This window comes from Girardinichthys multiradiatus, chromosome 7, assembly GCF_021462225.1.
Source record: "Girardinichthys multiradiatus isolate DD_20200921_A chromosome 7, DD_fGirMul_XY1, whole genome shotgun sequence".
Taxonomy (NCBI): Eukaryota; Metazoa; Chordata; class Actinopteri; order Cyprinodontiformes; family Goodeidae; genus Girardinichthys; species Girardinichthys multiradiatus.
In genome coordinates this window covers 15,224,453-15,296,541 of record NC_061800.1, presented here as the reverse complement: position 1 = coordinate 15,296,541, position 72,089 = coordinate 15,224,453, and the positions used below count along the sequence as shown (strand labels likewise).

General features: G+C 39.7%; 2 protein-coding genes across 3 annotated transcripts; both read right to left on the bottom strand.

Annotated features, from left to right (window-relative positions):
* Positions 1 to 39,345: 39,345 nt before the first annotated feature.
* olig1 (oligodendrocyte transcription factor 1) lies at positions 39,346 to 40,943 on the bottom strand. The gene has a single exon (XM_047371134.1). It carries the CDS (start codon positions 40,658 to 40,660, stop codon positions 39,875 to 39,877), a length of 786 nt encoding a protein of 261 aa, XP_047227090.1. The 5' UTR covers positions 40,661 to 40,943; the 3' UTR covers positions 39,346 to 39,874.
* A 19,340-nt stretch (positions 40,944 to 60,283) lies between these two features.
* On the bottom strand, positions 60,284 to 63,720 carry olig2 (oligodendrocyte lineage transcription factor 2). Of its 2 annotated transcripts, none has more exons than XM_047370854.1 (2): positions 63,516 to 63,720; positions 60,284 to 61,768 (listed from the first exon to the last, which is right to left on the bottom strand). In XM_047370854.1, the coding sequence occupies exons 1-2, from the start codon at positions 63,668 to 63,670 to the stop codon at positions 60,928 to 60,930; spliced, it is 996 nt and encodes a 331-aa protein (XP_047226810.1). In that variant the 5' UTR covers positions 63,671 to 63,720; the 3' UTR covers positions 60,284 to 60,927. The 2 variants fall into 2 exon arrangements, with proteins under 2 accessions (XP_047226810.1, XP_047226811.1); XM_047370855.1 differs by lacking the exon at positions 63,516 to 63,720 and adding an exon at positions 62,089 to 62,458.
* Positions 63,721 to 72,089: the final 8,369 nt, after the last annotated feature.

The following is a 72,089-nucleotide window of genomic DNA, read 5'->3' as shown; positions in this document are numbered from 1 at the left end:
TGTGACAAAATATAAAAAAATATGAATACTTTTGCAAGGCACCGTATACATTGCTGCCTTGGTACTGTGTCTATGTTACATGGGTATGGTACTTTGCAAAATTCTTCCGAGGTTTCTTTAAATTTTGAAGATGGTAATCTCTTTTCTACATACAGTGCCTTGCGAAAGTATTTGCCCCCTTGAACTTTTCAACCTATTGCCACATTTCAGGCTTGAAACAAAGATATAAAATTCAAATTTTTTGTGAAGAATCAACAACAAGTGGGACACAATCGTGAAGTGGAATAAAATTTATTGGATGTGTCAAACTTTTTTAACAAATAAAAAACTGAAAAGTGTGGCGTGCAATATTATTTGGCCCCTTTACTTTCAGTGCAGCAAACTCACTCCAGAAGTTCAGTGAGGATCTCTGAATGATCCAATGTTGTCCCAAATGACTGATGATGATAAATAGAATCCACCTGTGTGTAATCAAGTCTCCGTATAAATGCACCTGCTCTGTGATAGTCTCAGGGTTCTGTTCAAAGCGCAGAGAGCATCATGAAGACCAAGGAACACACCAGGCAGGTCCGAGATACTGTTGTGGAGACGTTTAAAGCCGGATTTGGATACAAAAAGATTTCCCAAGCTTTAAACATCCCAAGGAGCACTGTGCAAGCAATCATATTGAAATGGAAGGAGTATCAGACCATTGCAAATCTACCAAGACCCGGCCGTCCCTCTAAACTCTCATCTCGAACAAGGAGAAGACTGATCAAAGATGCAGCCAAGAGGCCCATGATCACTCTGGATGAACTGCAGAGATCTACAGCTGAGGTGGGAGAGTCTGTCCATAGGACAACAATCAGTCGTACACTGCACAAATCTGCCCTTTATGGAAGAGTGGCAAGAAGAAAGCCATTTCTCAAAGATATCCATAAAAAGTATTGTTTAAAGTTTGCCACAAGCTACCTGGGAGACACACCAAACATGTGGAAGAAGGTGCTCTGGTCAGATGAAACCAAAATCCAACTGTTTGGCCACAATGCAAAATGATATGTTTGGTGTAAAAGCAACACAGCTCATCACCATGAACACACCATCCCCACTGTCAAACATGGTGGTGGCAGCATCATGGTTTGGGCCTGCTTTTCGTCAGCAGGGACAGGGAAGATGGTCAAAATTGATGGGAAGATGGATGGGGCCAAATACAGGACCATTCTGGAAGAAAACCTGTTGGAGTCTGCAAGAGACCTGAGACTGGGATGCAGATTTATCTTCCAACAAGACAATGATCCAAAACATAAAGCCAAATCTACAATGGAATGGTTCACAAATAAACGTATCCAGGTGTTGGAATGGCCAAGTCAAAGTCCAGACCTGAATCCAATCGAGAATCTGTGGAAACAGCTGAAGACTCCTGTTCACGAACGCTCTCCATCCAACCTCATTGAGCTCTAGCTGTTTTGCAAGGAGGAATGGGCAAGAATTTCAGTCTCTCGATGTGCAAAACTGATAGAGACAAACCCCAAGAGACTTGCAGCTGTAATTGCAGCAAAGGGTGGCGCTACAAAGTATTAACGCAAGGGGGACGAATAATATTGCACGCCCCACTTTTCAGTTTTTTATTTGTTAAAAAGGTTTGACACATCCAATAAATTTCATTCCACTTCACGATTGTGTCCCATTTGTTGTTGATTCTTCACAAAAAATTAGAATTTTATATCTTTACGTTTGAAGCCTGAAATGTGGCAAGAGGTTGACCAGTTCAAGGGGGCCGAGTACTTTCACAAGGCACTATAGGTGTTGAACTACAGTACCCAAACAGCCATGCAATTCACTTAATACCAATAACACATTTTCACAACATTCAGTTTAATTAGGTTTTCTTCCTCTTATCTGTTTATATTTGAGTCAATTGAGTGTTCACAGATTTTAACTTGTGTGCTTGTTCAGGTTCTTTTGTACAGAAGAAATAAATGTTTATTCAGAGCTAGCATGAACATTTGCACTAAAATAAAGGTTAGCTTATCCTTTAAGAAATGAATTCCCATTGAAATATCCATCCCTTCCTTACTTCATCCCGTTCAGTGTTGTGGGAAGCTGAAATGACACAGGTGCAGTCTGGACATGTCTTGAAAACCTTACAGAAAAAGTTTTTTTTAATTTTATTTCTCCTTGCAAAGCATATTTAAATTAAATTGGTGGAGGTTACGTGTTAGAGTTGATCTCTTGTGCTGAAGTGATGGGAATTTGTCACAAGTTTTCCTATCAAACACAATTTCCAAAAAAGCTTATGCCTGAATGACTGTATCACAGCCTTAGACAAAGATTTAAAACAAGCATGTGTAACATGATATGAAAAACAGAAAAGCAACAAACTGCTGCTATTTGATGACATAACATTGATTTTCACCTTTCTGACACTATATATAACATTGTTATTATGATTTTGAGCCAATCATAAGTTAGTAAATATAAGTCATGTCAGATGAGGTCTGTTTAAATCAGTTAGATATTCATTGTACTTAGGACATCTATATACTCATTAGTTTCTTTCAGCTAAAGATAATTATTACAGATTTAGCTATCCTTTAATTGCAAGAAGGTCACCTTACAAGAAGTATCTTACTTGCACTAATAGTGTCATCAAACTCCAATGCTGGGGTTAGGGTGACTGCAGAGAAATCTCAGTCATAGTTTCCACTGCTGATGCATTTAAAAAAACAATAATACATCAGCGGTGTAAAACTATAGTTTCACATGGCTAAAGCTCAATATTAATACCTATAACGGGACTATTAATTACTGATTGGGACAACAGAAAACAGTAAAAGCTGGCAGATTTAAAGATGAGCTAACAGATATTTAATAAAATTTTTAACTTATTAACAAAACAGATTTCATGCCTCCAACCTACTCCACAAGCTCTGATCAGGGGGCTGCTTAACAGAGCAGCCTAGATGGGTCAACGAGAGGACTCCAAATGTTTTCTTATGAATGGCAAATAGCAAGAACTTTTTATTTTTAATGCACTTTTCACAGGATAAACAAAAACAAATAGAGCATGAACATTAAAACAAGATTAAGTTAAAGCATGGTAAAAAGCAAATTATGTTACATAACGGCCACTACTGAAGTAGTGTAGGGCTTACCTGTGAAGTTATTAATAAAACAAAACAGAATTATCAAAATGAACAAATAAATAAAACATCCCTGTAGTAATTAGCAGATGCCACACAAAACCTTAATCTAAAGGCTCCCACAGTTTGCCACTCATGTATCTGCTCTGATTAGCTCTCTATCAACTTGCTTTTGTTTTTCTCAATTAAGAGAAAAAAAATTTGACTTCTTATAAACTTCACTGTGTCTTAATGTGCTAAACAACTTTGCATTCTGGATATTTACGTGAGCCTCTGAGATTTTCTGAGGTGTTTCATACAGCTGTGGATCTCTTTTGCCATCCAGAAGAATGCCGGGGGTCTTCATGACATCATGCTGTCATTGGGTCAGGTCACGAGCCTGCAGCAACTAGCTGTCAAAACAGCGTTACCTTAATAACAGTGATTTGTTGATCTCCTTTTTTTTTTACTCCACAATTTCCAAAAGTTTAGCTTTGTCTTTCTTGTAAGACGTAGATATGTGGCGGGCAACCGACACCGCAAAGAAACAGGTGGGGGAGGGGAATGTGGTGTTGCTTTGCTCCTTTCATGAGAAAGACTGTTTTAATCACATATGACAGAAAATGAAAAGTTTTGAAGGTGTAAAGTTGTTGTTATTCTTCATGAAATAATTATTTAAAAAGTGCCATTATACCATATTCAAACTATAATCCATTTTTTGAAGGAACTGAAATCGAATCAAGAAATTGCAATAATTCCACTAGAGTTGAAGAAATCATTTTTAATTACATAACGTAGCACTTAGCTGTTAGAAACCATCACAGCTCATTAGACAGCCACTGTACCTGTCCTAAATTTAATTCTCTTTTTGACCTCACTGCCTCTTTCTCCCATTGCCAGGTAAAATACTCACCCTGTCTTTATTAGCTACACTTGCAAAGGGAGCCTTCCTGCCTGCTAAGGTCCTCAGGGCCCCCAGGCACCAGTGCAGAGGCCTCCAGGGGCCAGAGGAGCCAGGCTGCACACTGTCGGTCTACAGTCTGTTCTCCAGTTGTGACAGCGAGCACATCCTTATGATGACAATTAGTGGCTGTTAGAAAGCACAGATGAACAGGGGAGGCAGAGGGAAAGATGGGAGGGGGAGAAAGTGGTGTAGGGGGGGGGGGGGGTGGGGGGGGGGGGCAAAAAGCAGGACACAATTAACAAACATGGGAAAAATACCTGCTAATGAGGATGGGCAAAGCTCAAGGGATCTGGTGAGATTGAGGGGTGAGCGAGCAGAAGAAGGGATTATGACTAACTCTACATCAAGGGAGCATGGGGGGGACCTGGAGTTACTTTGGTCACAACATCAATGTGAGGTTGAAAAACCTGAATAAGGACAAAGTCTTCATCGTGACTGTTTTTCAGATAAGCATGGTGCCTCATTACAGAGACACTAGTCTATCATTTACCAAAGCGTACACAGAGGTTCTGACATGTGCAGAGGAAACGTCTTTACAGTAAACAAAGTTAACCCATAAAGACCAACAAAGCACAGTTTCCAGAACAGTTTTAAAAGTTCCAAAATTTTGCAGTAAGTCAAATACTTTACTCTTAACATGAACTGTATACCTTATATAAAGTACATTTACTTCTTCTTTTTTTTATCAATCCACCCTCTGTTGGGCAAGTGATGTTAAAAATGGAGGTGCCAGGGAGAAGGAAGAGAGAAGGTGGATGAATGTAGGGAAGGAGGATGATGCCTGGGACCGAAGGAGGCAGAAGCAAGTGACTCATTGTGGATATCTGTAAAGGAAGCAGCCGATAGAAGAGGAAGAATCTTAAAGTTATCACAGCAATACAGTCCTGAAAAAAATGAGAACACTACGACCTATTTGGACATGTGGGTGTTTAGTAACAAAAACGGTTTCTCTGGTGGGGACTACATCAGGACACTCCTACTTTTCTCCACTCCTAAAATGGCCTATTTTACACACAGATATATCTTAGATAAAATGATGACAGCAAAAACAGGTGCAAGAAGGTTGTATGGAGAAGTCTTTGAATTAGCTCCAGCCTGTGTGAGTGTTAGCATTACTTCTAGGTGCAGATAAAAACAGTCAGGCAACAAAACAGTAGTTGTAACAACTATTCAAATTTATATATAGTTAAGGACCAAATTATTCGTAGCCTTGACAGATTTACATTACAAATTATTTCAATTTAACCAAAGAAAATAGTTTCTGATAGGAAATGAGACATTACAGTTTGAAAAGACAATGCAAAAGGAGTATACATTTAAAAAAATTAACCATTTTAATATACATTCTATTAAAATATTGCGCGTTGAAAAATGTTTGTATCCTTCTAAATAATCAAATTATGCATTGTGTTTTATAGCAGTCAAACAGTTCTTCTAATTTTGTAAATAAAGAAATACTTTTAGAATTATAAGATTGCTTTTTAACTTTTAAAGCTGTTGCAAGTGGGTAAAAATTTAATGATTCAGTTAAACTCTGTCTTTTTTCTAAAGCCCGAATAAGATCTTTGATTGAAGGTGGATCGTCATCCACTGCATCTAATGTATCCCGGGCAACAAAACAGGAGTTAAAGGCAGAAAGACATAACAAAAACAAAAACAGCCCCCTCCTCCTAAAAGGAAAAAAAAAGCTGTGACAATGATGCCATCCAGGGCGAACAACTCGTCCATTGTTGGGGAGTGACACGCCGTATTGTGCCTGGCAGACTACATTGCCTCATAGCAGCTGGGATGTGCTGGCAGGGGAAACAGAACTGGTTGTCATCAGCTGTGGGGGATACAGTGTGATGCAAGCAGCATTACATCACAAAGGACTGTCCAGGCAGTCGCAGCCTCATCTCATGGTCTTTGAAAGGCTGAAACCGAGGCGGTGGGTTCATGTCAGGTCTAAAAGTATATCTTTTCAAATACAAAATGTCTTAAACTTAGAAATTTCACTTAGAAATTTGACAGAAGCCGTACAATAATTTTATGTATAATACAATTACAATGGATTTTCAAGTTTTATTCAAAATTTGACATCAAAAAAATCCTGGAATATTACATTTTACAAATATCAACTGATGTTTAAATATTCTGGATATGACTGGATATAACATATTAAAGATGTATTGTTCTGTCAATAGCTTAAGGTGGTTTTGATCCAAACATGCAATCGGAGAAGGAATGATCTGCATTCTAGCAGAGGATCCAGGTTCTCACCTCTCTGGGTACAACAGACTAGTCAAGAGAGAAAACACTGATGCTTTTTACAAGGAACAGAGTAGAGTCTTTTTCTTGAATATGCTTAGATAATTTAGTTTTTACACCGAAATGTTCTATGTCTTCTTAAAGTCTGTGCTGGATATTGCACTTCTAATTTGTTTCAGTCAATTAGGGCTTTAACATGCTGGTGTGCGACTCAAAGAAACCGAACAGTGTAAGAAAATCTGGCTTAGGGATACAGAGTTCTCTAAAACATCTAGAGGATGAATCTTGCAGAAGCTGTTCACTATACATGGGGACACCAATAACCCCCCCTCTGTCAGGTGTACTGATGAAAAGAACAAATTGGCTTCAGTCAATTCTCTTATTTTGACTTCAAGAACCTTCTCCAGGAAAGCAGTGAGGTTTTGTGGGTCATTACTTAAATTCATCTGTTCCTGCAGCATTTACAAGACTTAAAAAAAAAATTAAGTCTTGTCTCGGGACTCGTTGGAGAGCGCCTGGTGGCTGGGTTGCTCCTCGCGGGACCCGCCAAGCCCGAACGAGAGACGCGAGACCATTCCCCAGTGGGCCCACCACCTGCAGGGGGAACCGTGAGGGACCGGTGCAAAGAGGATTGGGCGGCAGACGAAGATGGAGACCTCGGCGGCCCGATCCCCAGATGCTTAGGCTGGCTCTAGGGACATGGAATGTCACCTCGCTGGGGGGAAGGAGCCTGAGCTGGTGTTCTCCACATCTATTGTCGATGCTGCTGCCCGTAGCTGCGGCCGTAAGGTCTGCGGTGCCTGTCGCGGCGGCAATCCCCGAACCCGGTGGTGGACACCGGCAGGAAGGGACGCTGTCAAGCTGAAGAAGGAGTCCTATCGGCTGTGGTTGGCTTGTGGGTCTCCTGAGGCAGCTGACGGGTACCGTGGGGCCAAGCGTGCCGCGACCCGGGCGGCGGCAGAGGCAAAAACGCGGACCTGGGAGGAGTTCGGTGAGGCCATGGAGAAGGACTACCGGTTGGCCCCGAAACGATTCTGGCAAACCGTCCGGCGCCTCAGGAGGGAGAAGCAGTGCTTCGCCAACACTGTTTACAGTGGGGGTGGGGAGCTGCTGACCTCGACTGGGGACATTATCGGCTGGTGGAAGGAGTACTTCGAGGATCTCCTCAATCCTGCCATCACGCATTCCCTGGTGGAAACAGAGGCTGGGGACTCGGGGTTGGACTCTTTCATCACCCAGGCTGAAGTCACCGAGGTGGTTAAAAAGCTCCGCGGTGGCAGGGCTTCGGGGTTGGATGAGATCCGCCCTGAGTACCTCAAGTCTTTGGATGTTGTGGGGCTGTCATGGTTGACACGCCTCTTCGACATTGCGTGGCGGATGGGGACAGTGCTTTTGGATTGGCAGACTGGGGTGGTGGTGCCCCTACATAAGAAGGGTGACCGGAGGGTGTGTTCCAACTACAGGGGGATCACACTCCTCAGCCTCCCTGGTAAGGCTTATGCCAGGGTATTGGAGAGGACAGTCCGGCCGATAGTCGAACCCCGGCTTCAGGAGGAGCAGGAGGGGGTCTGGTTTGGGGACCAGAGGATTTCGTCTCTTCTTTTTGCAGATGACGTGGTCCTGCTGGCCCCATCTAGCCACGACCTACAGCATGCACTGGGGCGGTTCGCAGCCGAGAGTGAAGCGGCTGGGATGAAGATCAGCTCCTCCAAGTCCGAGGCCATGGTTCTCGACCGGAAAAGGGTGGCTTGTCCTCTTCAAGTTGGAGGGGAGTTCCTGCCTCAAGTGGAGGAGTTTAAGTATCTCGGGGTCTTGTTCACGAGTGAGGGAAGAATGGAGATCGACAGACGGATCGGTGCGGCTGCCACAGTAATGGGGGCACTGTGCCGGTCCATGGTGGTGAAGAGAGAGCTGAGCCGAAAAGCGAAGCTCTCAATTTACCGGTCGGTCTACATTCCTACCCTCACCTATGGCCATGAACTTTGGGTCATGACCGAAAGAACGAGATCCCAGATACAAGCGGCGGAAATGAGCTTCCTCCGTAGGGTGGCCGGGCACTCCCTTAGAGATAGGTTGAGGAGCTCGGCCATCCGGGAGGGGCTCGGAGTAGAGCCGCTGCTCCTCCACATTGAGAGGAGCCAGTTGAGGTGGCTTGGGCATCTATACCGGATGCCTCCCGGACGCCTTCCACGTCCCACCGGGAGGAGGCCCAGGGGACGGCCCAGGACACGCTGGAGGGACTATGTCTCTCGCCTGGCCTGGGAACGCCTTGGGCTCCCCCCGGAGGAGCTGGAAGAGGTGTCTGGGGAGAGGGACGTCTGGGCGTCTCTGCTGAGTCTGCTGCCCCCGCGACCCGGTCCCGGATAAAGCGGAAGACGACGAGTACGAGTACGAGTACGAGAAGAAAAAAATTACCTGGGTAGAAATTTACACCAGACAAGGTCCTGGTGGGAGGTAGGGCTGTTTAAAGCTAATTCCTGCTGCATGTGCATGCATGTGTTTAATACTCCCTTCAGACACGTCCCACAGGCTTTAACTGTGGGACGTGGTGGGACCATTATGTGGTCATTCATTAGCTACTTATATTCTATATTCTCTATCTAGACTAGAGCATTGTAGCATCTGTTAACATACTGATGACTAACTACTTATATTTCAGGGTCACAATCTAAAGGATTACTATATCATTAAATGGACTTCTGTCTTAATAAAAAGACAGATGTTTTTTATCTCAAAATTGCAAAGTTAGAGATCAGCATTGAACTAGGCTATCTATGGTCCTGAGCTTTGAAACCAAGTTAAAAACCTGAGATGTGAAGAGATGTGTAAGCTCCTTTAAATCAAGATTAAAGCACAATTTCTTTCAGCATATTTCGCCTTTAAGGTATTCTTCTTTTATTTCATCGGTTAATATTATGTTTTGGTTGTTTATTTCTGCTTATTTTATATTTGAAGGCTCCTTTTTATGCACTGCCTAATTTTCAACCCAACACTTTAAAGCACTCTGAGTTCACAGTGGGTAAACTGTCTTATACAAATAAACTTGCTTTTCCTTCCTGAATATTTTATCTACATGTTCAAACCAAGAATCTTTGATATACTTGGCATCTACCCATTTCGGCACAGTCATTAGACTTTGGGTTCCTTTGGGGTGCTGTGTTTACTTCTCCTTTTTCTGTTTTGGTGTGCTTGTTGTCCAAAATATATAAAATGCAAGGAACAAAAACACAGTTTTATTCTATAACATTTCATACACAAGCCACCAACCATATATTTGTATATTTCTGTAGTTACAAGGCTTGTAACATGTTAGGAAATGAATGACTACAAGTCATGCTGCAATTAAAATAATGTCTCCCCATTATCTGTATGCAAACAGAATTAGCTGCAGGGCTGTTCTGTCAGTTTTGAACTGATGAAAATGTTGACCTAACTGCTGCATTTAACACACACACACAGGCATACACAGATGCACGCAGACAAACACTTTTCTCAGGTCCTAATTGCCTATAAATGTCAGTGTGAGTCAGTGTGCCACTGTCTTCTGGTAAATTAACTGGTGAAACTGGCACCGTCTCATTAGACAAGAGATATACGACAGAGTGAAAACACAACACACTGGTCAACATTCGGTTTGCAGCGACCGGGTCCAACCCTAAAGTCCTTTGGGATTTTGTCAAAGATAGATAGAGTTGGAGTGTGTGTGAGGCTGAATGCATGTCTGTGTGCATATGTCAGTCTGTGTGGATTTTTGTATTCATGCGTTTGTGCTTGTGTGTTCATCTCAGTCCTCCTGAGGGAAATTAGTTGTCTCTTCCCCGCTCCGTCTCCAGGTTCGGCCCTGATGTTTGCGCTCTCTGCCAGGACACTCCCACTCCCATTGGACCACACTGTAGCTAATTGCTAAATACACTGGCTGTTGTTTCAGATGTTGGGGAAGGTCTCAATAGAAATGACCACAATTCTGCCTAATTGGGAAACAATATACAGAGATGGGTCGCTATATTTATTTATCCTTACAGAGCAGTTTGTGTGAAACCCTGCAATGAAACATAATCGGGTCTTAGAAATATTTGTTTAATGCAATATACAATATAAGAAATATACATAAAAGCTTGTCTGTAATTTGTGGAAACTTCATTCACAATCAACATTAATCAACTCTGTACTTGCACTAGCGGCATGCCCAGGGTGTACCCCACCTCTCAGCCAATAACAGCTGGAGATAGGCACCAGCCCTCCCCAACCCTGCAGGGACAAATGGGTATAGACAATGGATGGATAGATGTACTTGTGCAGAGTAGTTGACTATCCTTCTTTAGGTATAACAACACGTAAACCTGGAAGAACTTTAAAGCATAAACATAAGTCATAATTCTGGCTTAAACAGACAATACATAAGATAGTATTTAGTATTTGTGTAGGATGTCGTTTTCAAAGAGAATAAAATATCAAACCCGTCTGCGCAATTTGGAGGTGTGTGCATTTTCCCCACGTTTGTAGCCCTTTTCTATAGGAAGGCAATCTCTATGTACAAGGTGCTTGAGCACGGCACTTTCAAAAAACATAGATTGTTGGTTTCAGCTTCTTTGTGAGATCATTTTTTCTTGTAGCCAAATAAATGGCAGGACCCCAAGCAAGTCACAGTGCCAAAGGGTGCAATAAGTCAGGCAACTTGAAGTGTCGACAACCACATGTGGGCATAATGAAGTTGTAGTATTGGTGTGAGATGGATGTCTCCCCTCCTTAAAACTTTCTGATGACCAGTCTACGCAGGTGTGCACACACCACATGTAATGAAAAACATGCACCCGAGAAGACTGCTCCAAAACCATGCAAAGACCATCCACATTCTGGCTGATAGTGATGGTGGTGGTGCGGATTAAGAACGCTTAGAATGTGAGGCTGCTTGCAATTGATCCTGAGTGGGTTGTAGGAAAATAAGGTCTTGGCTTCAGTATTAACATTGTTCAAATGTTTTAAAACAAACATGGCATTGTATGCCTAAAAAGCTTCTATGTGTCCTTTGCTGTACATTGAACTCCATTATGTACTGGTTGTAGATAAATGAATCAATTTGAGATAAAAGTATTCTCCCATTCTGCTGCTGGAGTTCCTGACCTTTCTCACTGGTTGATATTGTTTAACTTTTAAATACACAGATTAAAAATGAATTTTGGCTAAGATGATTATTTAGAGAATATCTGTTTTTGAAATACCCAATTGCTAATCAGTTACCCCTTTTTGTTTAAATTTGGTTTGGGTACAATTAGAAATGTCTATGCTCATTGTTATTCACAGGAGTTTAAGGCCTTTCCACAGAGCATATTAATCACATCAACCACAGATTGAGTCTGCTGTTTTTCTCCTTGACCAGCGTCACTTTCCAAGAGTTCACACAGAGCCCCAGCAGCGTTCTTCACAGCAATCGTGAACCTAAGTCAGCTTCATTTGCCTTTGAAGAGCAGAAAGAACCGCAATAGGCTGCAATTTGAGAACGGATGATTGTTTTCACTCTTGCTCTTAGAGTTTACATTCCTTTGTTGACCACCTCCGTTTCTGTTATCTTTTTTCGCATGACTGTAGACATTTACTAATATAATAAAAAGAATAACATGGCAGATTTTTAAAACTAAATTATATTTTTTGTTTTTGGCAGGAAATTACAATTATAAAAAACATTTTAAATATGCTTACTGTGTTTATAAGAGGAGTCAAAGTCCAATCATCTCCGTTTTCATAAAACGGGAAGATTTATTGCTGCAGCTTTCCGGCTGGTAAATATGTTTTCTGTCATCTCGAAGCAAAACAAACAAGTATTCAAACAGTAGCTGCTCCTCGAAACATCTGAGTGTTAGAATAGAAGGTTTTCAGAGTCTGCAGCTTGTATGGGCCATCTGTTGGACAGTGAATGTGTCTCTGCTTCCCTCACTGCGACAGCACTCACTGTGAATTACACTGTTAACGCCAACTGTCTCGTACACTGAACACAGGAACGTCTCTGTGTGCGACAGGCTGATAGTACGAGTTATAGTGGTCGGCCTGTTGCTGCCGGTCTGAGAATCGGTGAAAGAAAGAAAAGAAAGGCAGACAGAAATAAAGAAAGGAAATAAAGACATAAAGAAAGAAGTGACACCATTCAAGGTCGGACATGAGAGGCTCTTCTGTTTGTATGGATGCAGGTGTGTGTTTAGTCTCTCTGGTTGTATCGTCTTTACATTAATATGATACACTGAATGAGGCCGCACACACACACGCACGCGCACACACACACACACACACACACACACACACACACACACACACACACACACACACACACGTGCACAAAACCAGCCTGTGTTTAGAGTCAGAACAAGCAGACAGTGTCTTTGCTGCAAAGAAAAACATTGGGGTAATAACAGACTATATGTTTACAGAGGACATAAAACACAATCTTGACTGCTGATCTGGTGTCCACATGTTGTCATAGTTTAGTGGATGCAGAACTATTTGGAGCCATAAAATCATAAGTCCTTGTGTTGTTTTCTCCAAGACAACTTCAACTTTTGGTATCCAGCGGTTATGGAGTATTACTGTTTGTTTTTGACTGTGCAGTAACAGTTTAAAGACTAAAACATGCTTATTAATAATACGTGAAATGATAAATAAACCAGAACAAGGGCATTCAGGCTATGAAATAAGTTCAGAAATGACTGATATGATATAATTCATTTGAACCTGGCAGAACTGACAACTACTTTCTGTTCAGAACTGGCACAATGCTACATCAAAAAGACAAAGTAGAGGCTGAAGACCAATTACATCAGGAACATGGAATGGCATAGCTGCTATGCAGACTTCCATCTCAAAGAAGCTCTGAGGAGGAAGTCAAAGCCTAGAGATGATAAGCAGCAGTCAAGAAACCCAGAATAATGTAGAGAGGAGTGGGCAAAAATCCCCTCTAAGATGTGCATAGACCTGCTGACAACCACCTTACAGCTCTGCAAACTTTTTCCACTTAAATATAAATAATGCTTTGCTTGTGGAGAATCATTGATTTTACACAATGACAGGCAAAAACATTTTAACTTATATAATGTTTTATTTTGCCTGGAGTTTTGACAGATATTCTGTCGCTCCTCAATAAAATGAAACTACTATTACAATATAAAACTGTTTATTTCTTTGTAAGTCAGCAAATCTCAAAAATGAGAACCAAACAGTAATCCCCCTCTCATTTAATATCTGGTTCGCTTTCTGTATGTGTTTTCTGTAGATTTCATTGCCTTATTTTTTTTATCTGTCCTCATTTATTTTAAAAAAAGTCTAATTTATTGTGTCTAATTTAGTCTTGTTTGGTGTTGGAATAAGTCTGAACATATTACATTGCAATATTTTTTCATCAGCTTTTGACAGCTCTTATTTTAGAAACAGGAATTGACCAACTTGAAGTTTAAATCTCCAACTCGGTGCCGCAAAAACTGACAGGATCCCCACATGTTGATTTAAAAGATAAAGTAGTGACTTGGAAAGACACCAAGGATAATGACAGACACCCAAAGGATATAATCCAGGACCACAAAAAGTGAGGTTCCAAAAAGTCTGTATTTAGTTATTGTTTCCATATTCTGACACTCTCTCTCTCTGACACACACACTCACACATGCTCAGCCCAAACAGAAGCATCTCTCTTAAGCTGCAGCCTTTTCAATATCCAACTATCACTGAGACTGTATGGTGACCCGATCTCATTCTGCTGGCGTGCACATGAATGCATACTGAAACACATTCACCTTTTGTCTCCGTTAGCTATATAGTCTCTTCACATATAAAGGTCTCTGTGTGTTTGTGATGCCTCAGTGGGAGAACGTATGGTACGCTGTGTTAGCCCTGGCCAAACTGAGCACTTTATTGATGTAATCCTATTGTGTTTTTTACACTTTTTCTTCTTTTATTTTACTTTAAAAGAAATGAAGCTAACTAACATCAACATTATTTGCTATTTTACAGAGATTATTGAAATCCCGTGGAAAATGTACGAAAAGTTATTTTTATTTTTTGCAGTACTATGATCTCTCACAGTTTACTTAGCATTTCTGTTGAACATATTCTTTACTTTTTAACTTTTTCAGTGTGTAAGAACTTCATAGCTGGGTGGGTGGGTTTCATTAAGTTTGTGCTAAAAATAACATGCCCAAATTAAATTATTCTCAGCAATTACAAACTCTAAATAAATAATCTTGGTTCAAATTAAAACACTTACGCCATTGTTCCAGGGATAATGAGGATGGAACAGAGAGAAACATTTTTTTTTTTTTTTTTTCTCGCCAGAAGTTTTGTTTTATATGTTCAGTACCTTTTAGAAATATCATGAATAAGGCTACAAACGTTTGAAACCCCTAACTCCACTTGTGGACATTACCTGTGCAAGGATTCATGGAGCTCAGGTAAACTAAAGCAAACTTACAGAGCTTTTAGTAAAGACATACCTAGGCGTTTTGCCCATTGGCATAGTGTAGCACAGTTTTGCACCATTTACAAAAAATTGTGTTTTTACTTGCCAAACTTAATAAACTTTTTTTTTTACATGTCTAAAATAGTTTGTTTTAACAAATTTGTTTTTTAAATTACTGAAATTTATTTTCTATTTTTAATAGAACGCGGAGAAACTGCTCTCATTTGCTCCAACAGCATTCACATTCACTGACAGGCAGCTTTACGCAGGGCAATAACTCAAATTTGGTTGGTCCGAATTGCAAAAACGACCCCTTCTTTTAATCCCTAGAGCCAATAGAATCAGACCATACCAACCTGATTTTTGTCAGTCCTATCAATTACCAGGTGTAAAAAGACAAAGACCTGAATAATGAACAAGTTCTATGGAACAGGAACCAGGAAATGTACTACTTTCCCTTGAAAAGCACACAATTACCCGATTAAAATAAAAATGAAACGCCGGACTATTCTTTTAGGAGAGGAAGTTATGAAGGTAAGAAAGTTTTTCCATTTTGTTTTTCATTCATGAGTGATAATTCTGGTCTTCTTTTGCTGCTGGTTGGCTAAATTCTGGGTGGATTGTGACGTATGTTGTCAGTTTCTGTGAGGTCTGTGCTGTCTGCAGATGGTGTTTTGTGTGTACAAGCTGCCTGGAGGGTTTGATGCGACTGCTTGTAGTTTTAACTGTGTTTGGTGCTTTTAGCCAGGAGTCTGACGTTTTAGAGGATACCACTGTTGGGACCACAGCCATGGGTTACAACATTAAAGGCCAATAAGAACTTTTCTGGAACTTTCAAAATAAATCGCATTAACCTACTTCCAGCACAGCCAGGAACAGGAGTAACAGCGGACTTCCCATGACGTCACTGTTTGAATAAAACTCTGTGCACCAACAAACTGACCTCTTCCACGCAGGTCCCCAGCGGAACTGGACGGAGAGACACAGCACGCTAATGTCTCTTTGCTGGCAAACAGACATAACTCTTCAAGCTGGATCCAAGAGTGTCATACGATCGTGCGATCATATGCACTAAGTTAAGTAGGAATGAATTGCTGTTTGTGTATCCGGTATTCATTCATGAACGGGGGTAATTAAGGCACAAGCATGGCTTGACTTTTCTCTCTGAGGTCTACAGAAGCCAACTGTGTTCCAGAGAGTTCCCAGCAGAGACCCTGTCTCTACGACGCCGAGTAGAGCAGTTTTTCCCGGTCTGAAGGAAGGACAATGGGACCGCATCACCGTGGTTACAGCTGTAACATGCAGTTTGGCCGGCCTACAGAACGAGCCGCCCCCCCCCCCAGTTACGGAGGTTAGCTGTAGTTAACCCTTTGTTCACTGTGGATGCTTTCCTCAACTTCGTCGCCTCGGACAACTTTTCGTCAGCATGGTTCACGTAAGACATTGTGTTTTGGGCAGAGAGTAGTGTAGAGTGAAATAATCTAAACATTTTTCGTTTTATGGCGTTTGGTTTTGTTGAAAACTCAGCCATCTTAGTGCTAGGAGATTATCAGCTCAGCACGTGCTCAGTTTGTGTGTTTGTGTTTGTTTTTTTAAGTTAAGACAAACTTTATTTAAAGGGTGATTTTAAACACAGAAGATAAGCCATAACGCCCGTCCACGCTTATGCATTTCAACCCTTTTATTAGTGGTATTTTAAAGGCATGTTTGATTCTGATCAAAAGCTAAGCTTCTTTTGTTAGCTTTAACTGCTAACAGCTAAGAACACGTGCTTGCCTGCTAAAGATTATTTACCCAAAAAGGTTGTTAGTTTTCAATCTAGGAAATAATATTTCCCTAAATATTATTTTACTAAACTTGATAACTAAGTAAACACCATTAAGCCTCATTTATCCAAAAGTGTTGGTACTTATTCAAAATAATATTTCCTTAAATATTATTTTACTATTTCCTTAATCATTCTTTAAATATTATTTTAATAAATAAAGGCAGCTAATTAAACACCGCTGGAATCATTTAGGAAATTGTTGTTCTGTACTCATGGACTTTGTAAATACGCACAATTCTGAAACTTTTGCCATTTACACTGCAACTAACTACAGATATCAGCCACGCAATATGGAGAAAAATACCAGGAGACTAGCCACAAAGACATTTTAGATGATTGCAATCTTACTCAGCAATGAGAAAAGGGTGTGTAAAGTTTGGCGTGGAGAAACATTACTGACCTGCACTGAGTCCTGACCTCAACCTTCTCGACACCTTTGGGAAGAATCAGAGTCGTGGCTGCAGTTCTGGTATTCTCATCTTTCTATGATCTATTATCTAACAGCTACCAAAGCAGATTGCCCAAGAAAGTAACCAGCTAACATCAGCTATTGCAATGTGTTACTGCACCTGAAAACTACTACTAAATCTAACACCATATTTAACAGATTTATTTAATACATTTTTACCTAAGTCAATGTATCCATATAAAAACAGTGACAAATGTCACAGATAATATTATAATAATAATGCTAAATTATTTTAGCTAAATGATAAATTAGTTTAGCTACATCAGTAGGCAGAAAGATTTATTAAAGCAACAATTATGTACAGATTTTGTATAAGAAATGTGACACAATGAAGCTATACTAAAGCAAAAAAAAGAGACCTTTCCAATACGGGAACCTTTTCCTCTTTCTGAGGTCATTCTTAGCATCCAACTCCCAATCCCCTGTCCTTTTTTGGTTTTTTTTACCAGTGTGTAAAAACAAATTACGAGGTTATAAACATACGTCAGAAAATGCCGTTAGGGAGGTGCTACTTTTTCATCTGGCAGGAACGTTTGGATGGAGTTCAGTAGAGGAATAATGTTAACGATTTCCAGTTATTTAAGGTTTTTCAGAATTATATATAGTTAATATTTTCTGTTAACGTTAATAGATTTTACATCATCAATATCTGTTCACTGTTATCTGTAGGGAAAACAGAGCAAAATAAGTCATTTAATATTTTGTTAAATGCAAATCTATTTTATTTCTATATTATTTAATTTCTATATTATTCAAATATATTTTCATATAATTATATATTTTTTTAAAACGTGTTTAACCAAAGTGCTGTACAGTACTAAAACAGCTCAAACCAAGACATAAATAATAATTAAATAGGAGGTAATAGAATAATTATTATTACATTATTAAAATAACAATAATTATTTTTTGGACGATTATCCTCTTGAGTATCTGATGCCGTGCAGCTGGAAGAATTTTTGGTGATTCTTTTTTACTTTTGGACATTTAACAAGAATAGGTCAAACACTATATCCATCATGGGAGAAAAAGTGGAGGAAGTGGAGGAGTATAAATACCTCGGTGTTCACCTGGACAACAGACTAGGGTGGAGATGCAACTGTGAAGCCATCTACAAGAAGGGACAGAGCAGACTGTGCTTCTTGAGGAAGCTTAGGTCCTTCAGTGTTTGCAGTAAGATGCTGCATATCTTCTATAAGTCTGTTGTGGAAAGTGTGATCTCTTCTACCATCATCTGCTGGGGAAGCAACATCAGAGCCAAGGACTTAAAAAGCTCAACAAGCTGATAAAGAAGGCTGGTTCTGTTCTGGGGACTCCTCTGGAACCTCTGGAGATCATTGTGGAAAGACGGATTCTTCATAAAATGAAGAACATTATGGAGAACCCTGATCATCCTCTTCATTAGACTGTCCTACAACAACAGAGTGTCTTCAGTCAGAGGCTTCTTCAGATCTGCTGTAAGACGGAGCGCTACAGGAGATCCTTCCTGCCCACAACCATCAGCATCTACAACGGCTCTTTGAAGAAACCCTCATAATGAGCTACAACAACATTTAATTTCCCTTTGGGATTAATAACGTATTTTTGAATTGAATAAAAGTGGAAATAAAACGTACAACAAAAACTGAAATGACTAAAATAAAAACAGAAACTATGTCAAAAGCCACTGAAAATATGTGTCTTTTTAAGAAAGATTTTAAGAGAAAACAGCAAGAGAAGAAGCCTGTCTGATATTTAATGGCAACTTGTACCAGAATGTTGGAGCCACAACTGAAAAGATCAGATCTCTTCTGAGTTCCTCTGAGCTTCAGACTTGTTTTTGATACATCCAACAGAAGCTGGTCAGCTGATTTAAGGGCCCGTGGTGAAACGTAAGACTGAAGGAGGTCATGGTGGTACGGAGGAGCAAGACCATTAAGGCATTTAAAAGCCAAGAGAAGGATTTTAAAACCAATTCTTTGGCACAACATGACCTGGAGATAATAATTCATCCAGCAACAGTTCCCGCAGATGCTTTACAGATGTTTAAGAAATGATGTGGTGCTTGCTTTAAGAATGTTAGATGGTTTCTTTGGACTTTAAAGTGATAATATTTCAATTTAACAATATAAATGCTGCTTATGCAAGTTTAAGGCGAAACACTGGTTTTTAATCCAGACCACAACTCTCTCTTGTCTTCCCTCCACAGCTGTCACTTCAAAACCAATAGAACACAGGAGTCTGCATCAGCGTAATCACTTTAAAATTTGTTACAGTTACAACTTGTTTCGTGAGGATAGTCTTCAGGAAGACCAGTTAAAAAGTGTGGTCGCTGAGTCAGAGATTATAGTTTTATTGCTGAAAATCACAGCTTTTTTCCCCACAGCTGCTGAGCAAGAGCTCCAGCACCATGGCTGCAGTGTGAGGAGTTAGTAGTAACTCTTCCCACAGGAAATATTATTAACTTCTGGAGAGGCCCAGCCAGGGTCCACTTAGCATCAATAGCTTTGTTTTGGACCTGACAGTGGAAGCAGTCACCATAAAAAACGTAGCCTGCATGAATGTTCTGGGCTGGACGGTGGGGCAGTTGCCTTGCGGCAAGAAGGTCCTGGGTTCAAATCCCAGTCTCGGGTCTTTCTGTGCAGGGCTTGCATGTCCTCCCCGTACATACATGGGTCCAAAATTATAACAGATAGGTTAACTGCTTTCTCTAAACTCCCCTTAGGTATGATTGTGTTTATACATGATTGTTCTGTATTCCCACATGATGGACTGGTCACCAGTCCATCACACCTCTTGCCCACTGGAGATAGGCACTAACCCCCTGCCAGTGACCCAGCAAGGACAAACAGGTATAGAAAATGGAAGGAGGGACGGATGAAAGTTGTGGGAAAATAAATTACTAAAGACATTTCTACAACAAAAGTAGCAATTTAATGGTAAGCAATACAAATGAGCTCTGGTTAAAGCAAACAATAATGCTAGCATTATTCAATTAAATATATGTTGATATTTAGATTATTTATGGAATTGATCTTTCCACACAGTACGTCAATAAGTGGTTTAATTTTGGTTTGTTGTGGAGTGGCAGTGGTGTGTGTGTGTGGGTGGGTCTTTGTGTGTAGCACAATGTTTGTTCTGTGCGAGCACGTAGACAGATGGGCGCGACACTTCTGCGTCTGTGGTCGAATAGTCCTATCATTGTTTCCGCCACAGAGAGCTCTGAATGCTGTGGCGGCTTTTCACACTGTAGTGTCTGTAAACCCCCAAATGCTCTGGTAGTCGAAAGTGGGTCTGATTCCCGAACTGACACAGCTTCCTCTAGAAATACCATCTTCGTCCCAAACTGCCTTGATGTCTTGATGCACAACCCAAGGCTTGTAAACTTACAACTTGATTTACTGCTGCAGACTTGCTTGTCTGTTCTCCCAAAATCACTAAAAAGTAAGCCCAAAGTCAAAAGGTTACTTCTCCTAACTATAGGTTTGCGGAGCTGCTTTACATGAAAGTAGTAGTGCCTCATTTAGATTACCTCCAATTTGTTTATAATAGCAAGACCCTAACAACAGTGTTCTTTCATAGAACAAAAAATATTTTAGGTACAGTCTTTAATAAACTGGCTCCGTAAGACGAAACAGACGTGCTGAAAGTGACACCTTTCTCTAAAAGTGTGCAGATGGGATCCAACACAAAAGAACTTTGAGACAATTATCATAATCTCTCTCTCCCTCCGTTTACCCTCATGATTAAACATGAGAGAGTTAAATCAGACGATTAGCATGCTGTCAGGGAGAAGTCTAACTGCTGTTGTGTTTCACAGTGTGAGAGACAAAGCGCTGGCCTGCACACCGACAAGCATCCCCGGCCAGCTACAGTAAACTGGTAAACACACGTCTGTTTGCCTCAGCAGGGGATGACAAACACCCGCCGAGGTGGCAGAGACGAGAGGGCGGGAGGAACTAAAGAGAGAGGGCCCGTTTTGACTTCTTGGCTTCGGTGTCTCTTGGCATCTAATGTCCAGAAATCTGGGACCAAACAAGTCTTTCTAAAAGGTCCAGGCAGGACTGCCAAAAGCATGTTTGGGGACAGAAGGACACGGGAAAAGGGGGGTAAAGGGCAGTTTATTTCAGATGCACACTAGACAGATGAATCACCTTTAGTTTGTTGTGTTAATTTGGAAGGGTGAAGGGAAAGAGTGGAAGGACATGGATAGTAAAATTTGCTTAATGATCTGAAACATTTAAGTGTGGCATAACAGCAACAACAGAATAGATCTGACACCATATATGTCTGTGTGTGATCATAGACCCATGACTGATAATTTGTTTTTCACCTCTCTCATTCTAAATTATACCATATCAATTAAAAGCTCATTTAAATAACTATCAAAATTCAAAGCTTATGTTTCTGCCGACCATTTCAGTGCTCAAGAACCTGCTGCAGCCAGAGAGTGAGTCTAGCACTAGATTTTCAAGTACAGCAGAGAAAACCCAAAGGAATAAATCTGCATTTAGCCACTTCTAACCTTCCTCTCTTCCATCATACAGGTACAGATTGCTGAAATAAAAGCATGATTGGTTTTAACTTGAGGCGAGAGAAAATCTTGTCAGCTGATGTACTTAAATGAGTCATGATTGATAAAAGAGCCATCTTATCATGTAATACTTTGAAAGCTGCCACAATTAAAGATGAGGTCTCTACGGGACTTTTTTCAGTGAATATCTCAGACTTCATGTCCTGTCAGTTCAAGATCGAAAATGCATAAATTATAGCAGCTTTTTAAAGAATTTGGCCATAATTGAAGTGGGATTCGTTGATATAGTTACATTTTTTTAAATAACAAACTTGTGTGCAAGTAATTTGTGTTCTCTTGAATAAAAAGGCATCCTGAGATTGTTTTTAATGTTTTTATTTTTGGTTCTCAAAGCAAGTTGTATTTTAAGAAACGTCTGTCCTTTGTTGTCACTCTAAAGGTTCCTTCAAATGGTTTTCTGCTGTTAAAAGTTTTATGGGGAAAAACTGTCCTGATTCAGGTTTGGATTTTAAAGACCGGTGATGTTGTTGAAGTTGATCCATGAAATTATTCATTTGTTATACTGGGCTTGTCTTAAAGAAGATGCTGGCAGTTTGTTTACTAAATTGTTCGATACATATAAACTTGTTTTATCCTCTCCTCTCTGATGTTTGAAGGTCATTGGTGTTGAGGGGTGTCGACTAACCAACCCTTCACTGAAGCTCTCTTTGAGGCTGATCTGCCTGGCTGTGAGCCGGACGTACCACATTTTGCCTTGCCGTGTAACTATGCCGACAGGATTGGGCCGGGGTCCAGGAAGACAGTCGGCTCTGGAAGCTGTCAGCAGCAGCTCCGTTTGACAACATGCAAATGTATGCAAATGAAGAGGTCCAGCCATGACACCTGCACACAGGAGGAATGGACTGTGCCCTTCCCAACAGAGGACTCAGGATTGTGAATCCACTGCTCAACACACATACATGCACACCCACACTCAGTGATCCATTACAGACTTTAATTCTTTGCTTTTATGCAGGTTGTTTTATGTTTTTCTTGCAAAAATTCACCATTTATCATATTGAATCCAACAAATAAACCTGTTTAAGGTTTAAAATGGTTTTCACATGTTAAATTACGCTGCGTACTTGCTCTTCTATAAAACACTTTGTATTCATTTTGTCAAAGATATTGAAAACATTTTTCAAACCAAAGTTTATGCTCAAAAGTAACAAACATCCTGCTTTTATCTGTAACAATCAGTAATTACTACTACTGCTTTAATATGACTACAAAAATACTGCAAAGTACTGCAAAGGCATAATGTTAGATGCCTTGTGATCCTATTTGCATGATTAGACGTGGATTGTTCTTGCACAATGAAGCCATGTGTAAAATTAACGCTGTTACCATGCAAAAGCTTGGTCACTCTTGATTGGATTGTTATATGACCTTTGATACAAGCTAGATGTCAGCACTTAGACATGGGACTTTAATGTCAACAAGGCTGGTGCATTGTAACAATATATATTTTCACTGCACCAAAAACCATCGCAGAGTGTATGACTTAATAACACATGATAAAAACCAAATAAATTGTTGCAATTCATCAAGATAAACCAAAACACTTTGTGACCCCTCTGATATCATTATATTCAGATCTGGGTTTTAGGACTGCCTTAATTCTTTGTAGATTCAACAAGGTGTCGGAAATATTCCTGAGAAGTTATGATCTTTGATGGGAATTTCCTGTTCCACCACATCCCGAAGGTGTTTTGATGGAATCAGGTTTGGGGACTGAGAAGACCATTAGAGTGGAGTAAACTGCTGAACGTGGCCATCAGAAGTAAGGTAAAATTGTGGTCATTAAAGGATGGACATGGTCAACAACAATACTTTGGATTTTAAACAATGATCACTTGGTGCTAAAGAGCCCCAAATGTGCCAAGAAAATACCCCCCACACCATTATCCCACCAGCAGCAGCCTAAACTGTTGATACAAGGCTTTCATGTATCTCCAGGTGAAATTGAAAAGCATACTATGTCTGTCTAGTCTGTTATTGTCCGGTTTTGGTAAGCCTGTGCTAACTGTAGCCCCAGGAAGTCCATACCATGCACATCGTGAGGTTTTCCATTAACTTCACGGTTCAATGTGTTGTGCATTCAGAAATGGTTTGGAACGAGTGGTTATTTGAGCTGCTGTTGCCTTTCTATCATCTCAAACTAATCTGAAGGGTAAATGAAAAATACAGTGTAGGGCACCTAACTGTGGATAAAATGCACTGTACACATATAGATTACTGTTTATTGTCCAAGCCATTGACTAAAAGTAGGTCTTGATCCAAGTGGTTTAAATGAAATCTGAATCAAAGATTTGGGGATATGCACTAATTTGTAATTTGATTCAAGCTTGTTGTCTCAACCATGAAAGTTAAGTATAAAACTGTAAGAGCTACTGCCTGCTTGCCCGACATCTTAATTTGGAGTGCATATACATATTTTCCAAATATGTACTTGTACATATTTGGAAAATCATCTTTGTCATTTTTCTGGCTGTGCCAATCTGGACAGATTCTGGTGATTGTTTTTCCACTGATGTTTTTGTAACTTTTTAAGTTTATTGAAAATAAATCAGATATGTTGTCTCTTAATTCCACTAGAAAACAGAAACATGACTGTGGTCACACCACTGACACTTGTTTTATGTACACCTCAAATCTTGAAGCAGATGGGCTTCAGCAGCAGAAGATCTCACCAGTTGCCACTCCAGTCAGCGAGTAACTGGAAATTGAAATTCACACCTGGTTCACCAAAATTGCACATGATAAATTGGAAAGCCATTGCTAGGTTCAATGAGTCGAAATTTCAGCTGTAAGGCTAGAACAACATGGAAACAGGGATCCATCCTTTCTTGCATCAACGTTTTAGGCTGGTGGTATAATGAGGGATGTTATCTTGGCACATTTTGGCTCCTTCACTACAAGCTGTGCATAGTTTAAACACTGTTTCTTACATGTGTATTGTTGATGTCCATCCCATTTGTGACATCAGCGTGCCCATGATTATTTCTTTGTGATTTCTATTAAAAACACTGCTTATTTAAACTTGTAGGCTCAGTGCCACCGAATCTGTTTTTTTCACCTTATTACCATCTTCTACCGCAACAAATACGATCCACCTTTTAACTTATGTTGGAGTTTTTTTTAGCTTTCAAACTAAAGTCAGTTTGGTCTTATTGTTCAGCGGGTCACAAACATGTAACAGTGTGATAAAAATGCACAACGCTGCTTGCCCTCTCCTCGTTCCTCTGAAGTGTTTTGACTCCTTAGCTGACCCTGCCGGCTGGTTTTGGCATTCCAGCAGGTTGGAGCAGTGGAAGATAGAGCCCTGGGCCCCAGAAACCCCAGCAGACAACCCCGTACATGCACACACACACGCAGGCACACACACACACATGCTGTCCTTGGGTTGAGGCATTAAGGGTTTCTGCTGGTCAGCAGAAAGGAAACGGCTGTGTGATAGCTGTGTGTGTGTGTGTGTGCGTTCGTGCGTGCGTTTGTGCGTGCGTGCGTGCGTGCGCGTGCGTGCGCGTGTAGAGGGAGGGGCGGATGTAGCTGTCAAAGCAACCGTAAGGGTGTGTGTAAGTGTGTGTTTGTGAGTGCATCTGCGAGATTTGAAAGAAAGGAAAGGTAAAGCAGCCTTTGGGAGTAAGTTGAAATCTTGTGGCTCTGGTCCAAACCTTGTATCGTGTAAACTGACTCACATGGTAACCCCTCAAAACAACTCTAAACACACACACACCAAGATACCCCTTTGCCCTTGACTGTGTGCTTTGGCGTGTGTGTGCGTGTGAGCAGATGGAAAGGTTCATGGACTCTATTGGTACGCATCAAAGTGTTTCTCCAAAGGTCCCAAAAAGGAAAAAAAACTCAAAACAAGAACACTGAGGAATAACAGCAGAGCCCAAACGGCTAGTGTTGCATTCATTTTAGTGTTTAACTTGCTGCGTGTTAATACTGTTGGATTTCTTTCACAGTTTTTGACCCTCTGTAAGTCTCGGGCTTTGAATTTCATGGCGGGTTTGAATATGACACAAAGTGAAGTAATTGAAATAAAGTTTTGAAATTAGAGTTAGTTTTTTTAATGTTAAACCAAGTGTGTATTTCACAGCAGTAGTGTACTGAGCAGGTCAAGGGTTTACCTGCATAAAACTAAAGACCTTCCAGAATCAATATGATCAGTAATTTATTTGATTTTATGATTAGCTACAGATGCACTAACCAGGATTTTCATAGCCTGTCAATTTCTGGTTTTCTTTGAGGTCTGACCTGCTGCTTTGAATTGCAATATTTTGTATGCTCTATAATGCATTAAAATATGCTGCAGATCATCTAATAGAGGTAGTTGCTTTGAATCCAACAGAACACAAAGGAATTACAAGACTATCTGTATTGATGGATCAAAAGCATATGCTAGTCACTTACCTGATTTTGAGTCAAAGTAAATGCTGTCATTTGATGCCAAAAGCTAAAAATCATTTAGTCTTAGTTTAAAGACACTGAAGAAATAGCAGAAAAAAAAAAACAACTTCAGATTGTTGTAGACATGGTGATCATCAGTTTGGAGATAATCAAGGGAAAATTGTCTAATTGTGGTAGACTGATTGGTGCTGATCTGTATAATTAACAATAAAATGTAAGAATTTGTATTTTTCTTTGCATTTGTTCTCTGCTGGCTGCAAAACAAATTGCCCCTTGGGGATAATAAAGTTAATCTTGATCTTGAAACATCTTGATCTTGAGGCAGTTGCTGATTTGTTGGATTTTAAAAGTACTTTAAAAGTATTTTATATTGAACTTTTCCAAAAGTGTCATAAATATATATTTTTTTTATTGTCAGAAAGGTGAGTTAGCTTTGATATTTGTTTATCAAATTTGAGGCAAAATTATGTAGTGTCTCCATCTTTTTTTTTCAATGTTTTACAGCCGTTGAATGGAGTTGAATTTCTAACCACTGGCTTACCTAATTATGTTTGACCATGTACCACATGGCTAGAATCAAAGTAAAAACTCTGGAGTCTTGAAAATCTCTGTGGCGTTTTATCTTGTTTTTGGCCTAGAGTGCAGGGGTTATTACAGTTCAGAAGATCTCTGAAGCACAGCTTATGACCTGGGGCTAAACTAAAGGGATAGTTCACTTTATTTAGGTACTTTGTCGTTCAAGATCTAAAATGATTTGACCGATCAAACCTGGACTGGATTATAGAGTGCTTTAAAACCTAAGATCCATAAAACCTTCATTCCTGCGTATCAGCAGTGAATAGCTTTACCCCAGTATTTTAAAAAGTCTGAACGGCATTTGTAAATCTGTTGTTTAAAACCTGAAATAGTTAGACTGATCTAACCTAAACTGAAAAGGTCTACACTGAACATATAATATGATAAACACAGTTGTTGAAATATTTATTGTCATTATGAAAACACAAAAAATTGTTTTTTTGGCATTAGACCTGCCTAAAGCATAAAAAGCACAATCTAAGGACCAGTCATATTGAGTTCTGACTATTTTACACTGATTACAAATTTTTAAAAACATCATTTGTGATTTGTGAAAACAAGAAAGGGTGATTCTTACTTTTTTCATAAACATTGTTAAAATGTCGTCTCGTTCTTGAGTATCATCCAGTGACCTGGATGTGTAATACCCAGGTCTGTCCTTTTTTAAACACTGTGGTTTTAATTGTTAACTGGCTTAAGGATGGTTTATTTAAAGAAGGAGTATAAAGAGTCATTCTCTGGACAGCTCTGTCTTCGCTCTGTCATGATTGATGACGACCCTCACAGTCAGTGTTTGCCTTCTTCACAACGCTCTCCACTCTCATATGGAGAAGATATTTATGGGTTTGCAGAGCCCTTAACACTGAGGAGACACTCTCATTTCTCAAAGGCACGAAACTTAATCAGGAAAATAAAAACATTTCATGATCTGAATTTCAATTTATATTATGAAATGTGGTTTTTAAGATTTATTTCTGTTGTTTCACCCATTTCTATGCAACTGTGTCACATAATTTGTAAAATATTGTAACAAAAAAGTTTGCTGACTTGGAAAAACAAATGAAATAAATACACCAAATGGAACACTTATCTTTATTTGATTAATTTGTTATTGAAAGAAAAAAAAACTACTTGTTGATATTTCATAAATTTAGTTCCAGCCCCGCCCAGGCCTGATCTGGGCCATGCTCACTCATGCAGTAGTAACGGTGAAAAACTAACCCGTCTTTGGGAGCACAATGACAGGCGCCCCTATGGCCCCCAGACTCCCCACATAGACGGTGCTGTCTGACAAGCCCCCCTGCCAAACAACTCAATTAAGCAGAAAAGGAGGCAAAAAAGAGAAGCCCAAACAGAATAATGGGAGAAAGGAAGGAAAGAAAGAGGAGAGGAAAACAGAGGAGGGGAGAGGGCTGGTGGCTGTCAGGCCGTGTCGACGCCCAGTCGACGTTTGGCGACAAGCATCAGAAACACAAAACAAGAAGAAAAGAGAACTGATCTGTGATGTGTTAACTGGAATTCCTGCTTCCAAGGCCACCAAGGGTTCAGAGGGCAAAGTAAGGGCCAGGGGTTCATTACCACAATGACACACACACACACACACACGTCAAAGCATCAGAGCTTTGTTTCTGCATATATTAAATGCTTTCAAAATGCTTTACTCAACTTCTCTCCATTTCACAAAAACCTGTTTAAGATTTCAAAGTTATTTTTATTTATTTTTAGGTTAAAAAAAGATGATTCAATTAAAAGGAAAAGAAACTGTGCTGAAATGTAAGCAGGACATCTGTTTATTTATTGCAATATCTGATTAAATGAATTCTAGTTTTATTCTTTTAAACAAACATTAAATGAATTTAGTGTTGAGAAACTAAATATTGCACTTTTTCACAAAAGTAAATAAAATCAGTTTGGTTCTGGATTATTTACAACAGTAATTAATACACGTAAAAGACAAGAGATGTACCAACCAATCAGAGATGTCTGGTTCTTTAAAGGTATACAAGTCATGTTTGGGTTTTAGGATGGACTCGAATGCAGACAAAAGCAGAGGCAGAAAGTATGAGTTAAGTGTCTTTAATAAAGTAATAATTCAAAACTTACACTAATAAACAGACAACACTAAGGGGAAACAGGATATCATACCGGCATGGAAAAATAAGGCAAAGCAACAGAAGAATCTAGCAAGAAACAATGAGAAGACTTAAATACAGGCTTAAATACACTGAGACAAGGAGAAATAGCAAGAGAACCAGAAGGGTCATCAGAGAAAATATGAAACAGCTGAGGAGAGTGAAAGGAGAGGGAGAAACAATTAACACAGAGGAGCAGAATGAAGATAAAGAAAAACCCTTGATATTCTAACAGAGAAAATCTAAATGCACCACAATAATGAACAAAGAAATAAGTACTGCATATAAAGGAATGAACAAAACTGGCAACTCTTTTAGAATATAAACAGCAAAGAAATAAAGAAAACAGAGACATGAAAGAAATGCAAAACTCGAGACCAGGGGCCTCATGTCCTAAAGAGTGGGCAGCTTTCATACTAAAAGTATTCAGAGGTACGAAACTACGTAGACATGTCACCGCACACCTAGCCTTCATACATCCCAGTTTGCGGTGGATTTGACGTAGCCGCAGGTGGCACTTGGACCGCCCAGTCTCCACCTATAAATACATATGCAAAGTAGTATAAATAGCCAGAAATCAATTTATTACGTGTCCAAATAACCATGGCAACGGTGTTGTGATAGTCAAAGAACCGGTTCCTGTCGGCGGAAAACACTAAGAGCGACTATGTCTACACACCATGAAGGATATTTGTAGTCAGTTACAGCAAACTAACAACTTCTTGAATGACATCAGCAACTCAAACCTGACTTGAAATAAAAAGGTTGTCGGCTCGAACCTGTTTAGTTCTATAATGACTACATTAAATACAGATGGCACACTAAAGTCAATTACAGCTCAATGTTGATCATTATAATGACGTGAATTTTCCTCCCATATTGCTATTAGGAAGACTGTCAACACACAAACTATGTGAAGTACTTTAAATCTTTACAACCATTCAGGAAGCCAAATAAAAAAATAGAAAATCACCTAGAAGCCAGCCATTGTGCATGGAGTCTGCTTAAGGTTTGTTGCCAACACTTATAATTATTATAGTATAAAAGACTCATGAGCTGAGGAGGCCAACATGCCATTGCATTATTGAGACACATTAGCACGTCATAAATAGGTTGCACATATATTGAACGAAAATGCTTTCTATTCATAAATTCATATTCACTTACAGATGGGGCCCTTATAGCAATATGAGTGCAGTCTATAGCTCTGATTACATTCAGAAATCAACTCCTCGCTGCAAATGAGAGCCACTGTTTAGTGGAACTTTTTATAGATGAGCAACATACAGATGAGGATGACCCACATGGCTGGCATGGCCCGGCTCAGGGATGACGGTTAAAAACCCGACCTGTCAGTCAGCTCCCTCTGAGAAGCTCTGGTGGAAAGGACTGCAGCATGGTGAGAACTTGAATTGGCACCGGAGACACCCACAGGTGACAAAAACACAGGACGTTTTACAGTTTCCATCCAACTGAGGTTGTTTCCATCATTTTCTGTGGCGTGTTATGTTTTTGTATGAGGCTAAATGTGATTCAGTTTGATCGCTCGGGTTTAAAACATAAAAGCTTGAAAACTCATGAAAAAACATCAGGTCTGATGCTCCATAAATTAAATAAAACTGAATGGAGTCGTATTTCAGTGGATTTAGGTGAGGTTTTGTTCTCTGTAGTTTATTATTGTCGACTGAAAACGTTTGTGTGGCTTCCGCACATTTTCACGGCAGGTCAAAGGTTTGTGTGGATTTACGCACACTTTCATGCAACGTTCATTTTTGTACATGCCAAGTTGTGGGTAAAACATTGCGCCGCAAGATTTATGTGCATAAGTACGCTTCGTACACGAGGCAGCAGATCATGACAATACCCTTATGTGAAATAAATAGGACACACCATTAAATATTCAGTTCTTCCAAAAGGAACGCTCACCTATTCATATATCGAAACACCAAACAATTTACCTTGTTACCACCTTTGGCTGAATTTACTTTAGTGAGATGCTTCTTTCTGCCATCTACCAGTCCCTGATATCAGTCTGAGAAAAATTAACTTCACTCCTCACTCTCAGCTGTGAGATGTTTGAGGGCTTTCTTACAGCACATTTCAAGACACTCTAAAGCATCTCATTGGGATCAAAATCTGTGCTCTGAAAATTTTCCACTTCTTAATTCTTAGTCAGTCCTTGGTGGATTTACTAGTCGTTTTTGGGTTGTTGTCATGTTGCAGGGTCCATTTCTGCTTCAGCAATAGTTTTTCTACAGGTGATCCCACATTTTCCTCAAGCACCCTCTGATAGCATACATAATAGATTATATGCTGGTGAGGGGCCTGGTCCTGGTGCAGCAAATCATGCACAAACCATGACACTTCCAGGTCTATGGTTCAGAGTTGGTATGAGGTTTTTTCCTGGAATGCTGCATTTGGTTTATACCAAACATTTCCTCTGCTGTGGTGTCCTAATAATTCAATTTAAGAGTCTTCTCAGCAGGACTATTATTCCTCAAGTCCTGGTCTTTGTCATCATTTTCTGTGACAAACTTCAGTCTAGTCTTCATGTTTTTACTTTGAGAGGAAAGGTTTCCTCCTTGCAAATATCCTGTGGAAGTTAGACTTGTGCAGTCTCTTTCTAATTGTACAGACATGTACTTTCAAATCAACTGTAAGCAAGAGGCTACTGTAGATCCTCGACAATTGTTTGGGAATTTTGGAAACTTTTCGAGCTTCCGGTAACCTTTTGAATGTTCTCCACTTATAGAAAATGTTAGGCACAGTGAAAAAGCTGATTTCAAATTATTTTGAGAACTCTTTAAATCCCTTACCTGACTAATAAACCTCTACAATCTTCTTTGTGAAGGCCTCAGACAGTTTTTTTGGTTCTCCCTCTGGTTTTAACTGTCACATTAAGGAGCACACCCAACTCAGGGGGCAAACATCAATAAATATGCTGAGCAAAAATGTCCTCATTACGTGCTCCTGATGTCTGTGTGACTTTAGTCATTTTAAATGGAAATAAATGTGCTGGTGTCCTAATCTTGCCTCTCCAGAGATGGCATTTTTTTAGGATTGCATTGTACTGAAGGTTTTAAGATGTCTTCTTCCGTTTTAATTGTTAAGTTATATACATGAGTCTTGTAGTATGGTTAAAGTTGATAGTGTGTCATAACTGTATTAGTGACATACCAAACTGAAGAAAACTATTGAGGCTACCTGTACCAAAATACTTTGCTTCACATTGAGGGTGTTGGACATCTGCTAATACAGTTTATTAGGAAGTTCATTACTTAGTAATGTTACTAACATTTTAGAAAAATAGCTCTTGTATGTAAATGCCAACACTTATGGAGTTCTTGTTTTACATGGTTTAAGGGTATTGGGACATTTTAAGGGATATATTCTTATTTATGTTGATGTAAATACTGGGCCCACTTGTTACCAGAAACCCTAAATATATTAATCTTAACAAGGAAGCTGTATATCTGTTCCACTGACAGTATTGAGGGCTCAACTGCAATATAAATCTACACTTTACCTAATTATCATCTATGGTAACTTTTGTCACACATTATTTTATATTGATGGATGGGGAGCAAAACCGGCACTAAGCTGAGTCTTTCACTTGGAACTGTTCTGGCTAATTGATTTTTAAACTTATAGCACATACATTTAAAATTCATTGCGCACAGCCCCCCTTTTTAACCTATAGGCAGCCATATATTTGCAGAAAACAGTCAAATCTTTCTCAATCATTTCAGATTTTGTAAAGAAAAAGCAGGTCGTGTGACCACACACACACACACACACACACACACACACACACACACACACGTACCTCAGCCAGACTTCTAGATGGCCGATGGGTGAAATGAGGTGTTGGTTGATGGTGGCCTGTAAAGTTGTAATGATTGCTGTGGTGTGAATAGGACAGAGTGCTGGGATGGATGGGAGAGAACACGAAGCTTAATGAGCAGGCCGGCAAACTCAGCTTTAACCCTGTTGTATCTACCCGGCCTGAGAAAGAAGGGGGTTACAGCGGGGATTGGGAATGCCAGGGTGGGATAGCACAGGAGGACCTGATGTTATTTAGGAACGAATAAAGGCTGGGTTAGAAAGTAAATGAGGGTCCTGACCAGCCCCTGTGCTCCACTCATTGTGGAGATGAAATTTATGGCTAAAGACTTCCTTAGCCAAGGACTCCCCACGTTGACTTGTTAAGTACTATGAAACAGTACGACAAAGGCCCGAGACAAACAACACTTCCAGATGAGATGCTAGAGAAGAGGGAATGGTAGTAAACAATGTATACTGTCCACATTTGGATTTGGAGCAGAAACTGAAGCAACTGAACAACTCACCTAATCTCCAAGTGGATAAATATGTCTGTGAAATCCTTAGCAGGATCCTCCATGTAGGAGTCTGATGATGGTACAGACCTCAGTTCCTGCTGACCCTCTTCAATAGATAAGTTTGCATTTGTCAGAAAACTTCTTACAATGTTTGTGAGAACAGAAAAGTGCTTCTTTGTCAATCCACAGGAAGAGCACAAAGAATTGTTTCCTATGTGTTGTTTTAAGCCAGCTGAAAAGATGGAATGTGGGTCCACAATAAACAACAATAAGAGAATATGGTACCAATGGCCCAGGAGGGCAATAAAGGTCAATTAACACATGCATTAGATGAGCTTAGGGTTGTTGTTCTTATAGGGAGCTAACATTGAATTGCCTAAATTTACCTTATTATAGAATGTGATCAGTCACTTCATGAGATTAAATAACACTTTTAGGGTTTAGGTGAGTTTGAGTTTTGAGTTTAGGGTGTTAGGAAGTGACAGCTGTAAAACAAATTGCGCAGCCAAGGTTTTTTTCATTACTTTTATGGAGGATGTGAATACACGCTCAAACGATTCAACAAGAGACCATTTTTAAAAGGTTTTGCTTAGAGACAGCCCAAAGTTAAAAACATTGGTATCTTAATCAGTTTAAACACCAATGATTCACAAAGGGTAATCATAGCTGGGAACCAAGAAAAGCAAAAAACTACAAAAACACAGTGGTGAATAAGTGGAAAATAAAAAACCATGCCCAATGTATTCAGTGAAAAATAAAGGCTGCAATAAAATATATTTATGTATTAAACATTTTTGTATCCAGTAAAAATCTATCTACTGTTTAAGTTATGTTTCTTAATCAGCAACCTCTCATTGCATATTTGTATATAAAGTTTTTATATAAAACTATAAGTTTGTTTTAGAATGACAACAATGGCACTTCAGTTGAAGTTGAATAATTGTTTTGGAAGTAGACACTTCAAGTAGTAACCTGTTTTTGCTGATATATTTTTATGTTCAATGAAGCAAACAAACATAAAAATTAAACATTAACCAGCTGAGCTCTCAGGAGCTTGGTGAATTCCAGCATGGTACTGTGCTAGGATGGCACCTGTGCAATAAGTCCAATAACATTTCCTCAACCACTAAATGTTCAACAGTCAACTGTTGATGGTATTGTAACAAGGTCAAAGTATCTGCCGAGTCAATACCTACAGACCTCCAAACTACAAGTGGCCTTCAGATTAGCTCGAGAAAAGTGTGTAGCGAGGTTAATAGAGTGGGTTGCCAAGACTCAGCAGTTGCAACCAAGTCTTACTTCAGTAAGTGCAATGCAGTGTTTTGATGCAGTACTGCATGCCGCCACTGGGCAGAGCTGTCTTCTCTGAAGTGAGAATCACGTCTCTTCCTCTGGTAATTCATTTGACAAGTTTGGGTTTTGCTGTTACCAAGATGAAACCACTTGCCACTCACTGCAATGTGTAAAATGTAAAGTTAGTCCAGAGGGAATTAAAGAGGGAGCTGTTTCATACTCCAGACTTTGTAGAGACAGTTTGGGGATAAAGCCTTTTTGTTCCAACATGACTGTGCACCAATCCACAAAGCAAGGTCCATAAAGACATGGATGACTGAGTTTAGGTGTTGAATACCATGACTGGGCTGCATAAATTTCCTATATCGTGATCTAAAGTTAAAACTGTCAGCTAGGCATTCTTATCCCCAACATCAGTGTCTGACCTCACAAACACATCTATGGAAGAGTGGTCAAAAATTCACATAATCGCTCCCTTGAGTTACAGCCTTCTCAGAATAGTAGAAGTTGGTTTAGCTGCAAAGGATGGGTAGACATCAAATCAAACCATTTGGATTAGGAACAGGATGTCACAACAGGCATACTATTTGTCAGAAAGGCTCTCGAGTGGACCCCAGAATGAAGATAGGCAGGCAGAAGCTGCTCGGTGAGTAGAAAACATTTTATTAAAAAAGGTGAAAACTTACAGCCAGGTATGTGGTAGAAGAAGCAGGCATGAACTTGAGCAGACATGGCATGAGCAAAATAGTATAAACCAGTGAGGAGCAAACATAACTGAAGAGTATATATAGTGCCACACGCAGGTGAGACAGGGAGACTGACTGGCATGACGCAGGTGGCTGAAAGTGGAATCAAAACATGACTGGAAAACACTTTTGGCAATATAGTGTATTTCAAGATGGAATCGGTAATCATTGTTCTGCCAAAGTCTTGGTCAGAATAGTGAAAAGTATTAAATGTGTGTACAAAAGGTCAGGTTTTTGAGGGTTCCTGTGCTTGAAAATAAATCATTTCAAAACAAAATATTCTGCTACCTGAGCTGTGGCTGAGCTGCAGCTACTCCAGAGTAACCATGGGTCTCTTGGCTGCTTCTCTGATAAATTCTCTCTTTGCTTAACCTGTCAGTTTAGGTAAATGCTGATGCCTTGGTAGGTTTACAGCTGGGATAAACCTCTCTCCCTTTTCGAATGTGGGAGATGTTCAAAGCTTGGGCTATTATATTAGAATCTAACCTCGTTTTAAACTTATAATCTTATCAGTGACCTCTCTGGAGTGTTCCTCACCTTTCTTGGTGCTGGTTTTGAGGGTCTTATGAAGGCAATTGTTTGCACTGGATTTATTTAAGGTTATTAGACTAAAAGGGGGGGTTGACTACATATGAATGACACACTTGTCAGGCTTTTCTTTGTAAAACAGTTTAGAATCCATGTATTATGTCCCTTTCAGTTCACAATTATGCACTACTTTGCATTAATCTATTATCTAAAAAGCCAGTAAAACAAAGTGAAGTTTGTGGTTTTAATGAGACAAAATGTTAAAAAAAAATACTTTTGCTTTTACTTTTTCATTGGTTTTGTAGTTTAAAGTAGTTGGAGCATTAATATAATAGTTTCGTCAAAATAGTTGTTGCAGCAACATTCATTCAGAAATCTACAGAAATTAATCAAAGGGTCTTTTTTAATTTTTCATCTGAAAAACAAAGGTTTACAGAAAATTACCCAACTTTTTAGGACGTGGGCTGTGTGTGGTTGTGTGGGGGCCCTCTGTGTGTGTGCATTGTCCTACACGCTCTCCTCGCCCCATTGAACAACAGTGATGAAATGGAGATGAGTTAAAGTGCTCACACAAAGACTGACCAGACCCCTGCATCGCTCCAACAATAAAACCTCCAAACACAAGAAAATGAGAGCCTCTTGGAGAAGCTCAGAGAAAGAGCAGAGAATGAGAGGGGGGAGAAATTAAGGAGACCAGCTTGAACGAAAAAGAATGAGAAGAAGGGCCAAACCATCCTGAGAGCAGGAGGAAATGGATGGTAGGCAAAGGTAAGAGAATGGAGAGCCACCCGGAGAAAATAGCAAGGTAGCTAATCCCTCTGGAGAAATAAAGCAGCTATATGTAAATGAAAGAAGAGAAGTTTGGCCATCTCACTTTGATCTATAAATCAGAAGCACCCCTCCTCCTCTTCACCTCTTTCACTCTCACCCAATTCTCCTTCCTCATTTTTCTTTAAAGGAAAATCAAGCCTTATTTAGCTTAATCTCACTTAATAGCATCCAGCTCCTCTTTTGTCCCCGCTGATGCTAACAGATTCCCTTCTTTTCACTCACCACCATTCACATATCTCCTCTCCATAATCCTCTTATTCCAGGGTGGCAATTATTTTGAGCATTTTATCAGCATTATGATTATGATTATTCTCCTTCTTATTATTCATGCTGGCCACGCGGAGGGCCAGGTTCTCAGTGAGAATATCGTCCCCAACGGTGCCTCTTCGGCTCCCCCTCCTCAGGAGGAGGCTGCCTGTTTTCTCCTTAGAGGGGTGGCAAGTTTGCAGGAGTGAACCCTCCATTCAGCGCAACACATTTTCTGGGCGTTTGAACATATTGTAGAGAGGGTGCAATGAGTAGCACCGAATCACCCGTCCTGGCTCCTCAACACAGAGAAACATCAAGACTCTGAGGTTGGAGGAGTGAGAGGGGGCTAATAATCAAAAGGCCTTCTTTCAGTGCTGCAGTAATTACACGGGCGGGTTTTGATCTTTTGCTTGTTGGACCACTGAAAGCGTGGTAAAGATGAGGATTGTTTCACTGTTTTCAGTTGCTATGAAGGGGAGAGCTTTTTAACTCAGCACCTTGTCAGCATCTGCAGTGTGATTGAGTAAAATATTTATAAAACTACAAAAACACCATAAGCAGACGTTTGTTTCTTAAAGGTTTTTATTACTGAATCTGAAAACTGAATCTTTGCAGCTTTCACTCGAAAAAATGGAGATACTGAGGAAAATCCACATGAAAAAACTAGGATGCAAACTGTCATAAAAATATTTGAAAGTTTAATTGTAATACTGGGTTATTTCTTTGAGGTTGGGTTGTTTTAACTGTAGATTGAGTCAAAACTCTGACCCAATATGTTGAGTTAAAGGAGAGACTGATCATTCTTCACAGACTGCCATTGTGAACAATGACCTGTCCAGACTTCACTGACCGTCATTAACAGGATTAAATAAGAAATTCTAAAATAGGAAACTCATGCTGCATAATAATAACGTCAGTAGCTGAAATTAGTTCATACTCCAGGTGCATCTCAAGAAATTACAACATGATCAGAAAGTTAATTTGTTTGAGTAATTTAATTTAAAAAGTGAACATTGTATAAAATATTGCCTCATTACACACAGAGTGGGATGTTTCAGCTGTTAATATATGTTCATTTTGATGATTATGAATAAAACACAAAAATTTGAATTATGTTCAATAAATTAGAATATGAGGCTCGTCCTTCAGGTGGAAATACCTTTTGAAAATAACAAACTTTAAAGAAGTTTACTTTTCATGAAGCCCACATTTTTGTATTAAGCATGTTTTTTATCGGTCTGATGTAATATTCTAATTTTAAATGAGGTGTTTTCATTAGCTGTCATTTGGGAAATTATCATTAACAGAAATAAAGGCTTGTGAAAGTGTTTCAGTTTGTGAACTGAGTTACTGAAATAATTGAACTTTTCAATAATTCTAATTTATTAACTGGCTCTGTATATAGGATCAATAAAAAAAAATTAATACAGAACTGTCAGCATACAGAAAAGTATCTCTGCCCTCAGCACTTCGTCACAGCCTAATTACTGCAGAAATTACAGCGTCAATGCAGCATGGCATTGAGGAGATCGGCCTTTGGCTCTGGTTAGGTGATGCCATGTTGATTAAACCTTTTGGCAGTGTGGAGAGGTGACAAGTCCTACTGGAAAATAAAAACAGAAATTCCATCAAGCTTGTCAGCAGAGAAGAGCATGAAGTGCCTTAGAATTTCCTGGTAAACAGCTGCACTGACTTTGGACTTGTGTACCAACTCCAGCAGATGACATGCAACTTGAATTTAGTGCATCTCCACTCTTCCTCGCAACTCTGAGACCTTAATTTCAGAATTAAATCCAACATCTGAAAAGAGGACTTTGAACCACTGCATACATCTGTGTTGGGGTGGCTTTTGAAAGTGTGTGTAATAACTTTATATAAAATATGAGTTTCACTTTTTGAATTGAATCACTGAAATAAATGAACTTATTCAATGAAACCCCTTTAATTATTGAGGTGCATCTGTAAAGAATAAGTATGTTCACTTCACTTATAATTAATCTTAGCAGCTAGTACTTGCTATTCCCTGTTAGATATTAAGAGGTTGTTGCATTAAGTTTAGTTTAATTTGAAAATTTTTAATCCTGAACTAAAGTAAAGTAAATTAAACGTCTTTCAGGGCTGCACTGAAGAGCAGCTGTTAGCACATTTGCCTGTCAACAAGAAGGTTCTGGTTCAAATTCTAGCTGTGACTTTCTTACATAAAGTTATGCTGAGAGAAACCCATACGCTATTCCTACTGAGTTGAATCAACTCAGCGCTGAATCGGTTCATTTTTGACCCAGGACTGGGATCACTAAATAACCCCAATTTGGCTGTTTTTATTACCCAGCAGACCGTACTCCAGAATCCAGACGCTAAATTATCTGTTATGTAGAGAGTAAAGAAACCAGTAAATCTCTAATGTTTTATTCAGGGAAACATTAATTGGAGCACTCTAAATATTCAAGGAACATGTTCTGATTAGATGTATCAGGTTGCATGACAAATAAATTAATGCTTTTCTATTGTTTTAGTCATACTTTTTGTGATGTTTCTTGAAGCTGCACATAACTCATTTCTATTTACTTGGAACTTGGCTGAGACAGTAAACGCATCACATAAACACATATAAAAAACACAGGTAGAATTTCCTCAGCTTTTTATTTCAAAACAAAACAAAACTACAATTTACTTATATTATTTTAACATTAAAACAAAAAAATTCTTTATATTTTTGGAATCTTCATTCTGAATATGTTACTTTCAACATTTTATAGATATAAACCGAATGCAGAAATATGAACATGCTGAAGTTCATTAGCCTCAGGTAAAAACAGGTTCCTCTGTCGCTGTAGCCAGTTAACTGTTGCCATCCCAAAATCTACTGCAGTCAACAATTGGAAACATATGTCTTACAGTTACATTTAATAAGCATGAAAACAACTTATTAAACAAGGTTCTGGCTTGTCTGTGGTGTAGGAGATATGAGAAAATGCATCCCATATTGGAACCAAGAATGTGTGATTAGTTGTACGGATAATACAATGCAGAATAGCACCATGTGCTCAGATAAAATCAGAAAATAATGGTGAGTTGTGTTAAAATGTTAGAAAAACACTAATTCCTATAAAAACTTGCATATGTGTAACAATCAGAAGGTCAATTCTTCATAAGTTTGAGTCTTCACTTTGAGAATCTGGGAGCAGATTTGGAGTGGTTGAATCTGGACAGTCTACAGACTCCACAGGGGCAGGGGGGTACACCTGTGGCCCCCACACAGCTCCAATGCACTGGGGCCAGCGAGGCCTCCATGGGGCCTGGAGGAACCGTGGCACATTTAGCTGCTGTGGAGGACGATGAGGCAGCAGAAGAAGAGGAAGAAGATGACGGGGCCGAGGAAATGAGGGATTCATGAGTGAGGAGGAGCTGCCTGGGCCCAGCAATGAGGGGCCACCCCCCAGCAAACAGCAGCCGGGGGACCGGGCCAGTGCTCACCCCCATCCCGATGCTTACCTCTCCTAGCAGCCGCCGCATCTCCTGCAGAGATGAGCCCAAGAGGAGGATGTAGTTCCTGGCCAGAACCAGGGTAGAGATCTTGGAGAGCCTCCGACCTGGAGGAGCCCCAGGCACGTGGGAGTGAGATGGAGAGGAAGAAGAGGAAGAAGAGGAAGCGTATGGCACCATGACTTCTCTCAGGGCGTCCATGGCAATGTTCAAGTCCTGCATCCTCTTCCTCTCCCTGCTGTTAATCTTCCGCCTCAACTCTTGCTGCTCCTCAGGACTCAGTTCCTTTTGGGGTTTGGCCGCTCTTGGGCTGCTGTGCAGACTGAGGAGTGGTGCTGCATTTAGGTGGGAGTTTAAACCAAACCCTGAAGGGCAGTGGGGTAGATCGTGCACAGACCCCGGGCCACAGAGAGGTATGGACTGCTCCTGGGCCCTGGCAGCTGTGTTGGACAGCACATTCATCATCTGCTCAGAGGTCGGCAGAGTCACACTCTACTCTGTCTGTATAAGGAAAAAAACAAAATACTGCGCTTTGGAAAAATAAATCCCCAAACTGAATAATCAGCTCTTCATTCTCTTCTCCCGATGACTGAACTTGAAGAAAATTGCCAGCTGCCATCCAGCACGAGTACAGTTTGACTATTGGCTGCAGTGGTTCCTGCCACTTTAACTATGTCAGGAAAGCTTCTTAAAGTAGCAGCTCAGTTATCTCATCTCCACAGCTGTGAGAGGCAAGAATCACAGCTCAAAGAGCTGGAGCACTGAGCTAAATGCTCCTCTCACATAGCCCCACCTCAGCTCAACTCCTCCCTAACACTTATTCATCCAACATATGTTTGCAGAGACAAATCTACAATGAAGAAGGAGATGTAAGAGAAATATTGGAACAGTGAAGGGCATCTATCAGAAGTTTCAGACTCTGAAAGAAAAAAATAATGCATATTTTAACAGATCACCCACTTGCAATGCAGCAGCACAGATAAGTCAGGAAAAAGTATTTGGGATACTTTATTGCATCACACAGAATCTGATTTATTAAATTATTTGTGAAGCAACATGTGAGGCAGTAGGAGAAGAGTAAGCTTTTTTTTTTTTTTTCCTTTTTTGGTTCTTGGTTTAAAAAAAGAAAATCATGATTTGTCTGAACCAAATTTCTCCATTTCTCCTAAGCTGAAGACCAAAGTTATCTTATTTTATATCAATTTACACAACTTACAGTGCCCCATTACACCCAGCTTCAGTGTATTATGGTGTGATTTCATGGCATCAACCAACATGAGGTAGGGCATAGTTGTAAAGTGGACAGAAAATTATAAGGTTTTCAAATATTGTTAAAAATTGAAATCCCCCCTGAGCTCATCATTTGTAGAACCACTAATAGGTACAATTACAGCTGCAAGGACCTTATTGTATCTGTCTGCCTTTGAACACCTAGAAGCAAACTCAGTAAGATATAGTATGCAGAACGTCTGTGAACAGCAGTTTTCAAGTCTTGCCACCTACACCCAAATGGATTTAGGTCTGGACTTTGATTTTGCACTGTAGCACATAAATATGGTTTGTGCTAAACCATGTCATTGTTGTTCGGATGTAAGGTTAGGAGAGTTAACCTGCCTGAAGGTGAACCTCTCCATCAGCCTAAAGTCTTCTGCAAGCTTTAACAGGTTTTCTTCTAAGATTGCTCTGTGTTGGGCTCCATCCGACTCACCATCAACTCTGGTTATCTGGTTTTCAAGCTTTGCTTAGAGAGAAACTCCGAAATTTGATAAAATTTTTCTTGCCACAGTGCCTGTTACCACGTCGGATTTGATTTTCTGTAATCTGTGTCAAAGTCTTATGAATAATTTATGTCATGATCATAAACTTCCTTAACAAACTTAATATTATTGTATACCATTATTGTATTGTGAACCATTATTATTGTATACCATTATCAGTTTGAATCTCAATGCCTATCAACACTGCTCCAGTGCAGTATTGCACCTTGTCCCATTTCATAGAGCTATATTTTAATCACCACCACTCGTAACTTTAAATTAAGAGCTAAGCCAATGCTCAAAATCCAGGGATGAGGGAAACACAAGGAAATGGGATTCAGCCTTAATTGAAACCTGGAGGTACTAATGAATGAAAGACAAACAACATTATGGGCTTAATAGAATTTACCACTAAAACCATTTAACAAGTTGAAAGGCATTAAATCCATCAGCACTTTGTTAAGTCACAGAGAGCAGGTATAAGCACTATTAGCGTGGGTATTAATTGTGTCAGAGAACAGTTTTGGCAAACAGTGAATGGATCCCATCATTGTGTGGGGGAAGTTAATTGACGGTTTAGAGGTGGAGGTTATTGTTGTTCAGTTCTGAGCGGCCTCGCTAACCAAATTGGCCAGCAGAGAGCTGGGCACCGATCCAGACAGGCAGACAACAACCCAATTGACTCTGAGCACAGGTGAAGCTGGCTTGGGGCACAGAGCAAGGCTGAAAATCTCAAACGTGCCATTCATTAGCCACAAAAAAAAACTCAGGATCACCCCGTTGTGCAGCGAGCCTGGCCGTCCTCTCCTTGCCCTGTATGCCCCCATCTCCCCCTGCTTCTTGTAAAGCCCATCTGAGAGGGAGAAAAGGAAGCTTGGGGGAAGAGGAGAGGGACAGCACCGTCACAAACAGAAAGCAAGTTGTTTACGATGAAAGCAGAAGGAGATGCAGAGGAGGAAGACCTCCACCCACCTCCACCCACCTACCCCCAAGCCGTTCCTCCCATGTCGTCCAAGGCGTGCGTGGAAGCGCTTCCCTTCCACACCAGTGGGCCAGTTGCGTCCGGCTGGTGCTGTGATTGAAGCTGAATGGGTGGCTGCAGACGGACAGGAAAGAGAGGACTGCATGAAAAGAGACAGGCGGATGGCCCTCGCACCTGCAGGAGAACAGAGTGCAGGCAGCCAGGATGAATGTGTGTTTGTGTGCATGCCGATTAGCTCAATTTGATTTCTAGTGCCTTTTGTAACAAAGAGATGTAATAAACTGAGTAGTGAAAGAAAGCCTGGCGTGATTTTCTCTTTCTTGACTATATTTTAAGGATTGATTCTGTGTCAAGGAGGGGGGGGGGGGAATGGGACACCTGCAAGGAGCTACACATACAGAAGTCAGAATAGGGGAGAATAAAAGAAAGAAAGAAGCTGGTGTCCCCCAGAATGGAGCACCTCCCCCACGTTTTCTCTGCCACTTACAAGGAAAAGAACAGTGAGCTTGATTTTGGGCTGCAGTTCAGCATATCCGCCTCCAGCTCGCAGCTTCTTTTGATGAGGCTGGACCCGGGCTGGAGCACCGGTGGCTTCAGGGCAGGAGGAAGACTAGTGTCTTTATGGTGGAAGAAGTACTATCCATCTAGGCAAGGCTGTCCAGTGAGGGGTCTGCACCTGGGAGCTAAATGCTTCATCTGTGTTGAGCCATTTCCTGTGGCTGGCAAACAGGAAGACACCTCAGCCAAACTCCTAGGTCAATCTATCCCAAGTGAAAAATACACCACAGATGACACCACTCTCTTTCTTGTTGTTGTTTTGTTTGTTTATTGGCTGTTCTGAAGATAAAACATTAACTTACCCAATAAAAGCATTTATTTAACAAACACTCGAGATGCTCAAATGCTTTTAAGTGTGAACAAGAGTACAAATGTAGAGCCTATAATTTCTCTTAAACTTTCACTTTTTAATGACAAACTTCAATGCATTTTACTGGGATTTTATATGATAGACCAAAACAAATTATTAATTGTGAAATGGAAGAATAATGACCCATAGAAAAAATGTAACATGGATTTGTATTCAAAATCTATACCTATATATCTATATTCAACAAAGAATCTCTGGTAAGCCTTTAAAAATGATATTCACAGATGGCCATGATACTCAGACGCTAGAGAGATACCACAAAGGTAACTCCAGAGTAATGCTGCAGTGGGATGAGTACAAATGCACACCACACTTGTCACATTTTTAAGGAAAAACAATTTTTTAAACTATGTATTGTTTTCCATCTAACATTACAATTGTGCATTTTTTCTAGGCTTCATGACATCAAATAAAAAAAAATAATAATAAATTGAAATAAATTAAACTTCTAACATGACAAAATGTTAAAAAGTCATGTCTTGGCAAAAAACCAATTTCTCCCTTTTTTTCCACAAGAGAAGTTCAAATAATTTTTTGACAGAGCAAGCCAAACTGTTAAACAAGAGGCTGCACCTGCTGGAGGCTTTCAAATCCCAAACTGTCTCTTGTTTACAATGTGCAAAGAGGGTCTAATGAGAAATTAACAGTTGCTAGTGACTGATTTACTCAATGTGTTAAACAGGTGCAGTGGTAACAATGGAAATATAACAGTGCTGGACTTTTCAGAAGGAAAAAAGCTGCTCTGTATCAAAGCGGAGACAGAGAACTCACTCCTCTATTCGCCCCAGCTCCTGCTCGGTAAGGCCCGGCTAAAGACATGAGAAGATTACAAGCTGTTAATAAGGTGGAACCAATCGACTGAAGGTCTGCCTTTGTCCTTCCCAGCATGCTTTGTGAGCGCTGGCCTGGGATAGGCAGCATTTGGTGCTGATCATAGTGTGGAAGGGATAATGACTGTAGGAGGGATGCAAGGTTTTAGCCCTCAGGCCCTTTGTGAAAGAGAGCCTAAATGCTTCACTTTCAATAGCTGCACACGCTCAGTTGGTCATGGTTGTTTAAATACAGATGGACATTTAAAACATTCATATTTCATCTCGCTAACAGCTCTAGTGACACTTTTAGTAATTGTCTGCTCAGCATTTCATCGGGAAAGATCTAATCCTACAGAAGTTTCACAGGCTATTAATCGTAATAATTTCCATGTGATATATGCATGTTTTTCACATTAAATGGTAACAAGAGTCAAACTTAAAGTACCTTAACCTTTCATTGTGGTCATTTAAAATCATCTCAAACACAACCTGAGTCAGTGACTGTCTATTGTTACAGCAGATGTTCGTCTCCTAAACAATGCCACCAGGGATTTGCTGGGTGTCTGCTAATAGGAGGGTGTTAGTTAACCCGTCCCCCCACAAAGTATCCTTAAAGCCCCCGATCCTATTTAACAGTGACAATGATGAATTCACAGAAACTGAGGTTCAACTGGAATCCTTGTCCAAAGATAAACATTGAGCTTCTTCTTCTTCTTTAGATGCAGTGATTGAGGGTGAAGAGGGGGCGCAACAATTAAAGTCTAAATGTTGTGGGGGGTGGGTTGAGATGTTTCTTTTTGGGGTTTATAGGTGGTACAAGGCCAAGGCTTGGTTAACAAAGGTTATTCTCATCTGCATGCAGGACGGTGCAGTTACACCAAATTCACTGTCAAGCAAAATGTTCATTGCAGTATGATTGATGAGGACACATTGGACATGGAAATGGACTTTCTCAAATGAGGCAAAATAGGGAAGGAGTTGAGTGTGTTTTCAACATTAATTCATTGTTTCCAACATGCAATTGGTATGTTTAAAGTAAAAATCCCAATGTGTCAGTTCACTATTTACAGTTATCACGTTGGTCATAAAAACTATCTTGTGCTCATTAGTTCAGCTGATGACTGGAATAGGTTGATTTTCAATTTGATCAGCCCTGATCCAAAACCTGAAACTCAAAACTCAGACCTTTTCCGCTTAGTGAATGCACCAAACCTAAGCACTGCCAGGTCGCGGTGAGAAACAACACTTTTCCATGTGGCGTTATTACTGAGGTAGAAGACTTAAAGTTAGCTATTATCAGTATCTGGGAAGTATTTAAGTGAAGTCAGGGGAAGCATAGAGATGTAAGAAGTTATTAAATAAAAACTGTTGTGTTTTGTCTTTACTTTTGACATTTCTCACTTTCAACACATAACAGGAAGGCTGAGCCTATAACAGCAATGTTGCTCTGTTTTATTGAGCTTTATTGAGCTTTCAACCTCTATCTGTCATGGAACGTGGTGGATTTGGGAATCTCAGAAGTAACATCTATAATCTTTGGGAATAATAGGCAGAAACAGTTGTTATGTCAATGCTAACCATAATAACAATGCTAAACACTCATATAAATTGCTAATGACAGTTTAAAATGTCAACTCAATGATCATTTTGTCTTTGATTAGTAATCCTCTGTTTGATCACAACTGCTCTGTTCCTAATACATAAATTAAATGACAGCTAATGGCAGGAAGGCTAGAATGTTCTTTAATGCTGTCAGAATCCGTGGTGTCTGCCTGCAGCTAACCATTTTACCGCCAGGTGTCGTTGCCTGGAGGTGCTGGAGAAGGGATAGGTGCAGCTTATCAAGTGGGCAGTATATGAAGAGGCCGCGCCTGCACTTCGTTGCCTGAGAGTTTTGCCCTTGCAGTACAGCTACTGGCCTTCCCTGAAATCCACTCTCATAGTTTGAAAGTTATTTCTGAAATTTTCTGTAAACTTGCACTAATTTTGCCTGTCCTGACACTTCCAGGTGCCTTACCTCTGGATCCAACGGAGTTGACCAGAGATTTCAAGAATCGGTCTGAACCGAGTCTCGAATTGAACCTTCAGGCTGACTCTTCTGTGAGCCACCAGCGAAGTGAATCCTGTCCGTCCTCCCAGCACCTTCTGTCAGCCCAGTCTCAATGAACATGGTGGTCAAGGCGAGCCGCTCTCTCTTACACCACTGGATCTATGACCATTCCCCCCGGTTTCCCAGCACTTACCTGTAAGCTGCACAATCAGTTCTGGTGCGTTTTCTGAGGTCCAGTTTGTAACTCTGCTCTTCCCCTGCAGCCAGACGGATCCAGTCTTGTTTCCCGTTCCCAGGATCATTTGTTTAAATAAACATTCACTAATCTCATCGGTCTCTGGTTGTTCTCTGCATGTGGGTCAGGTCGGCAGTTAACAAATGCTGATTTTAAATTATTATGAATATAGTTGCCAAACAGAAATTATAAATAGCCAAAATTGTTATCAGAATTAATTTAATATTCAATATATAATAAATAAAATCTGTTAACATGAAAGGATGTTAGTATGCCTGAAAAATCATTAGAAAAACATCACACAGCTTTAATACTGGTCATATTATGGCTGTGAGGACTCCTGAATGCCTCTTTTCAGGCCCATTTGTGCTCTGCTAGCTTGGAAACCATGAGGTAGTGGCAGGAAAGTTCACAGAGGAGGGGTCACATCTCCCAGCTGACCGGAAAGGTGCAAATCTATGTTTTTGTTGATTTGTTAATACTCAGATTGTCAAATTCTGTAATATTTTCACATCGCTATTATTTTGTTTTTTTAAGGTTTTTGCTTCTTGCACCCCTTTTAGAAACAGTGTTTCATTTTGTGATGAACCAAACATTTTAACACATTTAGTATCTACAACCCCTTGGACAAACCACGCCAGCAGATGGAGGCGGTGGATGTAAGACGATCCTTTCAGGCATTGATGGACACATCTGTCAGCATGCACAGCTAACCCAACCACCCCCCCCCCCCACCCCACCCACCCCATAAGACAGCCCCCTCTTTGCCTTACAACCTCTGCTACCTCAACTCAATCACCTCTTACTGTGCTCCTTCTCTTCATAGGCCCTCTAGAACCTGGACAATCAGACAGAAGCACCCACTCTCCTTTCAGTTTAGGCCTCCACACACATCTGACAGCAATACCTTTGTCACAGATGTTGACCACACTCAGGAGTACCTTCCAACAGTGAAACTAAGAATGAAACAGTGGGTTCGTGAGTAAAAATATGTATAATATTCAGGCTGATTTCATCTTTGGATGTGTGCGAATTTGATGACTGCCACTCTTAGTACAGTGCTAATTTGATTTATGAAACAAAGAACCCCAGGGAAGCAACAACTCAGAGAGCTGACATATGTTGCAGCGCAACACGATAGCAGACTTCACTAACTTGACAAATTGGGGTTGTAATTATTAAAACATCTCATGGTGGCCTGACTGCTGTGGAGGCAGAGATAATTGCACGATTTGTGTTCTAAATTCGATCAGATTTCCATTTGTACACTGCTTTTAAAACTGACAAAAGCATCTCATTAAATAATAAAAACAAGAGCTTTTCCAGGGGAAAAAGATGTGATCAGTTAAAAAGAAATTGCTCTTGTTATCCCTAAAAGTTACAAGCAATTTCAATGATTTTATGCTCCTACCTGTAAAAGAAAAGAAAAAAGAAAAACAGCAAACGACTAAATAGCAGATAGTGTCCTAAGAAGTTTATTATTCTACTGTATTCATTAACAATCCATTCATACTAACAAGACTGTTTGATAGGAAGAAAACTGTTTGGTTTTGAAGTGCAATACTCCATTCTTTCACTATTATTTTCAGGTTTTTAACACCTTTTTGTATTTGAATAGTTAGAAATACTACTACAACTGATTATAAACATGTATACAACACACAACATAAAACTACAGCAACCACGTACATCCATGTCTGCTCCATTTTTATTTTTCTGAAAATAGCAAGAAATCTCACAACAATACAGCCTTTTATCTCATAGTAAACTATTTCCCATTATTAAAAGTTATTTTTGTTTTTTTGTTTTTAGTAGAATCAAACTAGATGAATGAGGTGCATTAATCTGTAGTTCTTGTCTTCAAAGTTAATTTAATCTACCTCTGCAGATAGGCATGAGCATAAGCAATGAGCTTGGACAGGCTATTTAGGATCATGCCATGGTATTTAAATTGGATTTAACTCATGATTAGACCAATCCAAAAATCTCCACATGGTCATTTGAGCCATTCAGAAGTGGACTTTCCAGTATATTTTGTGTCATTAGCCTGCCGCATAACCTAACCGGGCTCGAGCTGTTTGAGAGCACTGTAGATGTTATAGGGTTAAAAAATCCAGCTGTGATGGACCGAGAGGAGAAGCAGGTCTCACAGGAATGTTTCGAAAAATACGTTTTTTTTTATTTTTTATTTTAACCTGATAGTTTACAAAACGTTATGTTAATTTTACAAATGAGATCACAGAACAAAAAACTGAACTCATGCAAAAATTTGAACCTAACAAATAGCAGAGAAATCCTCCTTACAAAGTAATGACATACAAAGGGACATACTGTATAATGGTTGATCAGACCATTTCAAAACAATAGGGGTAACTAAACACAAAACAACCACTAACTACAAGAGAGACAAATAGTTGTATTACTTAACTAAACACCAATGAAGACGATGGAAATTATACAGCAGGTGTTACTTTTTAATTTTCTTCAGTATTTAGAAAAACTATCACAGATTACACATTTGGTTTTAACTTGGTTTATCTGTGTAATTTTCTGTGATTACTTTTGGTTTTGTTTCCTTGATATGGTTCTAGATCTGCTCTCTCTGCTGACCTGTTATGCTGCCATTTCCTCTGTCTGTTCTCTGTACATGTGCTAGTCTCGTTAGGTTTACAGGTTAGTGATCCTTGTATACTCAATATTTTGATTACCTGTCAGAGTATATGCCATAACACCACTGGATGAATGCCTGGTAGCTACACCACAAGGTTCTGCTTTAAGGAACAGCAGTGCCCAGCTGGTCTTGATAATGCCAACCTTTCAGTTGGTTTGCCAGCTGCAAATACATTAATAGATGAAGAAGACGCATTAGATGAAGGCTTTAAAAAACAAGTAAAAACATTTTTGCAGCATTCTTTGCTCTCTACTTTTTTTTCCCCTTATTCTCAATTTCTGACATCAGCATTAAAATAAATATGGGTTCTTCCAGCCTGAATACAAAAAGGAAAAGCTGTGAAAAACAATGATGCGTGCCCTTGATGATTGGATCTTTTTTGTGTTAAAGAGGACATTTCATGCTTTTAAATCCTTCCTTTTCACACTGAAATCATTCGGTTGTGGTCTACATAAAGTGGAACTACAATGCTGTGGTCTGAACTCCTCGTTATTGTAGCTCCACAAGCTCCTCTTTTACCTGTTCTGAGGTGCGTCTGAGAGCAACTCGTTTTGGTGCCGTCTCTTTAAATGATGTTGAAGCACTTCACACCCCGTCCCAATACAGTTCAAGATTAATTCCACTTTAACGCATTCGGCTATTTTTGTAATTTGACAACAATTATCTAATGCCACAGAAACAAGACAAAAACATCAAAAACAATGTAAAATTGTTAATGTAATAATACTATTAAAAACACAGTACGGTTCTGTCCTCAAGGAGCTAAAAGCAGCACACAGCGCTGACATAAGCAGAAGGCACGATGCTACTGCTATCAACTGAATGTTCGGGATGTCATATCAACAGACAATAAATTCATGTCTAAAATAAAGTTTGTTGTCATTTTAGCGTCATTGGCAGCTTACTGCTTTGCTGCAAACGTCTCTATAGACAGAAGGAACTGACCCCTTAATTAGATGAAGTCTTTCAGCAAATCCTTCTTGATCCTGGTGAAGGTTGCTGAAGGCACGTATCCTTGAAGTGGAGAAATAGGAATTTTCACACTGTTGTGGGTGGATTTCCATGAAAAATAAATTTTAACCAGGCACTTCAAAGAGGTTCTGATGCTGGGGGACAGTGTTATGAATTGTTTGGGTTAATAGACCCAACAACCGAACCAAACTTTGACTACAAAATCGCAGTGAGAAATAAATATGGCAGATATGTGTAATTGATCAGCCGGAAATCCATGACCTTATTTAGCTGTTCTGCAGCAAATACTGTGACTTAACAGTTGGAAAAACGTAACAGATGACATAGAAAACTGAACAGACTGAAAAATATGACCCAAACAGCATATAAAGATATCTACACAGCACCTGGAGAGATTAAATTCTACTTTTCTGCACTCCTACACACTCCAAGTACGCAACATGTATTTAAAGTGTACCAGTTGGACCTGCCAAAGTCAATACAGGAGAAGTGGTGTGAGAGGGCATTGTTATTTGGGGCAAACTCAGAGCAAAGACACAAGTGCAGATGATGCTGATTTCCTTTCCATGTTGTAAAATTAGGTCCTGCCAGATCAAAATTTTAACTGCACAGAAACTTGGAACTCCTTTTAGATCAAAAATGTCAACGTCCTGTTCTTTTGTAGTTCATTTACACATTTTTAAGGTTTCCTGCATGGATGTATGATGCTCCATTGGAGGGTTTAAAATAAGTGGTGAGCCAATCACATGATAGTATTGATAGTTCTTGATCTCAGCTGCTCAGCGGTCTGAAGGATGACCATAATGAGGGGAAATTTGATGGGTATGCATGCATCAGGGACAGGTGCATGCACCATGCCATGTCACTCCCCTGAATAACATTTAGGAGGCCCTCATCTCTGAGTCATTGAAAGTCCTGTCCACACACCAGACAACTGGTACCCACTGGCCCCATTGCACCCCTCTGAGACCTCTGTGTTTTCCGCGTTGGCCGATTCTCATCCTAGTCCTGCGCTCCTCACATCCACTTTGATGTTTAATCCCATCCTGACTGTGTCCTCCTTCAGTCCGCCGAGCCGCTCGGTCGGTCATGAATATCCAAAGGTCCGCTTACTTGACAGGATTATCCCTTCTTTCAAAGCCACTGGGGACGATTCTTTGGTCACAAAAAAACACTCTCAATGGATCTTCTGCTCTCTTGCTTTGTTTCTTTGGTTTTACTTTTCTTTCTTTCTCTTTCTTCCTCCTGTCTTTGTTCCTCTGGGCCTTCGCTAAACACATTGATCCACCCAATCGAACAGTTCATCTGCTGCTCCTTATAGACAATCAGGCACACCCACAAACATACATATGAGCACCACTTAGGCTTTATTAGGTATTTAGCTCTGTGTTGCATACATTCTGTTTTTATAAACACTTCAGAGTTCCAGCACTTTTTTCCTATCTCAAAAATGTTTGACTTAAAGACTTTGAAACAGTTTTCTTTTTTTGGTTTTTTTAGAAAAAGGGTAGGACTCCCATCTTCTTAAATTTCAGGTAACATTCTCGGCAAAATAGTCCAAGCTCAGTCAGATTGGATTAAGATTATCCCTGAACATCCTTAGTTGTTCTTAGTTGATCTCTGATCTAAACAATTCCACTGTAGCTACAGATGAATGTTTTGTCGGGATTTGACTAGATCCATCATGATCTTCTTGTCTGGCATGTCAGTTTAGGCAGAAGGTAATACCTTGGTGGATTTGCAGACATAACACACTGTTTTTGTTTCTGGATAATGGAAACTGAACTGAAACATTAAAGAAAATTGTCTTATCTGATCCATACTGTTCCCAAACCAACCAGAACAGAACAGAGTGTTTCATTAAAGAAACTTTAAACAAAAAATCTGAGGAAAGCATAAAAGTGCGCATTTCTCATCAGACTATAAGGAAACATTAATAAATCTATCAAAAACTAGGCAAGTGAAGTTCAATTTTGATCAATAAAACTGTGCTCCATAAGATACTCAGACTTAAAATAATTATGTTTACATGATTACAGGCTAAGCTGCAAACTGCCAACAATTATCTAAAGCGGTTTTAACACAAACTAAAAAACAGAAAGAACTGATTTTTTTTTAAAGCACTGAATTCACAAACCTGAGGTCAGTATATATCCAGGTTAAATATAACTTAAGTAAAGAGCAATCACATGATCAGCACACAAGAAATAAACACAGGAGAGTCATGACAAAAGAAGATCACGAGTGACAACAAATAGGTAAAAAGTCAAAAGACACGTCCATGTTGGAAAAAAACACTTTCATCTGTTAGTAATAGTGTTTCTGATAAAGGTAGAGAGAGTTATTTTGTGAGGAATTTGTAGCACATCAATACTGACATGTCCTTTGGATAAATCTGACTTGTTTTGCTAAATCTAACCAAAATGTCCTGTTGCATAAACAAATTTGAATCCAAATATCAACCCCTACCGTTTAAACACTGTAGGACAATATTATGTTGAATAAATGAGTCATTAAATGTTGAACAGATTATGGCATCAAATATGGCGAGCATCATATTTTATTGAATAATTGACTGTGGATAAAAAAAAATGGACAATACGTACTGATTAAGTCAGTAAATTTTGCTTCCTTTGCATTGTTTGGCAACCCTGATAAAGATGTCTAAAAAGCCTTAAAATAAATAATTCTGGACTGGACCAGTAAACTGAAAACAGGTCATCACTTGGTGCTTTAGCAGGATGATTATGCAGATCATATGGCCAAACAGGAATGGTTCCACAGACACAAAATCAACCGTCCAAAGCCTTCTCAGTTCTCAGACCTGAATCATACGGAAACTTGTGGGATGAGCAAAAGAGAAGAGAGCTAAAGCAGGGACTCTAAATGATTTAGAGAGACTAGAGGAAAGAGGAAAGCTCAAAGACCCCTCTCTATGTATGATCCAACCTTGCAGAATGTTGTAGAATAATGCTAAGTACTGTCCTAAGTACTGGAACAATTGGGTTGTACAAAGTATTGACAGGATGCATAATGTAACAAGTGCATTCGTTAAAAATACATAACAACATAATTGATTCTTACTGTAAGTTTTTTCCTCTATCAAATAAATTCACTCAGATTAAAGTTTTCATTTTTCTGTTTTCTTAAGTGTGAGATTATGATGCTATAAAAACAGATTCATTTATTTTGAAGCTGAGAGCGGAGAGTCTGTATATACCGTTTCTAATCTATCTCTTGTCCTGATCGTAAATATAAAAATGTACTTAGTGAATCATACTAGAAAGCTGAGTATTTTGCAGACTCAAAAAGACATCTCTTCACTAGTCATCACTTGTTACTTTACAGACTGTGGGTCTTTGCTACAGTTTATCAGTGTGTAGATGCTGATACAGAGTAAGCAGAAGGAGCAGTTTGAGCAAACATCAGTCCCATGGGAAAGAGTGACCTCCGAGGTCTCATGTTCACCTCAGAGCTCCATCTATTCCCATGTAAGAGTTCAATCCTGCCTTTATCTCTTGACAGCTCATCTGTTTGTTTATCTTCTCTGTCTTATTCCTCCTTTTCTTCATCATTGACTCAGTTTCTCTTTCTGTTGTTCCGCCCACCTTTGATGCATTCCACCACCGTTTAATCCCTTCAGCTAACACAACATGATGCGCAGAGCTGAAAGGGTGTACATCTGCGCAGTGTTTAAATCCAGTTACAACAGTGTAAGGCCGATGGCTCCCCGTCTGTCCAAAGATATGAATATTTAAAGCATCATAGATTCAGCCTCTGACTCTCCGCGGTGGTGGGTGATTCAGCCTGCCACCAGCAGTGCCTCAGGAGCTGTTTATTCAAATCCAGTCCCAGGGATGGGAAGCCTGGCTGCTAACGGCCACACTGTTCAAGCAGAGCTGAAAAGATGCTGCTCCGTCAGATTTTCTTTTAACTTTAGCAATATGTATGTCTGCTTCGGAAAATATGGGATTTTATGTTTTTTAGACCAACATATCCAACAAAACCAGCTGTTCTGTAAAGGCCTTAGACATTTGTTAGAGAACATTAGTGAACAAACAGCATCATGAAGACCAAGGAACACAGCAGACGTCGTTGATAAAGTTGTGGAGAGGTTTTAAAGCAGGGATAGATTGGAAGATAATATTCCAGGTTATGTACGTCTTATGTAGCATTATCAATCATCTGAATATTGGAAAGCTGATGGCACTACTGCAAACCTGCCAAAACATTGTTGTTTATCTAAAGTGACAAGCAAACAAGGAGACCATTCATCTGAAAAAAACCCAAGAGGTCCACGGTAACTCTAGAGGAGCTGCTATGATCCACAGGGCAGGTAGGAAAATCTGGCCTTTAGAGGTAAAGTGGAAAGAAGATAACCATAACAAACCATGTTGTCCTTTTCCCAAAAGCCATGCAGAGGGCACAACAAATGTGCAAATGAAGATGCTCTGGTCAGATAAAACCAAAACGGAACTTTTCGGCTTACCTGCGAAACACAGTGTCCTGGGAAACAAACACTCAATATCAGCAAGAACACATCATCTCTGCATTATACCGTGGCTGTGGCAGCACCATGCTGTGGAATGCTTTTGTTCAGCAGGGAAAGAAAAGCTAGTCAGAATTGGTATTAAGATGGATGGAGTTAAACACAGGTCAGTCCTGGATGAAACCTTGTTAGGGGCTGCAAAACACTTGAGACTTGGACAGAGGTTCACCTTTCAGCAGGATCATAAAACTAAACATACAACCAGACCTAAAGGGGTTGGACAATGAAACTGAAACACCTGTCATTTTAGCGTGGGAGGTTTCATGGCTAAATTGGACCAGCCTGGTAGCCAGTCTTCATTGATTGCACATTGCACCAGTAAGAGCAGAGTGTGAAGGTTCAATTAGCAGGGTAAGAGCACAGTTTTGCTCAAAATATTGAAATGCACACAACATTATGGGTGACATACCAGAGTTCAAAAGAGGACAAATTGTTGGTGCACGTCTTGCTGGCGCATCTGTGACCAAGACAGCAAGTCTTTGTGATGTATCAAGAGCCACGGTATCCAGGGTAATGTCAGCATACCACCAAGAAGGATGAACCACATCCAACAGGATTAACTGTGGAGGCAAGAGGAAGCTGTCTGAAAGGGATGTTCGGGTGCTAACCCGGATTGTCTCCAAAAAACATAAAACCACGGCTGCCCAAATCACGGCAGAATTAAATGTGGACCTCAACTCTCCTGTTTCCACCAGAACTGTCCGTCGGGAGCTCCACAGGGTCAATATACACGGCCGGGCTGCTATAGCCAAACCAATGCCAAACGTCTGTTTCAATGGTGCAAGGAGCGCAAATCTTGGGCTGTGGACAATGTGAAACATGTATTGTTCTCTGATGAGTCCACCTTTACTGTTTTCCCCACATCTGGGAGAGTTACGGTATGGAGAAGACCCAAAGAAGCGTACCACCCAGACTGTTGCATGCCCAGAGTGAAGCATGGGGGTGGATCAGTGATGTTTGGTCTGCCATATCATGGCATTCCCTTGGCCCAATACTTGTGCTAGATGGGCGCGTCACTGCCAAGGACTACCGAACCATTCTTGAGGACCATGTGCATCCAATGGTTCAAACATTGTATCCTGAAGGCGGTGCCGTGTATCAGGATGACAATGCACCAATACACACAGCAAGACTGGTGAAAGATTGGTTTGATGAACATGAAAGTGAAGTTGAACATCTCCCATGGCCTGCACAGTCACCAGATCTAAATATTATTGAGCCACTTTGGGGTGTTTTGGAGGAGCGAGTCAGGAAACGTTTTCCTCCACCAGTATCACGTAGTGACCTGGCCACTATCCTGCAAGAAGAATGGCTTAAAATCCCTCTGACCACTGTGCAGGACTTGTATATGTCATTCCCAAGACGAATTGATGCTGTATTGGCCGCAAAATGAGGCCCTACACCATACTAATAAATTATTGTGGTCTAAAACCAGGTGTTTCAGTTTCACTGTCTAACCCCTGTACAGTGAACAGTTTAGAGCATATTGATGTATTAAAATGGCCCAGTCAAAATCCATTCCTAAATTTAATTCAAAAATCTGTTCAATCTCTAGATGTATATTGGAGACAAACTGCAAAACACCTGCAGATGTAATTGTAGCAAAAGATGGTTCTACAAATAATAGGGGGACTGAATACAAGTGCATGGTACACTTTTCATAATCATTTCCTTCCATTTCCCGATTTTGCACTGATTTTTGTTGTTAAATTACAGGAAATCCCAGTGAAATACATTGATATTTGGAGTAGTAATATGAGAAAATGAAGGAAAGGTTAATAGATATAAATGCTTTTAGAAGCCCACAAACAGAGTCTAATGATGCTTTCCATAGGCCTGAATAAAGAAGTATTTTCTAATTAATAGGGTTGTGAGGGATGAGCTTGCTAATGATTTTCCTGAGTCTAATTGATTTCTTAAATTGTTATTTTTACCCAGGTAATACATACAAAGTGAGGAAAAAGGTTTCATTGTAAAGAAATCTTCCAGTTTGTTCTTCTTGTACCAGTATCAATATTGTTAAATTTACAGAGGTGCTGTTTAATTCATCACCATTGCCGCATTGTATAGAACTACTTAATTATGTTTATGTGATTAGATTTTATCAGTCTCATGAAATAATGAATGTATCTTATAATTTGATAATCTTTCATAAAACCATCTGATGGGTAAAGTCTTACTTAATAAGGGAACTGTCTTATCGTATAATTTAAATTAGAAAAAATCAAATTTCCATATTTTACAAGAACCTATTTAAAAAATATATTAAAGAAATAAAAGATGACATAGAAATTTTAAGTAGCAACTACTTAAAAGGAAATACCCAAAAGAAATCAGTATGAACATTCAAAGTACTGTTAGTTCATAAAACGTCTAACTTTATCAAAAGTTTTATCAGTGTCTCTTTGGCATTTAAAATATCTTAACCCCTAACTTTACGGGAAGAAGAAAAATGAGAAAATAAACCTCAAGTGATCCATCAATTTGGCCACCAATGAACCACCACCATAACATTGATTGGAGAACTCCTTACATTGGTCAAAAATCAGACACTGTTGTGTCAGCGCTCTCTGGGAACTGAAGTCGGACCTCACCAGGTACAGTTCCCACACTTGTCTCTAATGCTGTTCACGGGGATTATCTCGAATGTTGTTGTTCAGTTGGGAAGGTCAGCCTGAGACTGGCCGGTGGTCTCTCCTGGAACTTGCACCCTAAATGTCCCTGAGGGTTCCTGACGTGACTTTGGAACTAAATTGTAGACAAAATGAAAGTTATCTTGTCGGACAAACTGAGTTCAGTCTTTAGCACGTGCATAAAGGTAAAATAAAACAAAGCTTGATGGAACATTAAAGAAGATCAGCCTGAAAAACTAGTAAAAAGAACATGGAACAAAAGCACTGTAACCAAATCTGCAGGTTGAACAGTCCGTGGCTGTCTGTGCTGTTAACACAGAGCTCAGCTGACAGCCACTCCCTGCAGCAATTAAGCAATCAGCCCATGATCGAAACGTTTGGAGCATTTACCATATCACATTAAATAGCCGTTAAGAAGAAGAATTTCTAATATTTTTTCAAATTAAATTGTTTAAGTTTTCATGGAGCGACAGTTGCCTGGAATCAGCAGTCTAATTTCATACACTTTAACATTCAGAAAAACCCAAGAATGCATTCAAAGTATGTATCCATATTCAAAAGGAATAACTGGCTTACTAAGTTCTAAACTGGCACAAAATAACATTCATTTCTAGAAATACTTTGGCATGAATTGGAATCTTTTTCAACTACACTTACTGTTTCTGTATCCAGTTGCTGTTCTGTATCCATATAGGAAATATAATATCTACTGTGTGATGCTTCTGGTGAAGAAGTATAAAATCAGCTGCTTACTTGCACAGTAAATTGCGTACTATTTGATATTTGGTAAAGTGACACTCGGAATGTGGATTTAAGCTTCAATTAATGATACTTGTGTGATACACCTTAAAATGAACATCAGATTGCATTTTGAAGATTTGGAACATTTCTTCATTACTGTCAACACAGAAAAAAAAACGTTCCAGAGTGCTTCTTGACAAAAAATTTTATCAGATTTATCAGACCAATTTCTATGAGTTATCTTAAGTAGCAAATATAATTTCCGTTAAGATTTAGTATGAGATCACAAGCATTTTCCACTGGCTTACTAAGTTCTAAACTGGCACAAAATAACATTCATTTCTAGAAATACAAGAAGAAGAAATACAAGAAGAAGAAAAAACAAGAAGAGTTAATACATTTAAATCTTGGTAAGTGCTGCTGGAGAAACATGATTAATACTCAAATAACCGTCTGCCTCCATTTTAGCTTTAATGCCTGCTGCACAGAACAAAGCCATCATAAATGTCTTCTGGGGCACTAGTCCTTTTTAATGATATAGAACTCAAAATGTTAGATGAGTAAATACTTTAGGCTGCAGATTAGGTAAAACATAAATGGATTGCTTTGTGTTTAGTTTAAGGCCGCTATCATTGGCTCTCATTTTGAAAAAAGTTGTTAAAATTAGGAACATAAATAAAAAAGACATTGTTTCTTAAGTTGCTCCTTTTGTTTTTGCAGAATTTAGAGGGGATGAATGCTTTCAGCTTACTCAGAGACACTGTTTTTGCATTGCACCAAAATGACCTCTCCCTTTCTCAAACGTCCTACAAAAACAATGAAGGACTTTGAATAATTCAATTCCACTAATGAGACGAATAAACAAATCCATGCATGAATATTCAGATATCTAGTTCGCATCGTTCCAGCTTCAAAAGCTTTTGGAAAATATTGCTACAGCATGCACAGTCTGCTCTGCAGCTGCTTGATTTTCCTCAAGTCTAACGGCCTTTGCTTATTACTGGCCTCTCTGTGCCAGCAGAAGCTTTCTGCGGCTTTATCGTTTGTAAAGAGGACGATTCTGGGCGCTGCTTTCACATTCTTCGAAACCAGAACAAAACAAGGGTTTCACTAGTTCGTGTGAGACTTTTGTAAAAAAAGATGAGTTATTTTGTTCTTAATGATAAAATGTTCACTTGTCAAACATCAGAAGTTCTGAACAAGTTTGCTTGTTCGGGATCTAAAAGAAAACAAGCTTGGGCTAATATAGACACAGGGAGTTTAATTTAGCACCAATAAATGCATACAAATAAATAAACATATATTCCCATTCAATAAATATATTATAGTCTCAACTAAATACAGGCCTTCTCAAATATGACTATATACAGGTATTGTGTATATTGTTTATTGTCACGTTCTGAGCCATATTTACAGAAATTCTCCATCCATTTTTTATTTAATTAAAGAAAACTAAAAATGCTATGGTTTTATTATGTTTTTATTGTATTTTATGTAGTTTCAATATAGTTTTGTGCTTCTTATAAGCCCAATTTTTACATTTTTATTTGTCTTTTAAGATAAAAATAAATTTGACACTAGCTCTTTTGACTTGGTATCATTAATTTGCTGAAGGCATATATTTTGACATGTCCATTTTATATGCATTTTTTCAGATCGTCTAGTTTGCATCAAAATAATATATATAATGAAAGAAAATGTATAAACAAAAGAAAATAATAAACACAAAAAAATTTAATTAAAAAAATCACCAACAAGACTTTTTAACGTTTTTTTATTAATCGTCTTTATTTTTTACATTTCAAAACCCCAACAGAACAAGGGATTAATTTGAAATTTCCACCCAAATAAGTAAATAAATAGCTTTTTCATTTATTTATTTTTTTACATTTAAAAAAATAAACAAGTGGTCATTGTTTAATTCGGGGAGGGGAGAGAGAAGAAGCAACAACTACAAAAAGCATTGAACAAAGAAGCATAAAATGAATGAAGCAGGTGCAACATGTAAGGAACAGACAGGGGAAATCTTCCCGCACTGTAACAAGACTCTAATATATAACATCTGCAACTATTTAAAGACATAATCCATCTACATATTTACATTTACAAACTGCAACTTGTTGCTTTAACTTATGATTTTCTTTTTCTTCTGGACAGAAAAAATAGCTAAGAACAAGGGTCTGTGCCCTAAAAGTTTTGTTGTGCTTTAGGAGCTTTGTGCGTACATATCCTCACATTTGAGATCAATTACAATAAAACACTAAGTTGAAAAATCTGCCAATCCCGAGTAGGAAAATCAATTCATTGGAGTTCTCAATTATGACTCAGCAACAGAGATAAATAAAAACGTGCGGGACACAGTGTGTTCAACCCATTTGGAAAAAGTTCAGTTGAGTTTAGAGTCACTTGGAGTCGCTCGCCAGCCTCGGCATGGTCACGGAGCTCATGCTGGACACATGAGGCGGGGGGACCTGGCACATGCTGCACGGACAGGGCATCCCGGTGCCGACGCCCCAGTGCTGGAAACTGCTACCCAGGGGTCCTGCACTTGCAGTGGGCGCCTTGAGAAGTCCGTGATGGGGTCTGACCGACGTGACGGCGGAAATTCCGGAAGCGGAGAGCGAGGCGGTGGAGGCGGCCGGTGGGGGGAGGAGCGGATGGTGTACCGCCGGGTGTGGGGCGTGGGAAGCCGCCGGATGTCCCGGCACGGGCCCCGCGTGCGCCATAGTTCCACAAGCAGACGGGTGGTAGCTGTGGTGCCCGCTGCTGCCGTAGATCTCGCTCACCAGCCGCTTCATCTCTTCCAGGGAGTTGCTAAGCATCAGGATGTAGTTTCTCGCCAGCAGCAAGGTGGCGATTTTGGAGAGTTTACGCACCGACGGTCCGTGCGCGTATGGCATGACCTCCCGCAGCCCGTCCATGGCCACGTTGAGGTCGTGCATCCTTTTCCTCTCGCGGCTGTTGATCTTGAGGCGGATCGACTGGAGCTCGCTCTCCGACAGCAGTTTGCGATCCTTCTTGGACACCATGCGTAGCGCCAGCGCCTCCTCCTCGGCGGCGGAGAGGCCGCGCAGACCGGGGATCTCTGACGGGGAGTCGCTCTGCGTGGAGGACACGGCGCCCGAGAAGCCGTGCACGGACTTTTTCAGGGTGGACATGAAGATGTCGTCCACCTCTGGGGATGACGGTCTGCTGGAGACTCGGCTTGTGTCTGAATCCATGGTCCAGCTTCTGCACGATGCTCTGCAAAGAGAGAAACTTTTCAGTCACTGGACTCCCATACAGGATGTTGTTGTCACTTTTTCTCGTTTTTCCGAAACTCGTTTTGATAAGACACACACACACACACACACACACACACACACATATATATTTATATATATTTAGTTTTAATGAAATAAGTAAATCATTGCACGTCAATTTATATTTGGGTAAATTTACATTTGTGTCTATATAATTAATTTGCATGCTGTTCCGTCGGACGTATGCCTGAAATAAATCAAACCTGCTGCAACTCAGCCACAAAACACTTCACATGCGTACACATAACATAAAACACCTACCAAGTTTATCCAAGCGCAATGACGGTGAGTTTCTGCAGTCGGATCCACCTGTTACTCCGAGTCGCATCTGACAGCCCATCAGGCGCGCATGCGAGCAGCCGCGGGCTTTTATAGCAGGGCTGGGACAAGTAGGGGCCGGGTCACCGGGACAACGCGGCTTCTGTCCCGGCGGCCTCCCCGCGACCAATCAGAGCCGGCAAGGGAGAAGGATGGTAAGACATTGTGAGGGAGGGAGTGACGAAGGGGTGCTGTTGCCTGATGTAATTACCGATACAGAGCCTCAGTATTAAGTGAAATCTGACACAGTCCTGCCAACACATGGCCCACTACTGTTGAAATGTTTTTATGATTAAAACCTCGCAGAATAAGACCCAATTAGCGTTTCATGATTAGAAAAAAATATATTAACTCAGACCCCTTTAAAAAGTACAAAAATAAGTTATAATTAAATAAATTTTTTAGGTCAAATAATACATTTAATTGAAGAATTTACATTTGAAATAATTTAGTATTCAATTTTATATTTCTTTCTTTTTACATTTAACTTAAATATGTATTGTAGTATCATAAATAATAATCAGATTTTTTTTTTTTTTTAATGTTTCGATTGCCAGAAAAAATGTGTTTTAAATCGACCCTTTTAACAGAATATAAACCAGTAAAAGCCTAATACGCATCATAACATGTTTCAAGCTTGCAGACCTGGATCTAATATGCTGTTTTCCGTTTTTTTTTTTTGTTTTTTTTTTTTGTACCCGCCGTTTGGACGGCAGCTGCCGTTGAGGACCATCTTTAAACGTTAATTAATGAAGTGTGCAAAACTGTCTTTAACCGTTATGATCCGTAAGATTTCAATTAGTGCTATGAGCGACAGCAGAGTGTGGCCCGCTGCTGGCGCTCCGGCTGGTTCTGACTGACAGCAGGGCCAGGGCCGGTGCTTTGCTCTCAGACACACTAACTGAAACTGACAGCAGCATTGTCCCGAAAATGCGAGAAGTATTGTGCAGTCGGACGCAATCAGCGCTAATTGCCTCGACAAGTTCATGTGTGTAAGAGTGAGGTGGGAGAACCCCTTCTCTTATACATAAAAATAGGAAACTGTGGGAGCCTTTGGTTGTCCGCTTCAATTTTACACCTTTATCCCCCAATTCAGGCTTGAAATGTTTTCAGTTTATTATTGCATTTTCAAATTAAGCACGATCTCAATTAAAATCAGAATAAAAAAGAGCAAAATTTTTGTAATGTGTATATTAGCGGACGATAATTAGGTAAACAAGAAAATGCAGCGCAGGTTCTGCACAGATAGTAAAGAGGTCCGGATATGTAGCCGCACAAGGCCAACCAGGCCTACATTAAGTGTTTTTTTTTAGCATGAAATGTGTTTAAATTATTTCAACGTAGTTTATTGTGAAGTTATGCCCACAAACCTGCAATTAATTTGTTCATCACCATGGTTATCCGTCTTTAAAGGCCTGGCCCATTGATATAACCGCTGCTTCATAAGGTAACCGGATGGTCCTCCAGGTGTCACCATTTCCAGGTGTACAGTGTTACTCCATCTCTTTCCTTTTTCCCTTCCCATGTTAGGCCGCCAGGAGCAATTAGATTGCTTAGCCTCTGCAAAATCAGATTATGGTAGCCAATGAAGACGTCTTAATTAGGGCCGGATGTAGGATGATGTGAGTTAAGAGCCAGTTTCAGAGTCCTGCCCACCTATGTTTCTGTTAGGCCTGCAAATGGCATTAGATTGACATGTAGGCTACATATTAACATCAAGGTGTTCAGGTCTTGTCCACATGAAAACAGAGTTTTTCTGAAATAATTAGCATCACCTCTTCCATACAGAAAAAATAACCCAAAATGTTTCAGTAGGCCTGGCTGGCCTGTAGGTGGCAGTCATATCCAAAGTGGAGCACTTCATCAATCACTCCCCAGAGTCAGGGGGAGGCGGCACATTTTGCTGCTTACATGTCTGCCTGGAAAACGGAAACTTATAGATTGATTATTTTGTAGTTTAAGTGTGCATGAAATGAGACCCCAGTGAACACACAAAAAATGATGCAACATCATCAAATTATATGAAATTATGCTTGTTCTTTCTCTGTTTAGTTACATTTTTAAAATGCTAAATAAATTCAAATGTCAAATTTGGAAGAATTAAAAAAATGCTGTTCATAAATCTTTAAAGCAAATTAAAAGTAGTCTCACTGTTTATAAACATAACTACAAATGTAAAACTAATTTTTCTGTGTGTAAAAGTGAGCGCTCTTGGGAGCCCCCTGCTGGCCTGACAGCCCTAAGCAGCAGGTAAGTTTGCTTATGCCTTGGTCCTGACCTGTTCCAACTTAAACAAAGCTTTTGCTGTCTGCTGAAGTTCTTCTCCACATAAACAATAGTTAAGGGGCAGAGGTGAACAATCAACATGTTGAAGCAGAGCAGAACTCTCTCCGAACCTTTGCCTCCGATTTGGAAGTCCAGAATAGTTTGAATCTTAGCTAGCCTAAAAACTAAACCACAGAAAAAAGTTTGAACTTGACATTTATTTTCATTTCCTATTTTCCTGCACCTTTTACTCTTTTCTCACTGATACCACCTCAGTAATCCCTCCCTGTCTATCAGTCTGGGTGGCAGTGAGCCCAGAGCAGTGGTGAATACCAGAAGTGAAGAGGAGCATATGTGAGCCATACTTAATCCTGCTAATCTTCCTCCAGAATAAAAAAGAGAGCGAACAAAAAACGTAAGAAAAAAAGAGAGGTGGGTGTAAAAACAGGAGCGAAGGTTTCTTTTTCTGTCTGGAAAGTTGACCAGTTAGGCCAAATGAACAGAAAGACATGAATAACGTCCTGGCAGTCCCCCCGGGTCCTTTTCTGTGCAAGATCTTGGAACGAAATGAAGCAAAAATCTCGCTTTTGTTAAAGTGTTGAAATGAAGAACGTGAGACGCCGCCTCCCCAACACTACTGTTGTTTTTTTCTTTGTTGGAGCACTTTGTCTTCCACTAAAATTCACATCTAGCTCTCCAACTGTACATATAATGTAAAGAGCCACCAGAGGAAGAGGAGCAAAGTCCAAATGAGGTTTTAATGGTGGATCCATTAGAGCAACTTTATATTCACCAAACAAAACATTTTAACAGTAATCAACTATATTAAACTTATAAAAAAGATAAGACTTACTGAAATTTTCATCTTTGGGATGTCTGCACATTTTTGTGAAGAGTGATACATTGAAATATTTCAAAAGTTCTGTTATTTCCAGCTTAGAATGGATCGTATCAGATCCAACATTTAGCAAAAACCAAGACAATTCCCAAAATTACTACAAAATCATTATTTTGATAGTGGCTTAAGGAGAAATTTAGCCAAAAGAGTACAGTATATGTTTAAAAGTTTAAAAGAAAAAACTGTTTACAATTCTCTATATCAACTTTTTAATTTAATTTAGTTTAATTTAATTTCCAAATGACCATAACTTTTATTTTTATTAGGAATGCTCAGTCAGGTTTTAGATAAAGGCTACTTTTGTTCACTTGTACCTAAGAGTACCTTCACTCATTTATTAGCTGACATAAAAACATTCAGATGTAATGTGCAGCTATGTAGCTGACTGATTCAGTCTAGACATTTTTGTTTCCTAAAAAAAAACAAGCCATTAATTTAGATCTTTGTTGAAGTGAGCGTTTCAAGTCAGACTCAGACTACCTCCTTCATTGAACTGAAACATCTCACTGAATTGTTTGCTGCAGCCTGATAATTGGCACCTGTTCATAAGCAGGTGCACATTTTGTGAGATGTGCATTAGCCTAGTTGAGGCAGCAAAACTGCAAAATGCCTTTTTACACAAGTGTCATTCCTTAAGCCGTCATTTCTGAGAGCCCTTGCAGAGAACTAACAGTAATCCAAGTGACAGTATCCAGAGACCCAATAGGATAAATACATGACTGTTACTGCTGTCCTATTGCAACAATTTGCAGCACTTACAACAAACAAAAGCAGTGTGTTAACTGAAGAAACACGTTAAAACAATGGGCCTAGAAATACTGTATACAGGGGTGGTTCCAACGTTTTCAAAGGGGGTGGCCAGACGAGGGTCACTCATAGTTGTTGGGGGATGAAAGCCATAACCAAATTTCAGTAGTTTTTTTATACTGTCATCATAGTAGGTTATGGATGGGCAATTCAATGGAGCACAAGACAAGACATAGGTATGAAAAGATAAAAATAAATAAATATGTACTGAAGGATCTGTGTTCAGTGTAGAAGTATTCAGTTAAGATTGGCCAGTCTAAGTATGACCCATTAATAACTCTGAAATAGCCCTTCAATTTTGTGCCAATTTTAGCGAAATTAAATGGTAAATGGTAAATGGACTGAATTTATATAGCGCCTTTCCAGTCATACAGAAATTAGTGGCTCATGGTTAGCCAGTTGCTGTATTCTCACATTGAACTGAATGGCACTGAGTATTTTATTGTCCCCAAGGGGCAGTTCATTTGTAGCAGAGTCCACAAAGTCTACAAGCAACAATAAACAATCAAAACAAAAAAATCTGAAATATTTACAAGATTATATTAGGTCTCCAAATGGCACAAAGTATCTAGAATAATTAAAAACATCCAACAGCTAAAGGAGTAAAAGACCTCAGTTACTGGTTTTGTCTTGAAATTTGGGCATAAGTAAACCTCCTTCTACTTTCAAGAAGGCTTCTACAATTGCTTAAAAAACTTTGTTTCTCTGTTGCTGTTCCTTTTTCTGCAGAATACCCAGAATGGTGCCCTACACATGATTCAAAGTTTCTACAATGATTTTGTAACCAATTGTTGTCTATCAGCTCAACAAGAAGTCTCTATTTTCAACAGAAGAACTAGCTCGTATCCTACTTCGAACTAAGAGTTTAAAACACAAGTACAACGTGTTGCAAGCCTAAAGCAATCAGCTTCATAAAGGAGCCAATAAGAGTAGGTTAAAGGTTCCTCCACAGAAGGAGTCGCCCTGACAGCCACCAGACAGTGCTTTACGAGACAGATTTCACTTTTATGAGAAATATCATGGCCCAAAGGCAAAAATATGTTGGCATTTTGGTTTGTATTCCTTCTTTTTCTGTTTATTTTTTTAAAGATTAACACCAATGGTTTCAACCCACAAGAAAACTTGGATCTCCAAAGTTAGATGGAGTTGGAAATCTTCTAGTAGAATTACCAGCAGTTATCCCATGTCGTGTATTGTATACCGCACAGGTACGCCAATGCTACAGAATCAATGCAACTGTAACTGTAATAATAAGCATTGACCTGATAATAACCTTATTTATTCTCATGCAACAATATGGAAACATTTTTCTAATCTCATCATATAGTAGACTTAAACTAGCGGTATGTGGCATACCCATCAATGCAGCTAATAGTTATCTGACCACTTGGGGGCATAGGACATTTGAACTACATTCAGCAATGGTGAGTTAATGTGGAACATAATTAGGTAAATGAGACGGTCTGACACAGAAAAGCAACATCCCTGGTCATGACCCATCAGAACACTGTAAATTTCTTTGATCCAATATGCATGCACTCTTCAGAACAATAGCACATCAGATTTGGCACTCAAATTTTAAAGATATGACAGAACTCAATGCTCCTTAAAATGTCCTTAATTTCTTCATGTTTAGAACCATGCCATACATATTTCTCACACATTTCAGCATACATGGCTAGATAGGAAAAAGTATCGTGAGATATCTGACCACCAATATCTCAAGAAGCAGGTACTGTCGACTGGTCTTAGACCAACTGACAGTACTTTCTGAAAGATTAGCAAAATGCAGATACACACCTATTAAGCCAGATGAGAATATGTATTTCAAAAATGTTACACTGTTGAGGTCCCTGACTGCTCTAGTATGTTGGCTCAAGTGATAAGTGCTCTGTCTACAAGGGCATTTGAGGGCAGAAGGTCACTAACACATTCAGGTGCAAGACTTCTAACACATGAGGGAACATGTGGATCTCAGCTGCTTCCAGAGTCTTCAGACTTGCTTGTCTCTCAGGGGCTGGACGGATTGGGTTCTGCTGGCCAGGGGCTTTATCTCTACAACAGCTATTAGGAGGTAATTAAGTCCTAACACTGCGGTGCCTCCCATGGTTACTATAACATAACTGCAAATGGGAAGCTTACAAGCTCCTTTAGACGGCATGACAAATTGAATGGAACTCATTGGGCTTCAGCTATTATTCCAGCGGCCCCATCTGGCTGGGAAAAGATAAAGGGGATTTGCTGGAGGTTGTGAGGGGTTGAGCCTCCATGCTTGGTTTGTGAATGTGAGCGCATGAAGGATAAGCAAAAAAAAAAAAGGGGGGGGGATGCTGATCCATCGTGGGGAGTGTTTTGAGGGTTCCAGTGGGACTTTTTTCTTTTTTTTTGGTCTGAGCTTCAATTCAACAGGCAGCCTGAGATTTGCTTTTGCCAAATGTTACAAATGTTTCGACAACCTGGTCTCTGATCCTTTGGGGTCACCCGGGAGGGCACGGGGGTACAACAGCTTTACGCTCAGAGATTTAACACGGGGATGAATATATCCACACCCACATTCACTCCCCGGGCCTCCAGATGCTTGTTTCAGAGAGACTGAGGCTAGACTTAACCTCACTTTACCCAGAACAGGCCAGCTGGCAGTTTGAATCCATAGTACATCCACAACCAAACTTATGTGGACAAAGAAGGTTCATGTTAACTGTGCAATAAATTATCATGGGTTGGGAAAAGGATGGTTAAAGTGTGGTATTTTTAAAATTTATTTTGGAGATCTTTTAACAAATGTTAATCAGTTTTAATAAGACTATGTGATTGTTTACATAGGAGAAAAATGCTACAGAGGCTACATAGATGAAACAGTAGACAAGAATGATTATTTTTCAAAGCATCAAATGTTTGCCCCCAGTAGACCTATGACTGCAGGGACATAAAGACTGGAACATAAAGGGGCAATTAAAAAAATTGGTAACTATTTCTTTTTTCAGTGATCAACTATTTCATAATCCAATCATACCTCTGGAAAGACAATCACCTCAAAATATCTACAATGTACTTACAGAAATTCAAAGTAAATGTGGATTGGCACTCATTGATTTCTGCTTTCATTACTGGGCAGCTAATATCTATTCCATAAATTACTGGTCACAATCCAGGGAGAATGCAAGTCCTTCCTGGCTGGGAGTGGAGCAGGATTTGGTCCAGAACATCTCGCTTGCCTCCTTTTGTGGTTCTTTGCTTCATTTATCTGTTGAGAAAGTTGAGGTCCATCTAGTGCACAGGTGTCAAACTCCAGTTCTCCAGGGCCAGAGTCCTGACACTTTTAGATGTGTCTCTCTATCTCCACACCAGAGTCACATAACTAGGCCAATAGCACTCTGTGGAACTTGAGTACATGAGAAGGTGATTCAGTCCTTTGATTCATGTGTGTTGGACTTGGAACACATCAAAATGTTGTAGGACCCTGGCCCTCGAGAACTGGAATTGGACACCCCTGATCAAGTGGATCCAGTTGAATCTTTACACTTTCTAACTTTATAGACTAATATTATCTAACCACCGATTCCCACCCTCCACCTTGGAAGGTATTTTTCAGGTCTGGCATAAAGCAAGTATTATCCACTTTAAAGAATTTATATACAGGTCCTTCTCAAAATATTAGCATATTGTGATAAAGTTCATTATTTTCCATAATGTCATGATGAAAATTTAACATTCATATATTTTAGATTCATTGCACACTAACTGAAATATTTCAGGTCTTTTATTGTTTTAATATGGATGATTTTGGCATACAGCTCATGAAAACCCAAAATTCCTATCTCACAAAATTAGCATATTTCATCTGACCAATAAAAGAAAAGTGTTTTTAATACAAAAAACGTCAACCTTCAAATAATCATGTACAGTTATGCACTCAATACTTGGTCGGGAATCCTTTTGCAGAAATGACGGCTTCAATGCAGCGTGGCATGGAGGCAATCAGCCTGTGGCACTGCTAAGGTCTTAAGGAGGCCCAGGATGCTTCGATAGCGGCCTTTAGCTCATCCAGAGTGTTGGGTCTTGAGTCTCTCAACGTTCTCTTCACAATATCCCACAGATTCTCTATGGGGTTCAGGTCAGGAGAGATGGAAGGCCAATTGAGCACAGTGATACCATGGTCAGTAAACCATTTACCAGTGGTTTTGGCACTGTGAGCAGGTGCCAGGTCGTGCTGAAAAATTAAATCTTCATCTCCATAAAGCTTTTCAGCAGATGGAAGCATGAAGTGCTCCAAAATCTCCTGATAGCTAGCTGCATTGACCCTGCCCTTGATAAAACACAGTGGACCAACACCAGCAGCTGACACGGCACCCCGGACCATCACTGACTGTGGGTACTTGACACTGGACTTCTGGCATTTTGGCATTTCCTTCTCCCCAGTCTTCCTCCAGACTCTGGCACCTTGATTTCTGAATGACATGCAGAATTTGCTTTCATCCGAAAAAAGTACTTTGGACCACTGAGCAACAGTCCAGTGCTGCTTCTCTGTAGCCCAGGTCTGGGGAATGCGGCACCTGTAGCCCATTTCCTGCACACGCCTGTGCACGGTGGCTCTGGATGTTTCTACTCCAGACTCAGTCAACTGCTTCCGCAGGTCCCCCAAGGTCTGGAATCGGCCCTTCTCCACAATCTTCCTCAGGGTCCGGTCACCTCTTCTCGTTGTGCAGCTTTTTCTTCCACACTTTTTCCTTCCCACAGACTTCCCACTGAGGTGCCTTGATACAGCACTCTGGGAACAGCCTATTTGTTCAGAAATTTCTTTCTGTGTCTTACCCTCTTGCTTGAGGGTGTCAATAGTGGCCTTCTGGACAACAGTCAGGTCGGCAGTCTTACCCATTATTGGGGTTTTGAGTGATGAACCAGGCTGGGAGTTTTAAAGGCCCCAGGAATCTTTTGCAGGTGTTTAGAGTTAACTCATTGATTCAGATGATTAGGTTCATAGCTCGTTTAGAGACCCTTTTAATGATATGCTAATTTTGTGAGATAGGAATTTTGGGTTTTCATGAGCTGTATGCCAAAATCATCCGTATTAAGACAATAAAAGACCTGAAATATTTCAGTTAGTGTGCAATGAATCTAAAATATATGAATGTTAAATTTTCATCATGACATTATGGAAAATAATGAACTTTATCACAATATGCTAATATTTTGAGAAGGACCTGTACAGACCAAACTAGTGTACTAGTACGCTAGGTATATTGCATGCATTCTATTATAAATAAAGCTCTCAAAAATGATATTTTGAGCCAAATAACAGATAAATATGTCAAACTTAAACAATTCTTTGCAAGATCACGTTCAGCTAAAAAAGTAATTCACTACTGAATTTGTGCAAAAGATTTCATTATTTTTAACAAAGTAAACATAAAATTTCCTGTTATCAGAGGCCTTCTGTCTTCTCTTCTAAGTGAATTTAAAAATGAAACGTTGAAATGAGGTGAAACTTCGCTCTCAGCAGCATTTTCATGTTACTCAGAAATGTCTCAGGATATAGCACATTTTCGTCTTCCTTTCTTTTGTTTCTCCCATTTTATTTAGCAAACAAAGTATTTGCACCCCAATTCTGTATCTATTTTTGCAACTGGTTAATATTCCTTCTTTTCAATGAGGTCAGATTTTGTGTTTTCATCCTAAGATGCACCCTCTGATTAATTTTATTAACAGTGTACATAAACATTTGGCCTATCAATACTTGTCATTAGACTGCAAGAGTTAATGACATTAAACATCTGACATTTTGGGGGAATTTTCTGGCACTGCTTGGTCTCCTGTGCAAAAACAACTAGACACGCCAATAAATTTATCTTCTTGTGATTTAAAAAAAACTTCTAATAAACTTCAGTAAAATACTGATTCTGATAGTCATCTTTGGATTTCTAAAAATGAAAGATTCTTTTTTCAAAAGAAATTAGTCATTTGTTTAAAAGCCAAA

Bases quoted from the DNA above. Each gene is read 5' to 3' on its own strand.
- olig2 (XM_047370854.1), bottom strand. From the start codon at position 63,670: ATGGGAAGGGAAAAAGGAAAGAGATGGAGTAACACTGTACACCTGGAA. The intron at 61,769-63,515 runs GTTTGTGGGCAT...CTCTCTTTGCAG, and splicing joins GATGAACAAATTAATTGCAG to AGCATCGTGCAGAAGCTGGA.
- olig1 (XM_047371134.1), bottom strand. From the start codon at position 40,660: ATGATGAATGTGCTGTCCAACACAGCTGCCAGGGCCCAGGAGCAGTCC.